This window comes from Eretmochelys imbricata, chromosome 8, assembly GCF_965152235.1.
Source record: "Eretmochelys imbricata isolate rEreImb1 chromosome 8, rEreImb1.hap1, whole genome shotgun sequence".
Taxonomy (NCBI): Eukaryota; Metazoa; Chordata; order Testudines; family Cheloniidae; genus Eretmochelys; species Eretmochelys imbricata.
In genome coordinates, this window is record NC_135579.1 from 60,693,433 (window position 1) to 60,765,521 (window position 72,089).

The 72,089-nt window shown below is 40.5% G+C and overlaps 1 protein-coding gene across 2 annotated transcripts; it reads left to right on the forward strand.

Moving 5' to 3' along the window:
* The first annotated feature begins 16,025 nt into the window (after positions 1-16,025).
* RGS18 (regulator of G protein signaling 18) lies at positions 16,026-26,590 on the forward strand. 2 transcript variants are annotated; one of them, XM_077824269.1, is made up of 6 exons: positions 16,026-16,174; positions 17,518-17,790; positions 18,500-18,601; positions 21,426-21,487; positions 22,639-22,805; positions 25,531-26,590. In XM_077824269.1, exons 2-6 carry the CDS (start codon positions 17,672-17,674, stop codon positions 25,789-25,791), a joined length of 711 nt encoding a protein of 236 aa, XP_077680395.1. In that variant the 5' UTR covers positions 16,026-16,174; positions 17,518-17,671; the 3' UTR covers positions 25,792-26,590. The 2 variants fall into 2 exon arrangements, with proteins under 2 accessions (XP_077680395.1, XP_077680394.1); XM_077824268.1 differs by lacking the exon at positions 16,026-16,174 and having other exon boundaries at positions 17,400-17,790.
* Positions 26,591-72,089: the final 45,499 nt, after the last annotated feature.

Consider the following 72,089-nt stretch of genomic DNA (forward strand, 5'->3'; position numbering starts at 1 on the left):
ATGACTATTACACTCACTTGGTGTAGGTGACAAGTTCTTTGGATCAAGGATAGTGCCTTCTTATGTGCTTGCACAGCACTGAGCCCATGGTGCTGTAATATTAATAAAATTTTATATTCTAAATTATATTGATTATTCATTATGGTATCGTGATCCAAGTACATAGCGCCAGCTTTATCATTGTCTACTGCATTCAAGCGACTTAATGACAATCCTCTTGATATATATTTTGACCTTTTATATTGAAGAGTTAAACTGTTTCTGTACCAATGGATGGATTTTTAATTAGTACATATTAGGTTTCTTGAATGAATTAATTTTGGCTGCAAGCTTGAAATTCATTAATCTTAAATATTCAGATGACCAAAACTTTGATCATAAGAATTTGGATAAACAAAGAATGATAAAGGAAAATGATCTAACTGAATTGACACTAAGCTTCCAATTTGCTGAACTATTTAGAAGTAGGCTATTACATTATCTGACTAGCCTTAATCATAATTTGTCTCTCCTTAATTTTGGTTTCTTCATTCAGTGTCTATGATTGTTTCAAATTGTTTTTCCATTTGCTGTTACTCCCGTATCATTCAATTATTTATTTATAAAATTAAATTAAATGAAAATTTGGGTGCCTACTGTCTATATATAAGATGATTTATTTCTTTCCCTGTTTGTCTTTGTCACTGACAGGATTCATAGAATCATGGAAGTGTAGGACTGGAAGGGACCTCAATAAGTCATCTAGTCCAGTTCTCTGCACTCAGGGCACGACTAAGTAATAATTAGACCATTCCTGACAACTGTTTGTCTACCTTCCAGTGATGGAGATTCCACAACATCCATAGACAATTTGTTCCAGTGCTTAACTACCCTCACAGTTAGGAAGTTTTTCCTAATGTCCAACCTAAACTACCCTTGCTGCAATTTAAACCCATTGCTTCTTGTCTTACCCTCACAGGTTAAGGAGAACAATTTTTCACCGTCCTCCTTGTAACAAACTTTTATATACTTAAAAACTGTTATGTCCCCTCTCAGTCTTCTCTTCTCCAGACTAAACAAGCCCAGTTTTTTCAGTCTTTCCTCTTAGGTCACGTTTTCTAGACCTTTAAGCATTTTTGTTGTTCTCCTCTGGACTTTCTCTAATTTGTCCACATTTCTCCTGAAATGTGGCACCCAGAATTGGACACAATACTCCAGTTGAGGTCTTAACAATGCAGAGTAAAGCAGAAGAATTACTTCTTCTGTCTTGCTTACAACACTCCTGCGGATACATCCCAGCATGCTGTTTGCTTTTTCTGCAACAGCGTTACACTGTTGACTCATATTTAGCTTGTGATCCACTATAATTCCCAGATCCCTTTCTGCAGTACTCCTTCCTAGGCAGTCATTTCCCATTTTGTATGTGTGCAATTGATTGTTCTTTCCTAAGTGGAAAGCTTTGGAATTGCCTCATTTAATTTCATCATATTTACTTCAGACTATTTCTCCAATTCATCCAGATTATTTTGAATTTTAATCATATCTTCCAAAGCACTTTTAACCCCTCCAACTTGGTATCGTCTGCAAACTTTATAAGTGTACTCTCTATGCCATTATCTAAAGCATTGATGAAGATATTAAACAGAACCAGACCCAGGAGCTATCCCTATGGGATCCCACTTGATATGCCCTTTCAGTTTCACTGTGAACCACTAATAACTACTCTCTGGGAATGGTTTTCCAACTAGTTATGCACCCACCTTATAATAGCTCCATTTAGATGTATTTCCCTAGTTTCTTTATGAGAAGGTCATGCGAGACAGTATCAAAAGCCTTATTAAAGTCAACATATACCTCATCTAACCCATCCAGAAGCCTTGTTACCCTGCCAAAGAAAGCTGTTAGGTTTGTTTGACATAATTTGTTCTTGACAAATCCATGTTGATTGTTACTTATCACCTTGTTATCTTCTAAGTGTTTGCAAACTGATTGCTTGATTATATGCTCCATCATCCTTTTGGATACTGAAGTTAAACTGACTGGTCCATAATTCCCCGGGTTATCCTTATCCCCCTTTTTAGAGATTGACACCATATTTGTCCTCTTCCAGTCCTCTGGAATCTCTCCCGCCTTCCATGAGTTTTCAAAGATAATCACTAATGGCTCAGATACCTCTTCAGTCATCTTGTTGAGTATTCTAGGATATATTTCATCAAGCCCTGCCAACTTGAAGACATCTAACTTGTCTAAGTAATTTTTAACTTGTTCTTTCCTCGATTCCTCTCTAATTTATGGTTGCAAGAGAAAATGAGAGACAATTTTTAAAATACTTTAGAACTTCTATCTCACTAAATTTACATCTGGGAAAGTATTGATCCCACATTACCCAACAGATTGTTTGTCATGTGTTTACTTGATGGGTATTTAAAATGTATATCTTTTGTGAATGGCAGGGAGCCTGTGAGAATGGAAACAGATATTAAAATCCTTTGGCCAAGTGGCCCCAACTTTATTATACCTTTAACTTCAAAATAGTTAATTTATAAAGGTAATATGATCTGGCAGCAGCAAAAAGGAAGAAAGTAACAGCTGCCCTCTGCTGTTACCGACCTCTGTCCCTTTCTGTGCTCAGATCCAGAGCAGTCTTTCATGTCCTGAGTTTAACCCAACTCACATAGGCTCCAATCCAGCAAAGTACATTAATTCAATGATATTTCTCAAATGATTAAATTAAGCATGCATGTCAAGGTTCCTTCCCCACTCTGAACTCTAGGGTACAGATGTGGGGCCCTGCATGAAAGACCCCCTAAGCTTATTCTTACCAGCTTAGGTTAAAGACTGCCACCACCAAAGTGTTACACAAAGAACAGGGGAAGTGCCCACTTGGAAACGTCTCCCCCCCCAAAATATCCCCCCAAGCACTACACCCCCTTTCCTGGGGAAGGCTTGATAAAAATCCTCACCAATTTGCATAGGTGAACACAGACCCAAACTCTTGGATCTTAAGAACAATGAAAAACAATCAGGTTCTTAAAAGAAGAATTTTAATTAAAGAAAAAGTAAAAGAATCACCTCTGTAAAGTCAGGATGGTAAATACCTTACAGGGTAATCATATTGAAAACATAGAGAATCCCTCTAGGCAAAACCTTAAGTTACAAAAAGATACAAAAACAGGAATATACATTCCATTCAGCACAACTTATATTATCAGCCATTTAAACTAAACAGAATCTAATGCATATCTAACTAGATTGCTTACTGACTTTTTACAGGAGTTCTGACCTGAATTCCTGCTCTAGTCCCAGCAAAAGCATCACACCGACAGAAAGAACCTTTTGTTCCCCCCCCCCCGCCTCCAGCTTTGAAAGTATCTTGTCTCCTCATTGGTCATTTTGGTCAGGTGCCAGCAAGGTTATCTTAGCTTCTTAACCCTTTGCAGGTGAAAGGGTTTTTCCTCTGGCCAGGAGGGATTTAAAGGTGTTTACCCTTCCGTTTATTTTTATGACAATGTATTTAAGTGGTTTGCTGGAGCAGGGCCATAAACTTAAGACCCTAAATGCCCTGCATGATTCCAAAATCTACTCAGCTATGCCTCCAGCCTTTCTCAGGCTAAGTTAAGGTCATAGCTCCATGTGCACTATTGCATGGAGCAACCAGTGAGATTTTCATGAGAATCAGACCCTCTTTGCAAATCCAGTTCAGAGCAGGCTGGTTCCTAATATGTGGAAAAGAAATATTACCCTAACTCCTGACCTCTGAAGCCACTTGTTAGTAGTGCTGGGATTAACCAATAACGTAGGACTGCTACTGGTTGGCAGGTATGTGGCTTGCCACATAATCCAGAGCCTACCCTGATAGCCTCTCCTTCATAAAGAATATACAGCAGATTATGGAGCGATAAAGGAAATTACTTCTATTAAACCTGAATCAGACAGGAAGTAAAACTGCCTCCATTTATATTTTGGAATGTAATTTATCTTGGTCCTCAGATAACCTGTTGAAGCTTCCTGGAATATTCTTCAGTTCTTCTGAAGACCTGACTCACGGTTAAATGTGACCCATACTTCTTGTTAAATTATATATCATTTTCTCTGGTGAACTTTCTCAGGTATGATACTGAAAAAAAGAATAGAAGGGAAAGTAATTGGTAGCTTTAACAACCCCAAAAAGTTGTCTTCATTTTGTGATGGAGAGAGATTTTTGAAGTTCATTTTATGTTTAGAGAGTAGTAAGAGCTAGACAGACTGTTATTTCTGACATTTTTATATCAAAATTGTTGCTGCTCTTAGGAGAAATCACCATTATCCTCTCTAAACCTTAGCACAGGTTGCACCAGACAGCTAACTATGCACTTAGGACATGAGTAATGCTATAAAACAGGGTAATTCACTTAATGTTTGAAAAATCAAGAAATGTAAAAGGATTATCCATGCTCTAAATAGTCAGAACAGAAATTAACTTTCCCATTGTGTCAACCAAGTAATCTACACATTAGTGTCGTATTTTGTTTAAAGCTATATTATAGTACTACTTCCACTAAATGCCTGATATAAAGCCCACTGAATTCAATGTGAGTCTTTCCACTGAGTTCAGTGGGCTTTAGAAGGGCCCTAGATGTGTATTAAAATATTGATTGGTTGGTGAGCACTTCATATCCTGTTCTGTGTAAGACCAAACCTATTTGTAAACAGTGTGATAGCCAGGAAAACTGAGAAACTTCAGTTTCCTGTAGATAACTTGGCAAACTGATATGTAAACCACATATCTAAAACTAATAGGAGACATGGGCAATATAAATATGAAGCATACAGGAAATGAACAAGTTGAATACTTTGCAGGCTCATTTTCTTATATTATTTTTAAACATTTTTTAAAGAAAAGTGAATCCAGCTTTAGCATGTCCATATTTTCTGTTGCAGAACTCTTGGAAACTACAAAGGCAACCCAGAGAGTTTCAAGGACTAGTTAATTTGTATTATGACATTAAAACAAGTTGGCACACATTAGTTGTAACATACTATCAAATTAACTTACATGGAAGTTGTGAGGTGGAGAGTTTTAAATAAATAGGCTAAACATTTTAAATATTTCTAAACAATGAAGTCTTTAAAAAAAAAAGTTTTAAAAACCAGTGTTCCTTAAACCAAAGAAAGTATAAATCCAAGTGAGACAGTAATTAAGAGAGGAGTTTGATCAAGTGAATAAAACAGTGGACTGGGTAAAAGGATCAGCAGGTTTTCCTTTATAGGAGTTTTTATGCAAACCCTCTTGATTATTTACCCATAATGGTTAACCTTGCAAATTTCATTCTCAGGTGAATGATGTATGGACCTAGTCATATAGACAGATTTGTCATTTGAATGAATCTCCAAACTCCATCACAACTGCTGACAGTTTCACCAGCTTTCAGGATCAAAACACACACAAAAAAAAAAGAGATTTGCATGCTTTGGGCTCTGCCACCCTTATCCATGTTGGGTAGCATCTTACTACCCAACTATTTACGAATACCTGCTTACTACTATGCATGTATTACTTACTATTTACTGCTTACTACAATGTAAGTAGTCCTGAGAAAAGGAATGGGGTCCTTTGCCTTAAAATACCCATAATCCAGCCCATATTCTCTCAAACTGGGTTTAGGTTTGCCGAAAGTAAAGTTTGTCCACAAACATCGCCTGAGTTTCAACAAAATGCAGAACCAGATGAGAGGCGGTTAGATGTTTCAATGTGAACATTTTGCACAGCTGTTTTTGAGATCCTTGGAAGAGAATAAGCAACCAATTATATTTTTTGTAAGTACCATGTAAATGAAGCAATGAAATTTTGCTTTCTTCATTTTAGACAACAGCAACAAAAGAATGTTTGTAAAATGAACTATGTTGAGTCAAGTTAATGCATTTCTTACATTAACTTTGAAGAATCCTGCATGTTGAGTTCCTTCCTTGTAATGAGTCTCTTAAGAGTTGAGCTATAGAGAATTACTGAATTACCAAACTGCAGCTTCTCTACTTGAGATTTACAATAAAATTATTTTCACTCTGGTATTGTTCCATGAAGCAAAAATGGGTTTTTATCTGAAGATAAACAAAACAACCATATGTTGGCTTTTCATCACTATCATATCATTATGAAATGGTTGGTCCAATTACAGTTTCCAAGAGTGAGTACATTCATCATAAATATTCATGATATTTTGATAAATTGTTGAAATATTTCCTATGAGCAGTAGAGTTAGTTTCCCCAAGCAAATTCATTCAAAACATGTAATTTTAATTTCTTCAGTTTCTGTTGCAGTAAAAAGGGAATGTTTTTAAGATCATCCTTCCTAACACTCTAAATTAAGAGTCTTATCGCAATCAGCAGTCTCTCTGTGTTCTCTCTTTAAGAACTCAGCATTTAATATAGTGTATGTGGAACATACTCCCTTGTGATATGGGACAACTTGGGGTTGCTTACTTGAAAATTTTCCCTTCTTCAAAGGGGTAAGTGCCCAGATCCTCAGTGTGGATCCTGTCCAACCAGATGTAGGGTGCAGAATCAAAGTTGATTGGACAGCTGACAAGGGACTAGCTCCCACCTTCCAGAGATCCCCTCAGTTTTGAGAGGCTTCCAAAGCTCTCTTGATTCTGCACTATGAAACAAACAACAATTCTCTTGTCCTGGACCTTGCAAAAATAATACTCAACAAGAGAACATTCTGATCAACAAGAAAAAAATTAAACTACTACAGACAACTTTAATCATAAGTTAAACAGATCTCCCTTTTTCAGGGAGGGCCAAATCTGTGGACCTCTCCCTTTGAAGAAGGGAAAATTTTCAGGTAAGCAACCACAAATTCTCCCATTCTCTTTTAGGGCTAGTTCCACACATCCTCAGCATGTGATTTTCTCAGCAGTGACAGAATTCCTAGGGAAAGAACAAATAATGTCACTGAGAAGAAAGATGTAGCAGCTGATGACTGAGTATTTATCTTGTAGAACTTGGAAAATGTATGCAGCGATGATCAAGTTGCAGCTTTACATATTTCATCATTACAGCTTTACAGATTACATCATTAATGGCCTGTCCTTTCTGAGCCCATGATGCTGGCACAGCTTGTACTGAGTGAGCTCTGATGCCCATTGCAGGAGTGAGTCTTTTTGCTCTATGTTCCTTGGCAATGCACCAGCGTATCCACCATGAGAAGGATGACTGACATGTCTTAGAACCTTTTTCTTGGATGAAATAAGACCAGTAAGGCTGTTTGTTCATTTGTCTGTTTTGATCTCAGTTCTTTTCAGATGAAACTTTTAAGACTCTACTGGCATCCAGCAAATATTACAGCTTCTCCTTTGCGTGAGAAGAATGTAGACACAAAGAAGGGAATGAGATCTCTTGTGCTCAATGAAGCATCGAATTTACTTTTATAATAAAAGGTGGAATCCAGTCTCCAAACCACCTTATCTTTGAGAGACATGCAGCAGGATGCATCAACAGACAAAGCTCTCAACTCTGACACCCTCTTGTTGAAGTGATAGCGATCAAAAGGGTCATTTTGATAGACCGGTAATACAAGGAAACTGATTTCATAGATGTGACGTGCCCCGGGATGCAATCTGGACTGTGGAATTGCTGTGCCCACTTTTCCTCTCCTGCCTAGGCTGTCTCCTAAACTGCTATGCCAGTGAGTAGCAAACTCCTCCAGGTTCTGTTCACTCAGCCATCAGCATGCAGAGGCATACCCAGCTAAGTTGCATGAAGGCTTTCCCAAGCCACTCATGAACTATATATAGAGAGACCCCAGCAAATTCCCCCAGTCCCAGCCTTGCACCCCAGAAATGTATGTCTTACACTGCTCAAGACCTTCTTGATCAACACAAACTCACTAATTAGTTCACCACTCCTTCAAAGGGCAGTGGCCACGCCTCAGTCTCTGTAATCTGAGCAGATCCCCCAAGCACTTTAGACAGTGCCCATAAGGAAACCCATTGCCTTCAGTAGGACTGCACATGGTTCCAAGGAGCCACGCAGATGCATGTCATTGCTGAATGGGGCCTCACTCAGTCCTCAGCACTGTCAGAATTTAACATATTGGCTAGGTGTATCTGATCATGGCTGTCCTACATACAGAATATGAGGCTTCTAGCACTGTCCAATTAATGGAGTCCTTTTACTTAAGTGTCAGAGGCCTGTGTCTTTGGTACTGGTTAAATTGCCACTGATAACCAACGGAAGGGTGTCATCACAAAAACATAGAGGATGATCAGTCGTTGCCCCAAGGAGCATACACTATTGAAGAACTACAAACATAAATGCAAACTCATTTATCATTAAGAAAACAATACCCTCCCAATAGCTCTTTGGTGAATCCAGCATTAATATAGTGCTGATCTCCTTGATTTGAGTCTGTAAAGAACCCGCTGAATACTGCTTTTTAGCAATCTCCACTCTAACTGTCTCCTGTGGCTAAAGTCATTTGGAGACACAAGCAGCTGTAAATACAGGGCAATTATAGGATGAATTCTCAGTTCTTTGTCCAGTACCATTTTGAATAATATAATTTTAAGGAGAATCAACTACAGCATCCTGCACAACTGCTATATGCATCATTTTTATTCATTTAAGTAATCCTTATGAACTGATGGTGAATTTATGCATGGAGGGCCTTTTTGTAATCCCCAAATAATAACTATAATAAAATTGAAAGTTTATGCACACTCTCAAATTAACCTACGGGAAGGTTCAGAAAGACATACTTAATGCAAAGTCAGTTTAAGTTTTAGTTTTAAAATAACAGCAATTCCTGGCTGCTAATTGCATTCCTCTCAAAATCAGGAAGGTGAAGCAGACTGTTGAGAGAAGGGGGAAGAAAGAGATGGAATACACTGTCAGCCTATTCTCCTCAAGAGAGTTTCTTTCCATTCTTGTCATTGACAGTACAGCCAAGACTTGGTGGCATGAGAATGTTCAAGTCTTGGCACAACAGATGAACGTTGTTTCCTACCCTGGCAGATAAAACACACACAAACACACACATCACTGAAAGTCAAGCAAGCCATGCAGCTGGCACAAACTGATCTGAATGGAAGCAGCTGCAGGATCCCCATGTGGATAAACCTGTACTGGTGATGCAACACAGGCACTGGAGTAAAGTAGGCAAAGTTAACATTTTGGCTGGCAAAGGGATAAAAACCATTAAAAGAAGGACTCAATCAAAACACAAATGACTCAAAGGGACTTCTATAATTGCTTATCCCACTGTACCTCCCAGTGCCCAACTGAACTCATTCATGTAATCAGAGCTGTGCATGTACCTAGAGTGAATTAAAATTCTGCTGGTTTCAGAGCTGTAGCATAAAAAAGAAACATATGTTCAAATCAAGAACTTAAGCCACATATTCCATTACTAATGTTATCTACCAAATAGTCTTTAATAAAGGCAGTGTTCTGGTCCTATGGAAATCAATGATAGTCTTGCCATTGCCTCTCATGGCCCAACCCAATACCCATTAAAATCAATGGAAAGACTCCTATCAAAATCAGCACATGTCCAAATGGACCATGATTTGACCCTAAAAGAGAGTCTTAAGGAACTTCCTGTATTTGTGGGATCCTCAGAAGCTTTTGCTTTGTCATCGGAGAAAGATTCCTCCAGGTGAGGTCCCTTCCAGTTCTATGATTCTATTTGGACCTATCCATGAAATCTCTTAACAAGGGTATTTGTGCTCTTCTAGCTATAATAAACCATTAAGGAAACATTGCTTTGACTTTGCAGAGCTGACTTTGTGTTGTACAACTTGAGGGCTTTTAAATAATTAGCCTCATTCACAAAAGGGTTTGAGATTACAGTCCAGTGATTAGAGAACAGGACTGGAACTCAGAAGATTTGGTTCTATACCCAAATCCCCCATGGACTTGCTCTTGTATGTATATGACCTTCAGCAAGTTACTTAATTCTCTGGGCCTGAAATTAACTATCTATAGAATGGGTATAATAATACTTTACCCACCTTTGTATGGCATTTTGGGGTCCTTGAAATAAAGTTATTATATAAGCACAAAGTATTATCTGGTAACTGAAGCTAAAGCAGGCTACCGGCCTATACATTTACAATAAAAACTGTAGCTTTCTGGCACAAAATAGGAATGTGCACTATTATCCATGTGTCAATCCTTCTTTTTCCTCCACACTAACTTTTGCTACTACTGGATAAGATTTGTCTTGGTTTCACACATTAGCTGATGATTCTACAGGAAAAGTGAAAATGCACAAATTAGCCGATGCATCATAAATTAATAAATTCCAGTAATTGTATGTGGGTCAGTCCCTTTGGCCTTTTATGTATATTCCCAATGCCAATAGAATTACTCAAATCTAAGCATATACTCATTGTCTAGCTAAGCTGTGGTTAGCCTGGCTTCTAACAGTAAATGCCCAGGGGAAGTTGAGAGGAAGTTAAATTTTAAAACCTGTCAGATAGTTTGTAGATGAGAAGATAAAGAATACAAACAAATTCAATGAAAGGATCCTCAAATGGGCCTGATCCATTGGAAAGACTTCCATTGATCTTGATGGGCTAAGGATCAAGCCCTGTATGTATACTGGGGGGAAATCAGTTAGCAAGCTAAGCTTCTCACCCAGTTTCTTTAGTTTGCAGGTGATCCCTATTGTCTAGACTTCCTGAGCATTTAGTCAGATATGCAAAGTTACAAATAATAATAAGTGCTTTGCATTCTTGTCAAATTGCTATCTTGTGCATTAGCTTTAAAAGGCATTTTCCCCCTCATTTAACCTCCAAAATGTCAATAAGAAATCAATATTAAACCTTGTAATTGATGTTGTGTATGTGAAAAGAGAGAATTTCTGTTTTAGCTACAGGCCATTTCTCAGTGAGATCACGATCAGACTGAGACAAATGGGTATGTGTGACACCTATCATACCCCGAACAGGGTGCTAAAATACCCCTCGAAACCAAATTTTCATCATTCGAAATCATATATGGTTAGGAACAAAAATTAACAGGCATGCTGTCTGACTCTACCAAGTATTATTAGTAGCACATGTTCAGAAGTGGATTGATGTATTCTTCATTTACTCAGTGAGCTTTGGTATTACATTCATTAAATTAGATTAAGTGCAGATACCTTAAGTGTGCAAATGATATAAGAAGATACCTGCAGAGGGCAGTTTGACACAAGGACTCAAGGATTTTAGTTACTCAAAACTGTTATTGAAGTCAGGTAAACAAAAGGAAAACTTTGGCTTCATGCACAATGATAAAGGTAATAGCAAGGACAAATCTTAAAAGGTATCCAAGTATGCGCCAGCTAATAAAGGGCTGAGCACTAGAGCCTGATTCATCAAGGTTTTTAAGAATATATCTAACTTTAAGTAGGATAACAAGCTGGACAGATTTCAATCACATGCTTAACATTAGGCCTTGCTGCATCAGGACATAAAGATCCAGTCCAATGCCCACTGAAGTCAGTGGCATCAGAGTAATGGAATGTACACAGAATTTATTTTTGTAATGATGAGGGTTAACCCTAGCTGGGTGCCCAAATACCAAATTGGCAAAATCAAATTGTATGTATCAAAGATTTTGGAGTAGTTGTAGGTCATTTAGGAGGTGAGAAGAGGGAAAAGGTGCACTAGTAGGAATGGACCTGGCAGCTTTTTGAGGCTTAGCTAGATTAATGATGAGTCAAAGCAAGGTGCACAATTAACAGCACATAACATACTTGGGCTGAATAAACAAAACTGAACTCTTTGCCTGGCGACTTTGCGCTATTTTGGTTCATGAAAAGTAAGACATGGGATGTTGCTGGAGTGTTAGCCTCTGACTTATCTGTACCACAAGCAAAACCCCTGTTTCCTGTCAACTCGTTAGAACAGACATGCTAAATATTAGTTTTACATGTTGCTTAACCATGCCTGCTTTCTTGATCTTCTTTGTGTATGTGAGTTCCCTTTGCTCCTGACGGACTAAACATTTTGTTTCTGTACTGTTCTTCTCCCTCTTCCATCACCACTTTATTTCTGTACCATAAGCAAACCAGGGAATATATATTTTCTATCCTTCACCTCTCCCCAGAAGATCAAACATATTTTGAGAGCTTATTCTGAAAACTGTCTGTTTTCCTAAGGCCTCTATTGAACAAAGATAGTGACCATCTAAAGGTGTTTCCAATACAATGAGAACAGCTGGTTAAGAACAGTCAGATAATATAAAATACTGTGAATTTGGGGAGGTTTTGGCTCCATAAACCAGTCTGGTTATTGATAACAGATATCAGAAAATATTTGAGGCATGTTTCTGCATAGAATCTAGCCACTGCTCCCTCCCTTCTACTACTCCTTATTGCTGCTGCTGAGAATGACATACACAAGAGCACAGAAGACCTGCCCACGTTTTCAGAAATGGCCTTTGGTGTTTGGGTGCTCAAATCCACAAAGCTGGCTTTCCATCACATTTGTGCCCTGTGGATTCTTCACTGCTGTCAAGGCTGAAATGACCCCCAGAGCAAGTTAGAGCAACCCTGAATTCTTATAGCACTCAGGATTATGTGCATACATCCTCTCACCCTGGAGTTTCCCAGGGAAAGCAGCATAGGGCCATTTACATCACCCTATGCAGCTTCTGTGCTAGGGGAATTCTGCCCCAGTGCCTTGCAACTCCTATACAACCCCTATCCACCACTAGGGCAGTCTATAATAGCCAAAGCAGAAGCCAAAATCAGCCCCTATTATTTAGGGCAGAATATAGGAAGGGAGGGGAAGAAAAATGTGACAGAATTGCATTTTCACACTGGTTGGGCAGCTGGGGAGCGTACACTGGAGCCTTTCAAAGGATGATGAAACTGCCATTGCAGTAGATATTTCCCAGGATACTCAGGTTGTGCCAGAATTCCTCCTGAAGCTCCACGTATGGGGCAGCCTTTCCACAGCCACTGCCTGGGCTGCAGTTAACAAAATACAGTCTGGGCTGTATGCAAATTGGGTATTTCATGGAGCTGGATTTAATATTAATTTTCCATTAATGAATGGATTAAAAATAAGAGTTGATGGTCATTCCATGGTTTCTTTCAATAATTCAGAATGAATTCTTAGGAGCTGCATATTACAGTGCCATATACTATATTCATGCTATTGGCATGCTTTACTAAACTAAAATTTCAAGACTCTACATTGTAACCTCCTTGCTCTAAGTCATTTAAAAGTCCTTTGGGCAAGCCATTCAAAATATACCATGGGAGAGAAACCAACACTGGGTTGGGCTTGGAACAGATGACTTAGTGGGTAAGGCCACCAGAAAGTAATTCGGTTATGGATGGAGTTTGATCTTATACACCTTTCTTAAATCCAGCTATATGAACTATTAAGTCTATAGTTGCCAGCATTTTTATTCATGAATTTAAATTACCATGAAATAAAATTGTGACAGATTAACATACACAAAGTATTACACACTCCTTAATAGGTGGGAAAGAGCTAAAATGTCACATATTAATTCGTCAGAAAATTTAAAACAAAGTTTGACTTTTTTCGTGACAGTCAGAAGCCATAACTAAAGGCTGCTATGTGGTTAACCCTAATTTACAATAAGCAGGATGTGATGTACAGACTAACACTGAAACTGGAAATACATGTTAAAAATGTAATTCTATCTCTCAAAGATTCATAGATATTAGAATGTGGTTTCTAACTGGGTATTTTCCACCCAACTTTTGTGACATACATTTCACATTAAGTACTTCTATGGCAATAAGCGATATGATGCAGAATCACAAAAGCGAACCTCTTTTTCTTCCCCTTTCTGGGAACTTTATATTCCTAATGGAAATATGTTGTCCTTTTCTCCTCACCACTTTGATTACCTCAGACCATCCCAACCCTGCTAAGGAGGCCTTTGGTGGATGTCTCTTCAAAACTCTTTACTGACCACATAGGGTCTTACTGAGTGATGATGAGGCCCTATCTTTTTCCCAAAGGTTGGCATGTCTCTACAGCACATGCAGCCCTAGTGTTATGGGGACCAAGAGTATAGGACTCAGTGTTAAACCTGGCTCCATTGCCTGGCTGTGCAGAAAACTAGAAGTAGACCAATGAGCTCACACTATAGTGTAATTTTTAATTGTATCTTGTAGACATTTTTGGTAGACATGTCTCTTGAGCTTATGCTCAAATAAATTGGTTAGTCTCTAAGGTGCCACAAGTACTCCTTTTCTTTTTGCGAATACAGACTAACACGGCTGCTACTCTGAAGCCAGGATAAACTACATGGTTTCACGTACTGCCACTGCTTGAGACATTGACTTAGTCTCTCTTCTGAAAAGTCACCGGAGTTTTACCTGATCATATATTTCTGTTTTTATTTTAACCCTGTTTAGCAAAGGTGGGCCATCACTGGACCTCTAGCAGAAACTCATCAAATCCTCCCCACACGATGGACTGCATCACAATAGCACCCTTGCCAAGGAGACTAGGACAAATATTTCTTCATAAGCATATCAAAGTTACCTGAAGAGTTGCAAGGCTTTTCTATGCTGTGACATGTCCAAATCCCACTTTCGCTGGGAGTGAGAAAATGAGATAGCTATTGAACTTGGATCACTGACATGGTCATACAGAACACTATTTGCAAGCTACCAGGTGGCTCAAAGTAACGGTAACCTGTAGCTGTCCCACATTGTGCTATGATCCTCGCACAGCTCCCAAACTATGCAGTTCAGACCTATTCAGCAAAAAGACAACAGACCTTGTAGGAACACATACATGTGAATAATTTAGAACATAATTCTGTGCTTGTGCTTCTCAGTCAGTACTGAAACAGGATCCTATCATGTGATTGAGGGGTACTGTTCTTTTTGGGGCTGATGCATCTTGAATGTGAGATAAAACCAAGATTCCTACGACACTATTTGAGAGAATATGGATGCTTACCCTGGCATCCTGGACAAATTCTAACTCAGGCAATGACATTCATCTGACCTAAATCCCCCCTGCAATTTATTTTTTTTAAGGTAGGCTTAACTTTTTCATCTAAGTTGTTTGTAGTTTTGCTGTGTTCTGCTAAACAGCTATTGTTTCACCCCAGAGACAGCAGCATTTTCATGGTGGATTAGATGATTTTTTGTTGACTGTGTACAAGGAAAATTCTTGAGATCCTTGGGGATGAAATGGAAGATATTATCACTATTATACTTTTAAATAGCATTTCAGAAGTAGTATGGTATTGCAGTAACATATATGTTTGTTCTTGCTCTAAGTGAATACTGAAGCACTTACATTATACAAAACTCAGGTATATATTATAATATCAGATAATGTGGATCAATCTGTGATAATTTTCCATATGCCTAAATCACAAAATGAATAATACCATGGTGTTCATATAATCCAAGACACAGCCAAACAGAAGGTTGTGTCTAATCCCAGTCTACAATCTCAATGATTCAAACTACTACTGATAGCTATATTCTCCAGTTACCTTCTTCTTAGCCAGTTCCCATGGCTTTGTTTTCAGGGTAACTGGGCAGTTTTTCAGGAGGGAAGATGATGGTCGGTGTGATCAAAACAAATATTCTGCTGTAAATTAATGAATCAGTGACTATTTAATGACAGGATTTTCTACAGAAAATATTTTTCTTTTTTAATTGGTGTAGAAAAATATCCACTGGTTTAAAAAAAAAATCTCTCCGATTTCTTGTGGGTACTTCATGGTAACACACAGATCCATCCAACCACTTGCAGGAATATTACTAGTAAAGCTCAACCTGGTTTAAATGGGTCACCCATTTGCCATGGTTTTGTGTCATTTAAAGAAACTTAAGCAGAACTCACTTTTTTAACAGCATCTGGCTTCCAGGCCAGCCGTCCATGCTGCACTGGGGCTGAATGCACAACACAGATTTCTTTATCAGTTTAAAAAAACACACACACATTTTCTAAGAAGTGTAAATAGTGTACTCACTCCCAAAGAAAATGATAAAAGCCTCATACATTTAAAAGAAGATTGGACAAGACACTGGAAAATGTATAGTAGAGAACAAAGTGAGATAGACAGGAGAATTGATTTGGGGGTTTAATAGGTCCTTTCCACCTCTAACTTCTGTGATACTATATTGGAATGCTTTGTTCCAGGCTTTTTCCAACATCACATTTTGATCAATCAACTATTTTTTCTTCTCGTCTGGTGTTTTCCCGCATGGTAAGCGCAGCAATCCATTTAATTGTATCTGTTTCAAAAACTATTAATGCATTTAAGTGGGGTTTTCTGTTATGCAGTAAGCAATTAACCAGAACTGCTAATACAGACAGATATATGGGAAAGGGTTGGGATTTTCCAAACTGATTCAATGAAGCAATTGATACATTTATCAGGAATGCAGTAAACTGTTCAGTTGTATAAAATTCCAATTCCTGATCTGCCATAAGATTCTAGGCAGCTTGCTTTTTAAAAACAAATCCAATTTATTATAGTGCATAGATCAAGGGATTGGGAATTGAGTAAGAGCCTTTTACTTCCAGGTAACTAATTCACACCTGGACCTGGATGTCTAGTTACCAAAATTAGTTTTCTAACCAGTGACTTTGGTGTCCATGTGAAACTGGTCATCGATAGCTACCTCCTGAAGGACATGAGTTCTCAAAGCAGCAAATCACCATCCCGACCCTGTAGTCAGTCTCAGAAGAAAAGCCCATGATTGTCTGAGCATGGAGTCTAAACATACTGCAGAGCCAGCACATGGAAGACAGTGCTGTAGCTCAGCAGAGAATTTCACCTACCCAGGGCTGCCAATACGGCCTTAAAACCAAAAATGTCAAATGTAGGTGCCTAAAATTAGGCATCTAAGCTTATATTTAGGTACTAAGGGTTGGATTTTTAAAGATATTTAAGTGATTTCAATGGTAGTTATGTTCCTAAATACCTTTGAGGACATGGGCACTCAGGTCCTACTTTTCAAAGAAGCTCATCATCTGTAGCTCCCATTGACTTCAATGGGATTTTGAGAGTCTCAACACTTCTGAAAAGTCACCCAAAAATAAAAAAATCTGTATTTTCAGAGATGCTGAGCAGCTCCAGCTTCTACTGATTTTAATGGGAGTTCTCAGCACCTCTGAGAACCAGGCCACTTTCAGTTAGTAACTAACATGGATTTATGTGCCTAGTGTTAGGCTCCCAAGATGGAAAATATTGGTCTAGATTTCTTTAAAAATTATTCTAAGAGCTTAAGATAATGTCATGTGTTATTTTTTGCAACACGGTGCTCCTCTGCAGACTTTCATAAAAATAATATAGAATTTTTATTTTTAAGTAAAGTATTTAGGGGGAAATGATGCTGACATCTAGCAAAATATCGTGTTCCACAAGCACTAACCATAAACTGCACTGTAGTAATAGCTGTATTTATCCTCCTGATCAACAGCCATTTTGCAAATTTTTAATCTCACTTCCCTAAGCGACAGCTTTAAGACAGAACTCTGCTTGTGTACGGGCAGCTTTCGTTACAGAGGAAGTGGAGAACCCCCTCTTTTCTGCTACCTGTTTAGGGCACCTCTCAACTACCAATTGAGAAGCAACTTGGAGTCACTTTCTGTGCATGTGTACCCTCCTGAACTGAAACATACAAGGTACAATAAATGGAACTGCTGCAAGCAAGCTAGAGAAGCATTTTGAGATCATCAGAATCCTTGTCAGAGGAAGATGGAGAATCCACTGTTTTTATTTCCCCATCTAAATATTTCCTCTTTGAAGGAGAAGGCCTATTGTAAAGGTATGAAATCCACAAATAAAGAGGAGACAAAAAAAGAAATCAAGACCAGGTAAGTTCCAAGGTTTTACTGATACTCTCAAGTGTTCTATGTAGACAAGGGATTATTATTGCATAGTTGATAAGTGTGAATTGAAGGCACAGTTCTTTGTATTTGTGACAGATATCTGTAAAAATTAATGAACTGCTAGACTGGAAATGTACACATAAAATATTCATTTACCAAGGGAATACTTTTTAAGGGCAAGAATAAGAAGCAAATCAAATAATATATCAAGCAAAACAAACAAGAAAGAGGAGTTATTAAGGTGAAGCTTAGAGAAATAATTTTTGAAAATCTGACTAACTTTAATCCATGAAAGTTTCTTTTTAGCAGCTACAATTGATGGGAGGAAAAGCATTTTTTCATCCTTTATTAAGAATGAACAGAAGATGTTGACCCACTCTTACAGATTCATCAGCATTAACCCCCCTAAAAAACCTATCTTCAAAATAAATGGGGAAAAATAAGCCTGAAAATGAAGACATTCATTACCCTTTTATACGTAAATAATTTGATATGCTTCAATATTTAAATGTATGGAAAGATATAAGGAGGAAATTCATTAATCTGCATGACAAATAAAGAGAAATAGCACCAACATTAGTGTAACTGTGTGTATGAGGAAATGATCAACTATGCCGAGAGAAAAATTAGTCAAAGAGGAACATTTTAAAACTTTCACAAAGGTTGCTTTAAAGCTGCTAAAACTCTCTTGCAGGTCTAAGGAAAAGAGAAATAGGCTGAGCCTTCTCCTGCAAAAGGCTGAATTCCATGAAAGTGTCAGTCTTGAGAAATTTGAGAACTTGACAAAAGCTTCAAGGTGAGCATTGTAAAATATAAAGAGACTGAGAATTCCTATCAGAAAATGGCCGTCTCTGCTTTGGCGTGTACATTCAAGCTTTGCATCGAATAATGCTTTTAAGATCTATATTATTTTAAAGTTTAGCATAATGCAATGCAAGTTATCTAACCTGGAATACATACAGTATATATAAAGTTTGCTAACAAAGAGTGTTTTTGCACTCCAGTGGGCCAGACTGTGATACTGTTATTCACAGAGAACAGTACTTTAGTCCCCAGTAGTCCCATAGACTTCAAAAGGACTATTTCATGTATAAAGTATTATTCAGAATGAATATGATCATAATCTAATCCACAGGTTTATTTAACTCTATGATACATCAAGTTTTCCTCAATTGGGGGAAGGGGGAAAAGGGCAGGGATGAAAGAAAATATACTGGGTACTCTTCATATCACCAATAATTTTCATGTAATCTAGGCCCAGTGGAATTTGTCCTTGTGTACCTAGTGCTTATGGGCCAGTTTATTTTTATTGTTTATTTTTTATATGTAGTACCAGATAGTCCCACCTTTATTCACATTGATGAGCACCTTAGTTTGCAAGTCACCCCACTGATTGTAAGGTGGCACGCTCAGGCCCTTTTATAGCTGACAAACATTTCTGTTTCCTTGGAAATCTTATGGTTTCTGAGAAAGATCTCCTTTGAAATAATTTAGTGACCAATGACCCTGTTGACATAAACCTCCAAGTGTCCTCATAAAAGCTCTGAGTGTACAATATCATGCTGTACTATTTCCCTTACAAATCCCTAGCATGAAATGCAGGCTCCAACAAAGCCATTGGGAAGTTTGCCAGGGACTACAGTTTTGCCAGGGTTTCACTGGTAATTTGTTTGAGAATTGCCTCTGCAGCTCCCTGCTGTTGGGAAACCACAAAAACTCCATGGCCAAAAAAGTTCCATCCTTTCCACCACAGACAGTTTCAGAGCATCTAATGACTTCTATTTGTTTTCCTCTTCTTTCTTTTCATTCTTTTTTTTATTAATCCTAACCAGTTTGGACAAGAATTCAGGCTTCCAGCAGTGAATAACATGCCAGGGGAAGCTGTCCTTTTTTTGACCAGAACACTGCCTGTTTGAGGGTATTCACTGTTTGAGTAACTGCTATCTTCACTTTTCAAGACCATACTGAGTGGGACAATGGGCTGAAAAGTATCTTTATGGAGGAGGCTCTCAAGGCCTAAACTATGTTTCTGGGTCTATAATAAAGGTTCCCAGTGGGCTGAAACCTAAGCACTTGAATCTATCCATCTAGGTATTTGTACTATGTTTACTACTATAATATCCAAGCACTTAAAAAATCCAAAGAATAAAATCCAGCATACATTCAAATATTCTTCTTTCCACACAAGAATTGGCAGGGTGGTTCATTTGTTAGCTGGATTTGGGTGGATTTGGGTTTATGTTCCCCATCTCCCCTTCGTTGTTGGTAAGAGAAGGCTAAGCTGAAAAAGTGAGTTATGCACTTTATTCAGAGATCCAGGGCCATTCTAATTAACTGCAGAAGTGACCCAGATGCCTAGAAAACTTTTCCTACCACTCTTTTTGGAGGTCAAAAGACATCCAAACTTTATTCTCTATTGGGAAGGAATTGGGTCCAGTTCAGTGTTGTGGTGGTAAAAAAGAAGGGGGGTAGACTAACCTAAATTAAACTCCATATTCCCCAAATGAGAAGTGGGCAAACTCAGTTTATCTTGACTACACTATTGATCCCAAGACACTGGACTGAGAACCAAATCAGGTCTCCTGACTCCATGTCCAGCTCTACCACAAATCTACTGTGTGACTTCAGGCAAGTTACTCCACCTCTTCGTGCCTCAGTTTTTCTATCTGGGGATAATGAGACCAATTTTCATTTGTACATGCTTTTAGCTCTGCAGAGGAAAACTGCTATGTGGTAAGTATATTATTCAGAAATTGACTAAATATATTGATCTTCAGATTCAGACTTAGGACCAGGTTCAGAGTCCTGGTACAATGTCGCCTCAGACCCTACTCCATTTCTTTTTTCAGAAATGAAAATACAACCTAGCTGTGTGTTCAGGATTAATCTATCAAGTGTTACAAAAGTAATTTTACAAACGTTTTTATCAAGAGATGTGAAATAGTTTGTCTCCATTGTCCTAAACAGTGGAAAGTTTGAGATCAATGAAGAATACATGCAGCTTGACATATTTGATAAAGAATACATGGAGTTTTATAAAAAGAACCCAGTCTCTCAAAATAACATGACATTTGAAAAATGTTTGTGGTAAACAAACCAGGCTACGTGTGTTATTACCTTATGAGACTATTGTCTTTACCATGCTGTGGTGACTTTGTGTTCAAACTGTTGAATTTCCTGTATTCTGTTAAAAATAGATCATGGTAACATAGCCTCGGACAGATTGCAATCAAAATCACATCTCTGAAAGAATATGTCAGTTTAGCTACTAAGCCGTTCTGTTTTCAAAGTTAAAAAAGTACTTGACCTGGTTTGCTTATGATCTTTACCCTTGCATGATGTAAATTTTCCTTAAAGATTTGGAGCACAATGCAAACAAGCACTCAAGACATAATGCTCTGCTTTAAACATTTTCTCTAACAAGTGTTATTTCAATGGGCAAAACATCAACCAAATTTTTGAAGTCTCTAGCAGATAGAACTTATTTTCTAAAATAATCTAATCAGACAGCTTGTGCAATAAGACAAAGTGAGAGAAATAGCAGGTAATATATATTACAATAGCTTCATAAATACACAAAACACACACTTCATGAGAAGCACTTTTTGTGTTTTGTACAGTGTGCCCCCTGAAGAAGCAGTGAGATGGGGTGAATCCTTTGACAAACTGCTTTCCCAGAAAGGTTAGTAGTGTTTTCTTGATGGGAACTGACATTTTAGAGTAAGTGTGAAAAATCAAATAGATGCTTGGAGAATTTTGCTACATACATGAGGCTGGATAAAGCACCCTGAGGCATATTTAGGCTATAATGGAGGTGTAGAAGACAAAGATTTGCCGGCAGATTTGGCAGGCCATGCTGGACATGACCAAGGTGTTAATACCAATGTTTACATCAAATGCCATCTTTGATTGCAACATTGCTAAAATGTTCATGGAGGGCAAGAACAAAGGCCCAGGGATGGATATAGACAAAACAGACAAAAGTGGTCAGCCACCCATGACACGTATAATTGCCTAATGCCTGACACTTAAGTTACTGATAAAAGGCTTGTTTCTTTTCCTCCCTTTAAAGATAAATGCTGTACATAGCAAAAACGAGTCTTCCAGTATAGTGGTGACCATTACAATCTTTACAATTTTCCCATTGCAGGTAATTGACAGTAATAACATTCCAGTTATTTCTGCACATCAAGTATATTTAATAAAGGGGATACCATGAACAACTTGGCAATGATAATTATATGCAAAGAAAATTGTAAAGGTTCTATTTACGTTATCTTTTAAACTATCTTCTGAATTAGGCTAATTTCTGGGAAACAGCCTATTTGTGAATATAGTCAAGATTTAAATGGCATTTGAGGCATCCTAAGTCTGATTTAGAAGCAAAACTAAGGCCAAAATGGTCAATAATGGCCACATTTTTGGGTGCCTCTGGTTTTTGAGTTCTCAACTTGTGACCACGTATGGTCTGTTTTTTTAAAGATTCTGAGCATCCATAGTTGATATTAAGATCAAGTGGAGTTATGTGGGTCGGCATCTTTTAAAATTAGGCCCTGTGTGTCCCAAAGGGGGCATCCAAAATCAAAGGCCATATTTAAAATTTATGCCTAAAGCCTGATATCAATACCTCTGCACTGACTGCAAAACAATTAAATTGCACTTATTTTGTGATGTAAAAGAAAAGTCTGTAATATGAAGTCACAGAAGAGTTCAAAATGAGACCAAACATGTGTTGTTACATAATTTAAACAGAGGAACTATGTTCTAGTGTCTAAGAGGGATGGTCTTTTAATGCTTCTGTGAATTAAAGCAATACAATGCTCCCTTTTATAGCCGGACTGGATGCCTTTACAAGGTTTCTGAAAACTGAGTTCAGCGAGGAGAACATTGAGTTTTGGATAGCCTGTGAGGATTATAAGAAGAACAAAACATCTCATCAACTTCTTCCTAAAGCCAAGACAATTTATGAGACGTTCATAAGAAAAGATGCTCCAAAAGAGGTACAGTAAAAACTGAAGATATACAGTTCTTGATACAAGCTGCCTCTGATAGAATCTGCCTTTCATAAATGCATACACAGAATCATCATCCATTCAGCCATGAAGGTCAACATTTGATGAAGTTGCAGTAGTTTATCATGTGTACCTTGCCACAGGAATGCTGCATCTTAAATATCAAATAACTGCTTTGGAAGAAAGTATGGGACCCAACACCCACAGAACTTTCTCTTTCTCTCTCCCCTCACCCTGCCCCCATGTTATTCTTTTAACCCTACAAAAAAGACCATAGGTGTAAATATGTCATGCTAGTTAAAGGAATTTTCAAACTTCTCATTGCTATATACAGACATCTGATTTAACATCATGTTGAATAAATTTAAGGTATGTTGTCACAATAATGCACACACCCAACAGTAACAGTCATTTGTCAAACAGTGTTTTGTGTACATTTAACTTTGCTTCTAGAACAGTACAATTATTCTGCCTGTTAAACCAGCATTACAGATTATTATATTGCTGAGATTTCTGATGATTTCTTTAATATGCCAAATGAATAAACAAAATCAATAAATTAAACATACCCTTCAAGGTAATAATTATAACATTTTAAGCAGAGAAAAGACTTGATTGGCATAGGTTTGGGATTTTTTTGTTTGTTTTATTTTTTCTGAAGGAATCTCTGAGTGATGAGTCTATAGTATGGTATGTTATAAACAAACACATACAAGATACATTGGGACTGATTCTCATTTACACTGCTCTGGAAGTGTAAAAGGCTTTTAAAGTGGATGCAAATTATATTAAACTGTCAGAGTGTTGTAAAGAGCCCTTTGTGTAAATGAATATAATAATTATTTTCCTTGCACTAGCAGGAGGATGGACTGACTGGCAGATGATAAACTCCCACTAAAGTCAGTGAGGGTTTGGCTGAGTAATGACTTGAAGATCAGGCCCCTAACAAGCCTTTTGCATCTCTATTACCTATTATTCTATATAACAGTAAGAACAGGTGGATTGCCTGTGCTCCTATTTTCTGTGTTCTTTTCTTATTGTTGGTAGAGAAAATGTTAAATGTTGGCAAATCTAAACAATCATCTGCTGATGTAGTGCAGAAAAAAGTATCACTGCTCAGTCCAAGAAAGTGATTTAAAGAATGGTACAAATTAGGCTCATAATTCCCTCTGTGTGATCTCGGGGCTTACCACTGCTCCTGCCAAGGCAGAGAACCTATTGTTTGGTCTACTCTCAAAGAGTAATGGCCCCATCCTATAAGATGCTGAGTGGTTTCAACAACCTTTTACATTCTATCATGCAGCACCTTCCAGGATCAGGCCCTGCGTGAATCTGAGGAGTTTTGAATTTTCTAAAGAGGAATACTGTTTTGCCAGTGTGCCATTCTACCAACTGCTTGGGTGGACACCAAGCTATAGCAAGAACTATTGATACAGCATCCCTAAAAGCTCCCTTCATTTTATATATTGTTCATAGGTTATCTTGCTACACTGATAACCTGTAAGGGATGAACAGGAAGGAAGGAACCTAGAGCACAGGTGGTGGAAATCACACATTGCCCGATAGTGTCATACTGACCAGTTAACTGATATGCTGTTACTTTGATACCAGCAAAGACGGGATTGTTGTTCTCCGCTATACCGTCCCTTATGTGTTGGGCCTTGTGTATCCTCTTGTCTTGCTTCAACCCAGCTGTTGAGATCAGCTGGGATGCTCAAGCTGACTGCCTGTAGATTTGTTCATTGGTGTGTTGAGAACTCTCATTAAAGAGCCCTCAATTTTGGAACTTGTTTCCACCAACAGAAATTACGTTTACTGTCCAGCAGGGCATATTAAAAGGCCTTTTCTGAGAGGATAGTTAGGAAGGTTCTGAAAATTTGTGGACTTCGTCGTTTAATTATCATTAACTGATTTTCAGTTTTCACATACACACTATGTGTTGTTATATTTTTGTAAATGCACCAAGAGGAATTTGAAAAATATAAAATAAATAAGTTACAGAAGACATTCTTGAAGCTATATGGAACTTACTAATTTCTAAATTATGTGCTGCATATACCACTATTGTGGATCTAAACATAATCCTTATACTAATCCACAACTCCATGAGAATAGCCAATAGTAATATATAATTGTATTTAAGCTGTAACCAAAAAACTCTTGGATATGCCTTTTTTCCCCTCCAAAGTAGTCAAAATCCATTAGAAAATAATTTTGCTGCACACTTTAATCATTAGAATATTCTAACCTTCGTGTTACTAATGCTCCACAGAAATGAAAGATTAAAACAGTATCTGGTCAATTTAGATGATATAAAGCTCTGAACCTGCAAGACTGAGTGTCCTTGATTCCGGTTGGCTTCAGTGGGAATTCAGATACCTCGTACTTTGCAGGACTGGGCACAAAATCTCTCTGTGCCAGTATCAGCAGCAAATGTACAGTGGGTACCATTAGAAAGTCAGCCCTAAACAAAAGGTACCACCAAAAAGTGACATATTTTTCATTATCAGTTTTCCCCTGTTCTTAGTCGAGATCTGTGGTGATTCCTTGGTAGCAGTTAACAAATGCTGACTCAGTGGATTTCACAATACTTATTATATGCAATTAAAAGTATTTTTAGTAGAAAGTGGTTTTCCCAAGTTAAGTATTACTGTTATTAATGACCATATATAAAATGAATTAATGTACTGCATGTTTTTTTGGCCTTTTCCAGGTTAATCTTGACTTCCACACGAAAGAAGTCACTGCTCAGAACATTACTCACCCTACAATGGACAGCTTTGATGTAGCACAGGCCAAAGTCTACAGGCTGATGGAACAAGACAGTTACCCCCGCTTCCTGAGAGCTAGCATGTATTTAGACCTGATTAAGGGAAGGGAGCAGTCTGGCCATCCTGCTCTTAGAAGGCGATCACGCTCTTTTACCTTCAATGAGTTCCAAGATGTGCAATCAGACTTTACCATTTGGTTATAAAGAAATTTAACCTCCTTGGATTCTAACTAATGTAGCAAAGTATAATACACAGCATCCTAAACACAAACCTTCAGCTGGTGCAAATGAGTAGATCCATTGGTGCAAATGGTGTTACATGTATTTACCCCACTGAAGGACCTGGCTCAGAAAGCTGTAGTCAGTGATTAATTTAACTTATTGTAAAGAGATATGTAGCATATTGGCAAGATGTGTTAGATGTAATGTATTCAGACAAGATATTATGCCTTTTAAACTCAACTAGGAGAACATATGAATTCTTTCCACAAAATCATATCTAACAGTGAGAACTTTAAACTTTATCTAAAAATACTATTTTAAAAAAATTTGAAAAATTCATCCTCTCTCCTGGGTCCATCGTATTTAGAAAACATAATGTTGTCACCATCAAAGTCTTTACACTTATCGTTTGCACATAATTAATGTTACTGCAATAGTTCCTACACTAAACACAGGTTTTGTACCACAAGCACACAGAAACATTAATTAAGCAAAAGGTAAAAATGTGATGATTTTTAACTACAGCCATTATATAACTGAAGACCTTTAACTACTGCATATTTTAATAGGAAAATGCCTATTTAATTAATTTTATAGTACTACATTTTATGGAATTTTCTTATTACATTTCTCTGTTCTCTCTATTTAAATTAAGCTGAATAGTTTAGTCTTTGCACTCAAATATTTGTATTATATTATTTGCAGCTAAATGAACAGCAATAAAGGGACAAGACTAAGCAATTTAGTACATCTTTATGTCATTAAATACCAGTTGAATGAACTTTTAATTTGCCATTCATTTGTAAATTTTGTGTCATCCCAGCTTCTCTGCTAAACTTTGAGGGACAAATTCTGGCAATCTTTGGGATAACACGCAAGTGGGGATATGCTACAACTGTAAGGTCAGTGAATATAGGCCTCCATTCAGCAAAGCACTTAAGCTCATATTAAGCACTTTAATGGGTCTTACACACATATTTTTTAAGCATGTGCTTAAGTGTTTTGTTGAATTGGGGACGGAAGCAGGATTAATTTATACAGAATGTGGGTGGATGTTACTAGTCATGGACTTATAGCACTTTTGTCCCAAACACTTGCACCGTGACCATTACGTTCCACTTGGTGTTTGCCCCTTTACTGGGGAAGTTCTCTGGGAGACTGCATTTCTCAGAATTAGACCCAGAACATCTTTGATTGGGTCTCCCTTGCTGTATCGAGCTGCTGGTTCTGCCACTGTAATTCTTGTATATGTGCAAAATCTTTCCCCTCATTCAAAATCTTTATTTAACCAAGTAAACTCCTTTTGGGGAAAAGTCTTCATTTAAAATAGGGACCTGGGTAAGGTGTCTCACTACTGCTTTGCATGACTTGCTGTAGTGGTCACTGGCAGCCTAGCACGAGTAGCCAACCTTCTTCTCTGATTCTGCAAACATGCACACACACATAAATAATTTAGAGACATAAGTAGTGCCATTGAAATGGAGGGAAAGAGAATGAACCTAATGTGACGGATGTTAGTCATGTTGCTCAATGTACTAATGGAAGGCACTCAAGTCCTATGATGAGAGGGATATAAGAACCTATATAGAACAGAATAGAACCACTTGCTTCCAAGTTGTAATGGGCCTACTCACATCTCTAAAGTTACTCAACTGTTGAGGTGCTTGTAGGTTCAGAACCGTGGCTAGCATAAGACGAGGGCACATTACAAAAAGAAAATAAATGGCCAATGAACAGATTCCTAATGAAAAATTATACTGATCTACTATATTAAGGAGCTTATTTGAGGAGACAAGACAAGTTTTTGCAAAGCTAGTATATCAGGGAATGAAAGTGAAACCACTTTAATCAGTTGTCATTGAGAAACAAGACCAGATGTTCACGGAGCCCGTGTTCTAGTAAGTGCTAAAGCTCTGATTTTTAAAGGTATTTCAGGTATTTCAATGGGAGTTAGGTGCTCAAAATGCCTAGGCACTTTTGAAAATCCCACCAGGCACCTACCTGCGTCTTTAGGTGTTCAACACATTTTAAAATCTGCCCCTAAATTCCTATGGCTTTTATTTTGAAGGGATAATCTTAAGAATAACAGTCAAGTCTTGTCTGAGTTTGAAGTAGGAGATCTTGATGGGGATGCAGTTCCACTTGTTAAATTAGGTCTCTACAGGGAAATGAGAGGAGGAAGGGAGAGTTTACCTTTTAAAATCTTTACTATTCAAGTCATCCTCACAGCCCCATCATTGGCATGTGTCAAGCCTTTTTTGCTTGGAGAATTCTGGTGAAGATATCTTGAAGCACAGGGCAATTCTTAAAATATTAAACATTGTTTTAGTTTAATAATTCAGTGACTACAGGACTTAATAAATGTGTGTGACTGGAATAATCAATCACCTTTCATGGAATTTAAGCTTTCATCTTTTTAGTAACCACTCTGTAGTGAGGCAGGGTGGCCTCCTGAGGACCTGGAGTGGGAGGGCCCCTGCACTGAGCCCTGGTGGGAGGAACCAGGGCCTAGTTGCCCCTCCCCCAGGAAGTAGGTGGGAGGGGCAGGAAGTATAAAAGGTGCCCCAGAAAGCTCAGTAGGGAGGTGACCACTGGAGAGACCAGACACCTCCTGTGGTCTCCCGAACTGGGAAGCTGTGCACGGTGCCGAGGGAGCAGAGGACTGGCCTGGGCCCCCAGGGCTGCTAGCTGATTCAGACCTGGAGGAAGCAGACAACTGGCCCAGACCGCTGTCAGACCTGACCCCGCTGGGAGAAGACGACTGGCCTGGACCACCGATGGACCAGACCCCCAAAGACTTGTTTGCAGTCCCAGAAGCCACCATCAACCTCGACCCCTCCTCACAGCAACAAGTACACCAAGAAGGGGCATGTGGAAGTGGCCCAGCGGTAGCAGACCCCTGTCTGGCCACAACGCTGACAAAGAGTGAGTCAGCGTGTTGTGGCATGGATCCCCGCTGACCCAGTGACAAAGTGCTTTGTCATTACTAGGGCCCTGGGCTGGGACGCAGTGGAGTAGGTGGGCCTGTGACCCCCCTGCCACTCTAACCCAGGGGTGGCAGTCTCCCCTTCCCCACGCCAGAAACCTGAGTCTCAGACTCTGGGTTGCCCGCCTTGATCCAGGGCCTGGGCTAATTGACTGTTTATGTGCTACTCAGCCTGCACACCAGCCTGAGCCCCAGACTCTTTGTTGCCCTGTCTTGATCCAGGGCGGGGGCCAATTGACTGTTTGTTTCCCACCCAGCCTGAGCACAGGCCTGGGCCCCAGCTGCGAGTGAAGACTGCTTCATTCCCCACAATGGCCAACATATCAGTGATGTAGTGAGGTGGGGTGGCCTCCTGAAGACTCAGAATGGGAAGGCCCCCATGCCGAGCCACTACACAACCAAAGAGAAAAAGAGCAATTCTTGGCGATAGTTCTTTATGTTGGTTACAAATGTAGGGTGTATGCAAGCTGTACAGCCAAGAATCTCACACTGTCCACTCAGTAACTTTGAACCAAAATGAAAAATGATCCATTTAAAAGCTGGCAGGAGGTAGCTTAATGACAGGATTTCTATGCATAAAATGGTAATTATTGGACTTGGTAGTTATGGGTCAAAGTAACAAAATTCGACACACACACCCAGCCCCGTACCCAGAGCCAAAATTTCCCAAGGTTTGTAGATGTTCAATACTCAGGTTTTAATCGAGGCCTGTCTCTAAGGCCCCATTTACACTGGCAAGTTTCTGCGGTGTAACTCCCGAGGTGTACACACTGCCAAGCCACTTAGTGCGCACAAACTGCGCAGTTGTAGCGTTCTAAAAAAACCACCCCAACGAGAGACATACAGCTTTCTGCGCTGGAGCTACAGTGCTGCGATGCCAGTGTAGACGCTGTCACGATTACAGCACTGCAATTGGCCTCCGGGAGGTGTCCCACAATGCCTGTTCCAACCTCTCTGGTCATCGGTTTGAACTCTACTGCCCTGCCCTCAGGTGACCAACCGTCATCTCGACCCCGTAAATTCCTTTGAAAAATTGAAAGTCCCCTTCCTGTTTGCTCAGTGATGAATGCAGTGGTCTCAGTGCATCTTTCCAGGTGGCCATGCCTGCTGCACACACCAGGCAATCCCCCGCTTGGAGCAATACTGAGCTGCTGGACCTCATTGGCATTTGGGGAGAGGAAGCTGTGCAGTCTCAGCTGCGCTCCAGCCGTAGGATTTATGATGCCTACAGACAGATTTCACAATGCATGATAGAAAGGGGCCATGACTGGGACACATTGCAGTGTAGGGTAAAAGTGAAGGAGCTGCAGAACACCTACCACACGGCGCGGGAGGCAAACTGCAGCTACGGTGCTGCGCCCACAAGCTGCTAGTTCTACAAAGAGCTGGGCATGATACTCGGTGGTGACCGCACTTCCACTGTGAAGGCCCCTGTGGATACTTCATTGGCTCACGTGCCAGGCGAGAGTGGACTGAGCCAGGAGGAGGAAATCTTGGACGAAGAGGGGCAGGGGGACCCAGAGGCAGAGGATTGCTTGGAGGCCAGAGATGCATGCAGTCAGGAGCTCTTTTCTACCCCGGAGGACCCTAGCCAGTCAAAGCAGTCGGATCTTGGCAAAGCGCAAACAGGAGAGGAGGCCCCTGGTAAGTGGATCTGATTTTGTGAATTGCTGAAGCGATTTGTTGGGGGCAGGAGGGTTGCAGAAAACAGGTTTGTCTCCCACCACATGCCTATTCTGAGCAGTGGAACAGGCTGTTGATAGACTCCCTCACTTCACGGGAATCTCCCTCAGAGATTTCCAGGAAACTCTCATGGAGATACTGGGCAATCCACTGCCACAGGTTCCACTGCTTTGTTTTTTGTCCCATTAATGGTAACTTTCCCACGCCATTGTGCCATCACAGAGGGGGCGGGGGCGGGGACCATTGCTGCAGACAGGTGAGCCGCATAGGGGCCAGGGTGGAAGCCGCAGGCTTGGAGAAGACCCTCCCTTGATTCCCTGCTCACCCTCAGCAGCAAGATGTCTTCCATAATGATCACGTCCTTGGAAAGTGTGGGGACAGAAATGATTATCAAGCCCCCCTACAGTGCTGGCTCTCCCTAAGAGCCATGTGCCCAGTGTATAGCAGGGTCTGGGAAGAGTGATTCACCCTGCCCCTCCCACTACTCACCATTTTGGGGGTCTTGTGGCTCATGTGTTCTTGCCTGGGGTCAGCAGTTAGTGATAGGTGTATGAGTGTTTTAAAGCACTGAATCAGTGTTGTCTGTGTTGCAAACAATACTGCTTCTGTAAAATGTTGCATTTAAACTTCACAGAGATGACCTTGGGAGGCCAGCCTCCCTTATCGGCGGCAGAACAGCCATGCAAAATTAGAAAGTGGCCAAGAAGAACTAAGGAGGATTTTCTCCATGAGGTTATGATGCACTCCACCGCTGAGAAACAGGAATTGAAGGAGTGGCGGGACAGCAGGAAGAGGAACCAAAAGGAGAACGCAGCTCGCCAGAATGAAGCCATGGAGCAACTCTTAAACATTAAGGAGCTCCAAGTGGACACGCTCTAGGTGACACTAGCTCTTCAAACTGAGCAGTTCTGCGCCAGCCCTCCCCTGCAGCCACTGTCACAAAACTCTTTCCCCATGCCTCCCCCCACACCCTCTGCCCACCTCCAACACACTGTTATCAACCTCCTGGCTCCACTTTCTACCCACAGCATTCCACTCCTCCCTCCTCACTGTCCAGCACTGTCCCACTACCCACTGCACTCAACACCCATCCCTCTGCAGTTTGGCCTTGCTGAAGTACAGCACTCACTGCATTGGACTCCAAAGGAGAAGGTTGGGTACGATCCCTGGACATACATAAATCTGTAGCTGTCCCAGGACCACTCCTCCTCTGGAGACCTTCTCTTCCCTCAGCCCCCTCCCTGCTGATGTATTTTTGTCATTTGACTCTTTCCTCCGGTTGTTGTCTTTTAATAAAAGAATTGTGTTGGTTTAGAAGCAATCTTGATTCTATTAATTGAAAGCAAACAAAGCCCTGCAAAGCAACATGCAATTATATTAAATCTTCTTATTGCATCATGTGCACCAGTCACCTCCTAGCATTACAAGCACTGCAATCCTGAGCATAGCAGCAAATATAGTGGCTTTCGGCTTCAAATGGCTGCCTCAAGGCATCCCTGATTCTTATGGCCTCCGCGCTGTGCCCCTCTAATAGCCCTGGTCTCTGGCTGTTCAAACTCAGCCTCCAGGCACTGAGCCTCTGCAGTTCAGCCCTGAGTGAAGCTTTCGTCCTTCCCTTCACAAATATTATGGAACGTGCAGCACACAGCTATAAGCATCAGAATATCGTCATCGGCCTTGTCCAGCTTTCTATACAGGCATCACCAGCGGGCTTTTAAATGGCCAAATGCACGCTCAACGGTCATTTTGCACTTGCTCAGCCTGTTGTTGAACCGCTCCTTGCTGCTGTCAAGTTACCCAATGTATGGCTTCATAAACCACAGCCTTAAGAGGTAGGCGGGGTCTCCCAGGATCACAATGGGCATTTCGACTTCCCCTACAGTGATCTTCTGGTCCGGGAAGAAAGTGCATCATGCACCTTTCTGGACCAGCCTACGTTAATGTCCATGAAATGCCCACGGTGATCCACAAGTACCTAGAGAACCATTGAGAAATACCCCTTGCAATTAATGTCCTCGGTGGCTAAGTGGTCTGGTGCCAGAATTGGAATGTGCGTGCCATCTATCGCCCCTCCATAGTTAGGGAAGCCCATTTGTGCAAAGCCATCCACAATGTCATGAATGTTGCCCAGAGTCACAGTCTTTCGGAGTAGGATGCAATTAATGGCCCTGCACACTTCCATCAACACGACTCCAACAGTCAACTTTCCCACTCCAACTGATTAGCGACCGATCGGTAGCACTCTAGAGTAGCCAGCTTCCACAGTGCAATCACCACACGCTTTTCCAGCAACAGGGCTGCTCTCATTCTCGTGTCCTTGCACAGCAGGGCTGGGACGAGCTCGTCACACAGTCTCATGAATGTGGCTTTCCTCATGCAAAAGTTCTGCAGCCACTGCTCATTATCTCAGACGTGCATCACAATCTGATCCCACCACTCAGTGCTTGTTTTCCGAGCCCAAAAGCGGTGTTCCACTGTGGTCAGCACCTCCGTGAATGCCACAAGCAATCTTGTGTTATAGAATCATAGAATCATAGAATATCAGGGTTGGAAGGGACCCCTGAAGGTCATCTAGTCCAACCCCCTGCTCGAAGCAGGACCAATTCCCAGTTAAATCATCCCAGCCAGGGCTTTGTCAAGCCTGACCTTAAAAACTTCCAAGGAAGGAGATTCCACCACCTCCCTAGGCAACGCATTCCAGTGTTTCACCACCCTCATAGTGAAAAAGTTTTTCCTAATATCCAATCTAAACCTCCCCCACTGCAACTTGAGACCATTACTCCTCGTTCTGTCATCTGCTACCATTGAGAACAGTCTAGAGCCATCCTCTTTGGAACCCCCTTTCAGGTAGTTGAAAGCAGCTATCAAATCCCCCTTCATTCTTCTCTTCTACAGGCTAAACAATCCCAGCTCCCTCAGCCTCTCCTCATAAGTCATGTGTTCTAGACCCCTAATCATTTTTGTTGCCCTTCGCTAGACTCTCTCCAATTTATCCACATCCTTCTTGTAGTGTGGGGCCCAAAACTGGACACAGTACTCCAGATGAGGCCTCACCAATGTCGACTAGAGGGGGACGATCACGTCCCTCGATCTGCTCGCTATGCCCCTACTTATACATCCCAAAATGCCATTGGCCTTCTTGGCAACAAGGGCACACTGCTGACTCATATCCAGCTTCTCGTCCACTGTCACCCCTAGGTCCTTTTCCGCAGAACTGCTGCCTAGCCATTCGGTCCCTAGTCTGTAGCAGTGCATTGGATTCTTCCGTCCTAAGTGCAGGACCCTGCACTTATCCTTATTGAACCTCATCAGATTTCTTTTGGCCCAATCCTCCAATTTGTCTAGGTCCTTCTGTATCCTATCCCTCCCCTCCAGCGTATCTACCACACCTCCCAGTTTAGTATTGTCCACAAATTTGCTGAGAGTGCAATCCACAGCATCCTCCAGATCATTTATGAAGATATTGAACAAAACCGGCCCCAGGACCGACCCCTGGGGCACTCCACTTGACACCGGCTGCCAACTAGACATGGAGCCATTGATCACTACCCGTTGAGCCCGACAATCTAGCCAGCTTTCTACCCACCTTATAGTGCATTCATCCAGCCCATACTTCCTTAACTTGCTGACAAGAATACTGTGGGAGACCATGTCAAAAGCTTTGCTAAAGTCAAGAAACAATACATCCACTGCTTTCCCTTCATCCACAGAACCAGTAATCTCATGATAAAAGGCGATTAGATTAGTCAGGCATGACCTTCCCTTGGTGAATCCATGCTGACTGTTCCTGATCACTTTCCTCTCATGCAAGTACTTCAGGATTGATGGCGAGATCACTGTTGCACTCCTCTTGCCTTTGTAGTTTAAGGAATGCTGCTACTTGTGACGTGTTGGTCAGAGCGAGCAGCGTACTGGTCAGCAGTTCGGGATCCATTCCTGCACCCTGAAAGAGGCAGGGCGTGCAGTACACAAACTGTTGAAAGATGGTGACAAATGTGGGCGGAAGCACAGGGATTGCTGGGATGTGAAGCAATGCATGAGGGGGCACTGGGACTGGACCCAGGATATCCCGCGACCCCCTCCGCGGCAAGCCTTAGCGGCAAAAGAGAAAGAGGTGCTCTGTGGGATAGCTGCCCAGAGTGCACCGCTCGGAATACCGCTGCAGGTGCCTCAAGTGTGAACACACTATTGTGCAGGCAGCTGACAGTGTGAACACACAACAGCGGTTTTCTTCTGCACTCGCTGAGCAGCGCTGCAACGTCGCCAGTGTAGATGTGCCCTAATCCCTTAAAAATCAAATAGGATGATATTACAACACCTTTATAATTATAGGTTTCAGAGTAGCAGCCGTGTTAGTCTGTATTCGCAAAAAGAAAAGGAGGACTTGTGGCACCTTAGAGACTAACCAATTTATTTGAGCATAAGCTTTCGTGAGCTACAGTTCACTTCATCGGATGCATTCCGATGAAGTGAGCTGTAGCTCACGAAAGCTTATGCTCCAATAAATTTGTTAGTTTCTAAGGTGCCACAAGTACTCCTTTTCTTTTAATAATTATAAAAACTCTTAGCTGGAGAAGCAACAGTTATTTCAAATTGAAGTTTTTCAACCTGAAAGAAGAGGAAAAATTGTTATTGTAAATGAAGCATGTAGATCCGACACTGATTAGGTACAATGTTGAGCCACTATGCCTCAGAGAGACACAACTCCCTTTAAGCACCCTAGTGAACTGTGTAAACTGCATCATCTTGGCTGTAAAGGGTATGGACTAATGCTTGTCTGGTTTAATTAATTACCACCACCATCACTCAGGCCCATGCCAGAGCTCTTGGTGCACTGTGTCAGTGGTGAATGATGCAGTCACATACTATTGTCATTTAACTGTGTAAGTACTAAGATTCTGGCCATTTGGCCCTGGGGTTTCAGGAATACAGTGACTGTGGTGGTGATGTTGAGATAGTTATATGAAATTTTGTAGTAAAATCAAGTGCATGCCTTGAATTTACCAGTCTCCAATTTCCTATCAATGTTCCCACAAATTAGCAATTGCATTATGCGGGTATATTTACAGTGCTAGTTGGAAACGCTGTGGCTAGGTCCCTGCCTGTCTGTCAGGAGTGTGGGGAGTAAAGCAGTGCCTATGGTGCTCTTTGTTGGTAAGCATAGCCCATGAGCAATAATGATTAATATATAATATACTGTGCCAAGAACTTTTTTAAACAAATCACTTTCCAGTTCTCTGTCATCCACCTCTATGGTCACTGACAAAACGTAATTATATCATATGCATAGTTCATATGTGAAAAACCCCAGGACAGGGGCCCAGGGTATAGATCAACAGGTCTGTCCTTCTGTTTTGTAACTGCCTTAGTTTGTCATCAGCACATAAGAAAGGTAGAACAGAAAGAGGGATCTATCCCAAAAACCTGTTTAGGCTCCAAGGGACTGTATTTATATGGATACAAACAGTATCATAGAATATCAGAATTGGAAGGGACCTCAGGAGATAATCTAGTCCAACCGCCTGCTGAAAGCAGGCATAATCAACATTTTTTTTTTGTTCCAGATCCCTAAATGGCCCCCTCAAGGATTGAACTCACAACCCTGGGTTTAGCAGGCCAATGCTCAAACCACTGAGCTATCCCCTCCCCCCGGTATAGGCTTGTCATTATACCTTGGCACATGGGCTAGTAACAGACCATATTGCTCTGCTGCAAAGAAACAGTACATTGAAAAAGCAGAAAGTCTGTTAGTTTCATTTCCTTCCAAATTGAATTTTGTTTTATCATCAAACCAATTTTGGCTACTGGCCTGAAATTTGTTTCCAGCGAATATCCATATAAGCAAAACTTCGTCACCCATGTGTTCGTAAGAAGTGAATACAAAAAGGGTCATTAACACAGTGAACCAAATATTGATGTCTAATTTGCTGAGATGTTGGTAAATTATTTTACCAATTGTTCATGCTGCTCTAATCACCAGTAGCAACCATTGTTAAATCAAATAATCAAGAGGAGGAACTAGCTGATACAAGAGGAATTTCACACTACAGGAAGAACAAGGGCTAGTTATGATATTAAAGAGAAAAGCCATGTATCAGCATAAAACGGACAGAAGAAAAGAATCCAAGGGGATAGGGTGTGTGGAGCAGTTGCATCAAAATTCAGCCTGTTACAAACAGTTAAGAAAAAATTATCTTAAAAAGTGAATTCTCTAAGGATAGCTGCATAAAAACAAGAGACAAAAGGAAGAGACTGTCCCTTCCTAAGGGAGTGGAAGCCCCACAGCAAGGGGCACCTGGGGTGAGGAAAACTCCACAGAGTTCCTTTCATGCAATTTTCCAACAGTTGTTCCATCCGTAGGAATAAAATTTGTCCCTCCTCTTCTCTTGCTGAAAAGGCACTGGGGTTTAGTTCCCCCAAATCCAAAGGCTCGCCTGAGATTCACACTTAACTTGAAGTTTCTGCTAGGAACACAGGACCAGCTGCATTGAAGACCTGTGTCATTGAAGTTCTGAGGCCACTTGTCTCCCAGTTGTGTGGTTTCAATGAGGCCATATGAACAAGGGTTGCTCTTCTGCTCTCTGCTCTACCAGGTAAAGATGCTATCACAACTTGGACTCCCTCCTCACCACACCTAATGCAGCCTATTATATTATTATTATTTGGTGAATTTATCACTGTTTGCCAGGGAATGGGCTGTGTGACCATGGAGATGATTCCAAATTGTTCCTGCCCCTTTCCTTTTTCACAGCTTAAGCCCGGAACCCACACAGTTTCTTTAGAGGGCTGAAGAAACAGCAATTCTTACAGGAAGGAAAAACTCCAAAGTACAGAGGGGACCCTTTACACATGGATCCTGAGGGATAAATCCTCAAAATCTTTGTTAAGAGTTCATGTGGAACTCAAGTACAGACTCTGCAAAAGGAGCAGAGGAACGTATAAGAAACTAAGAACTTGGAAATTCTCTACAGAAATGCAAACAACTCTGGAAAAGGAAAAGCAAAATAAAGGCACATATGCAAAAACTGAACCTAAATACTATTTTCAAATTTTACCATCCAGGAAGCACTGTCTGCTGATATTCAAAAGTCATACCCTTGTATGTTAAATATTAATGTGCATGCCTTAAACTGTGGATAAATGCAATATTTAAGCTACTTCTCCACAAGATCTCATGATTTATACAGTACAAAGGAAAATCATGTTTTTTCTTGTCTAAAAGAATACATTTCCCATATGTTTCATGACATCATCTTTCACTCTTAAATTAGCATATGGTACACTTTGGCTTACAGAGATTTTACATGAGTGAAAAACAAAATTACAATTTCATATTTTGATTGCAATTTCAATTCATTTTTGCAGGGTCAAACCCCTGGTTCTGACCGCCACTAATCTATCTACAAGTTCAATTCTGAATCCAAACTTCATATTTGGCCCTATCTGTACAGTGGACTAAACGAATCTTAACATCCGTAAACCTTTCCACTCGTTATACAAGCACTTGCAAGATCAGTTTACATCAAGGGCCAAAGATACAAAGTTTCAGAGGAAGGCTTGGGGCCTGGGAACATCCTCTTCCAAATGTTTCTTTCTTACTTTTGAGGAACAATATTGCAAACAGAAGACAATGCAAACAAGGTTCCCCTTTCTGACTCTGCATGGATTTTTGAAAAAAAAGTGCAGGACAATCATGCAGAGAGCACAAGGTATTGAACTGCCATCACACCCATTTTAAACGAAAGATGAAAATAATTAAGCAATGAAAAAGTTTAAAAACGGTTATTCAGATGCAGAAAAAGCCTTTTGTCAAGGTTCCTTCCTCACTCTGAACTCCAGGGTACAGATGTGGGGACCTGCATGAAAGACCCCCTAAGCTTATTCTTACCAGCTTAGGTTAAAGACTGCCCCCACCAAAGTGTCTAACAAAAATAACAGGGGAAGTGCCCACTTGGAAACGTCTCCCCCCAAAAATATCCCCCCAAGCCCTACACCCCCTTTCCTGGGGAAGGCTTGATAAAAATCCTCACCAATTTGCATAGGTGAACACAGACCCAAACCCTTGGGTCTTAAGAACAATGAAAAAAGCAATCAGGTTCTTAAAAGAAGAATTTTAATGAAAGAAAAAGTAAAAGAAAAACCTCTGTAAAATCAGGAAGGGAAATACCTTACAGAGTAGTCAGTTTCAAAACATAGAGAATCCCTCTAGGCAAAACCTTAAGTTACAAAAAGACACAAAAACAGGAATATACATTCCATTCAGCACAACTTATGTTATCAGCTATTTAAACAAAACAGAATCCAACTAGATTGCTTACAAACTCTTGACAGGAGTTCTGACCTGCATTCCTGCTCTGGTCCCGGCAAAAGCATCACACAGACAGAGAAGACCCTTTGTATCCCCCCCCACAGCTTTGAAAGTATCTTGTCTCCTCATTGGTCATTTTGGTCAGGTGCCAGCAAGGTTATCTTAGCTTCTTAACCCTTTACAGGTGAAAGGGTTTTTCCTCTGGCCAGGAGGGATTTAAAGGTGTTTACCCTTCCCTTTAAAGGAAACAGCACGGTATCTTGCAGACTTTTCTTGTGAAAGTGATATGCTAACTAGAGGAATTATGCTTGCCAATAAGTGCACTGAGGTTCACAAACTTTTCAACAATCCTTTGCTCATTTGTGGTGTTAGGTGGAAACTATGAGAAACAAAATAAGTTTGCATAGTTCTGAATAAACCTGATGCTGGAGGCTTTGGCTGCATTTTAGTTTGAGATGTAGGGTTCATTCAGGTCTCAGAGATCAAGAAGAACTCCAGGGATGGCAACGCAGCCTCTTGAACTGAAACAATAGATGAAAAGTTTACACAAAACCATGTGAAATGAAATAGCCCAGTACTACGCAGCAGCATTGATAGCCAATCCTGAAAGGGACTGGAGGCTTGATTTCGGGAAGCATCAAAGAGCTGAACTACGAAAACCTCATAGCTTTGCAAAATTAGGCTGTGGACCCCATAAGAACAGAATTTAATGAGAAGTCCAGTACATTCTGCTTTCAGCTGAGCCATTAAAAAAAAATGGGGAGTCCTTGTGGCATCTTAAAGACTAACACATTTATTTGGGCATAAGCTTTCGTGGGCTAGAACCCACTTCATGAAATGTATGGAGTAAAAAGTATATTTATACCTGTCTACTGTACAGCACATGAAAAGATGGGAGTTGCCTTACCAAGTGGGAGGTGAGTGCTAATGAGGCCAATTCAATGGGCTTATGTGGCCCATTCCCAACAGTTGAAAAAATTCACTCTGACGACATTCACCCCTTCTTGTCAACTGTTGGGAATGGGCCACATCTGCCCATTGAATTGGCCTCGTTAGCACTGATCCCACTTGGTAAGGCAACTCCCATCTTTTCATGTGCTGTACAGTAGGCAGGTATAAATATACTTTTCATTCCATGCATCTGATGAAGTGGGTTATAGCCCACAAAACCTTATGCCCAAATAAATTTGTTAGTCTCTAAGGTGCTATAGGGATTCCTAGTTGTTTTTGCTGATACTGACTAACACAGTTACCCCTCTGAAACCTATGAACACATACTTTCTTGCTACAATTCAGTAATTCTGCTTTCAGCCCTGAGCTGAACCCAGCATTGCAAAATGAAAACGGTAATTTTCAGTTTAGTTTGAACCTCAGTAGAAGATTCAGGAAGTTCTTTTCTTCTCCAAAAGCATTTCACCCACCCAACTTATTTTTCTTAGATTACTCTTCCTTTTGTACTTTTTAGCTCCCCTGTAACCTTCTTAAAGTCTTTTGTTGCACTTATTCTTTGAAAGAAAGACTAATATTTAGAAGATGTGCAAAAAAGAAAAAAAAAACCCTCATTGCTAGTGAAGCAAAAGGGACTATTAACTTCCATTTTAGCTTGTTTCACAAGAAATGATAATGTTGGAGTTCAGCCTCATCTTATTTCTGTTGTTCAGAGGAAAGGCAATTTTTGCAGACAAACATTGGTGACTGAAGTCTTGGTATTCTTTGGCACTCTGCTATGGTCCTGCTTCTGCTGCCCTTGCTCAGGTTGAGTGGTACTTCACTCTGACAGCAGTCCCATTGATTTCAGTAAGACTATTTGTGGATCAACATATTCTAAACATCAGAAATGATGGAACAGGATGGCCCTAAACAACTGGCAAATAGCCAAAAATCTAATTAGCATTTGTTTAGCTTTGTCTACCTTCTAGGTTTCATATTCTTGTAGGACACCAAGGAAAGTAAAATTTGCCTCCTTGTCTAATGACATCTGAGGTGACTTGGGGCTATTGCATTCTATACTATTTTTTCTATGACTGTAGATATGAAATAAAGTTATATTAAAAGTGGTGCTATTTTCAAGAATAAATCAGCTTTTAAAAAAGGAATTTCACAATTTTGCACAAAAACTATTTATATTAAAACGAGTAAAAATATGTATGGTCATATGTTTCAAATGTAAAAGTTGCTATTTTGGGAACCTATTCTCACGGATAAAAATACCTTGGTTACGGAAGGCCTAGTTAAATTGTAAAAAAGAATGGTCGTTTCATATCCACTCTTGGCTGCATAAACACATGTATTATTTTCATAAATCTACACACTGGCAAACCCTGCCTATAGTATATGCTTTTTAATAATAATAATTACACTTATCTAGGCCCTAGGGTGAAAACAACAATATTTACATGGTATGCCAAGACAAATTACTTAAAATTTACTGCTTCCAAAATGTAAATGTGCTATGTAAGCAGTTTACTATTGTAAATGTTATGGAATGTCAAGGCATATTAAAATAGATAGTGTGGCTATACAGATTCCCTGGACAAGCATATCTGCCTGAGATATGTGGTATAGCACTTAGCAGATAAACAGATCAATGCTGCCAACTTTTTGAAAACCAAAGCAATTCCTATACACGCTACAGCATGAGTGCCTTGCTACGACAGTAGAGAAGTTAAGTTACTAATCAAATTCCATCTTATTTTCTTCATACTTGCTCCTCTCTGTGCGCTAAGATCTGTTCCAGCATTTGTGGTGTTGCACAAGGGTATGCCTGACAGATGTAAAACTAGATGTAGTAACATTAGTGTCTTTTCCTTCTCTTCTTAGCATGCTTATAGCACAGCTTGGCTGGCTGGTTTTACAGCTGCTAGGCTACCTGTAGATATATTATAAAGTGATGATGCCCTTAGGTTCTCTTGCTTGTATAGATGGAAGCTTCCTTTAATTCATAATCTGATTAGAAGGTATCCACTCTCCATTGTTCCCATAGCTCTCAAAAGGCTATTCTGTGGCAGAAAATGAGTTTTCCATGAAAAACATTAAAAAAAATGCAGATATGAAATGAAAGGAGCTAAATATAATTTTCTGGGTGTTTATTTTTAAAGTATATCAAGCGTGTATATGAAAAATAATCCCCTTTGCAGGAACAGGTTAACTTGTTTATATTTACATAAGTCTCCTGATTCTGCAATGTGATACATATGGACAAACCCCTGAACCCACACAGAACCCAACGGAAGTCACCATCATTCATACTATACCAGAAGAAAAGGGATATTAGTTTGTTGTGCTTTTTAATTCTGATTGCTTAGTAACCTTATGCAAAATTATTGAAATATGTTATGGGCTCTGTTGTGCCACCCTTACTCAGAACGAGTAGTGCCTTGCTGCCATTGATTCTAGTGGAATAAAGTGTTACCCAGCATGAATAAGGATGGCAGAATAGCCTTACACTGGGAAAATATGTTTGCATGTAATTCCCAATCTATTATTAAACTTTCCCTCAGCTTTTTCAGTTTGAAAAGCAAGGTCACCCAATTCTCGTGGCAGTTCAGCTGACATGGTGATTTGCAAAGAAAGCTTATAACTATAATTTTTTTCAGGGATTTTTTAATAGTAGTTTTGTGCTCCACATGCAAAATACAGACATTATCTAACTGATGCAATCATGCCGTCTAGAAGTTTGATTTCTGTTACCTAGAATTTATGTTGATAGATACCTCAGCTAATGGATACGAGTCTTGGGTGAGAAGTGTGACATAACTGTGAAATTAGATTAAATTGTGCATGGGGAGTCTATAATATTGCTGACAGAAATCGCCACAGCCACTGAGAGATCATCATGAACTTTAGTGAGTGGTGATGATTTTTATGAGCAGAACATTAAAAAGTAAGCTAAACTCAATGCTCTGTCCCATTAGACATGGAGCATGAAAAAAACAGTTAATGAAAAAACAAGCAACAAGTACAATATAACAAAAGACATCAGAATAAATTAGTTTATATTTATTATTGATAACTAGATGCATATATAATCTTGCCCTTCTAGATTCCAGGTGATCGATTTATCACTTACACCTTTGGTTTATTTTGTCTGAATGAGTAGGCAGTATAAAATGGAAGGTCTAGAGTGTGCAAAAAGCCCAGCTATGCAAGTGTAATGTGAAACAAGACAATGTGTTGAAAAGGGAAGTTGGTAGCATGTCAGCTGCAAACATGCCAGTGAAACACCACATTTATCACTCTTCTTGCTCTCTTTAAAATCCCTTTTCTTGAAATTAATGCAAATAAGTCAAGTTCTGAATGTTTTTTCCATTGTATATGTCTAATATTTGTTTTTATAGCATCATTTACAAATGCTAAAAGGTATTAACATATATTTATTAAAGATGGCACAAAAATGGAACCTTTCATCAAATTTCCCTTCTGACGCCCACTCAACACTTTACATAGTTCAGAGAAAATGGAACCAGGATCAGAACCACACGATGTTTTTGGCAATGATCAGCCACTAACTGCTCAGGTTCTGCATAACTAATAGACATGGTCAGAATATTTTGGATTAATGAAATTTCATATAAATACATCATTTGAAGAAGCTCAAATGTTTCACAGAGATGTATCAGTTTGGATGAAGTTTTGTCGGGAAGGTTTTAATGTCCAGGGTTCTCCAGTCACTTCTGACAAAAAGGGTGAGAGAGACCCAAATCAAAAACTCAATCGGAACCCTGACCATTCGACAAAAATCTCTCAATTTACAAAAATGTTTGAAAGGTTTTGCTTTTATTCCAATGCAAAACAAAAACCTTGAAAGTTGTTGTGGAACTGAATTCCATCTTCTGGACAGCAATTACCCTAGTTGGCCCATTTCAAACACTTATCTGTAACCTCAATGTATTAAGGCGACGAGATCTATGACAGCGCGTGGAGATGTATTTTTTTTTGATCCAGTGTGTTGGCAGGAGATAGAACCCTGCATAGAACTGCTGACTCATGTTGTCATGTGCTACTTGTTAACTACAGACTATAAAAGGTGGACTTGAACGAACTATGAGAGACACGGAGGTCCTGCAGAAAACCGTAGGAGCAGCCTGGCTTGGGAGGAAACTTTAGGACGAAGGTTACATTCTGTTAATATTATCTGGGTTACCATTAAAGCCAGCCCACTGGAAGGATTGAGTTTGATCACATTCAGCATGTGTAGGCTTTATTTGGAGCAGGATAGAAACATCACCAGGTCGCACCACACTTTGGTCGTTCAGATAAATTGAAACTTTAATTTGAACCACCAATGCAACACTGAGAACTCGGGAAAATTCTCATTGCATTGAATTTCAAACCAAACCACTGAAACAGTAGGTTATTATTCCCTCTAATTCAAACCCAGAGAATTGCTGGCTCTAAACTAATTCCTGGGTTGCAGTAACTCCTAACAAGAGCCTCAGCTCCTATTTGAAAGATTCTGGCTCCTCTGGTTCTCAAAATATTTCATATGAAAATTACAAAAGCATTTGGATGTATGCTGCCATGGATGGGAAAGGTGGGTTTGGGCCTTTGGGAATTTATTTAATGTGAGACTTGTAAATCATGATTTGGGTGAAGATGAGAGAATATCGTGTTGGGATTCCACTTTTACACCACTGAATACATATAGTAAAAAAAAAAAAAACCCAAAACTATGCTCTTGTCTTTTTCATATTCATCTGTCAAGGTTCCTCCCCCACTCTGAACTCTAGGGTACAGATGTGGGGACCTGCATGAAAAAACCTCCTAAGCTTATCTTTACCAGCTTAGGTCAAAACTTCCCCAAGGTACAAAATATTCTACCCTTTGTCCTTGGATTGGCCGCTACCACCACCAAACTAATACTGGTTACTGGGGAAGAGCTGTTTGGACGCATCTTTCCCCCCAAAATACTTCCCAAAACCTTGCACCCCACTTCCTGGACAAGGTTTGGTAAAAAGCCTCACCAATTTGCCTAGGTGACTACAGACCCAGACCCTTGGATCTTAAGAACAATGAACAATCCTCCCAACACTTGCACCCCCCCTTTCCTGGGAAATGTTGGATAAAAAGCCTCACCAATTTGCATAGGTGACCCAAACCCTTGGATCTGAGAACAATGAAAAAGTATTCAGTTTTCTTACAAGAAGACTTTTAATAAAAATTGAAGTAAATAGAAATAAAGAAATCCCCCCTGTAAAATCAGGATGGTAGATATCTTACAGGGTAATTAGATTCAAAAACATAGAGAACCCCTCTAGGCAAAGCCTTAAGTTACAAAAAAGATACACAGACAGAAATAGTTATTCTATTCAGCACAGTTCTTTTCTCAGCCATTTAAAGAAATCATAATCTAACACATACCTAGCTAGATTACTTACTAAAAGTTCTAAGACTCCATTCCTGGTCTATCCCTGGCAGAAACCAGCATAAGACAGACACACAGACCCTTTGTTTCTCTCCCTCCTCCCAGCTTTTGAAAGTATCTTGTCTCCTCATTGGTCATTTTGGTCAGGTGCCAGCGAGGTTACCTTTAGCTTCTTAACCCTTTACAGGTGAGAGGAGCTTTCCCCTGGCCAGGAGGGATTTCAAAGGGGTTTACCCTTCCCTTTATATTTATGACATCATCTGTTCAAGCAATGCTTATTTATTTCCGGCTTTAAAATAGATGATAGGTTTCTTTGGAGGCTGGAGAACAGGGTTATGTTTCATCTTGAGAAATATTTTGTGCCTTGCATGTTTGCCAAATTGCAGGCAATGGTGTAAGTCTGTGGCATGCATCTCAGAAGTTTTCATTTTTCACATACAATAATAATCTAGATACAACATATGATTTTAACCAGAGTTTGATGATTCCATTACCTCAGCTCTGCTCCAGCAGGAGTTATGGGGAGATCTTGGAAATTTCTTCTCTAGACAGTCCAGACAAGGTGTGTGGCTACAGAAACTATAATTAATTACAGAACTTTCTGTAAGCTATTAGAGCAGCACTGTTGAAGGCCAAAGAAGACATCCCAGCCCCTCCCCCTACTCCACCCTTTCCCTCTCTAATAGTTTTAGAAGCAAATCCCAAGATTGATGGAAAATAAGAGAAACCTGAAGATAAATTGTGGAAATGATAATGATTCCAAATGGTGTGATTCATTAACCACAACCAAAGACCATTTTTTAAGTTTTCTTCAAGTGTTGTTCCTGCATTTTTGAATGTGGAGAATTCTCGCAGAGAAGATATTTCTCTGGAGCAGAGAAATAGCAGTATCTTGAACAGAGTTTTGTTCCGCTTGCCTGTCCTTCCATCCTTTGATTTGCTCCCACAAATGCACATGCACACAAACACTTACACCTTCACATTTTTGTTCTTAATAAATAAATAAATAAAAGCTATGTGCCATCCCTTTAATTTTAATATAATATTAATGGACCTCTATAGGCAGTCATGCCAGACCCTTGTAAAAGACTACATATTATGAGTAGCTGAGGCTATAAAGGTGAGATGTATAATTTAATATGACACACATAGAAGTGGCTGGAAACAAATATAAAAATATAATCCAAACAAGTGTTATACAACCTTTCCCCACACAATCATGGTCACCATTAAAAGTTACCACAGTATGGTATCCAAAATGCACGTCTTTAGGACGGATCAGAAATGCATGTATTCCGGACAGAGTATTGCAGATGCTACAAAGTGGAAAGAGCTGGTAAATCTTGGGGTTTTAATAGTTACCATTATCTAGCTCATTCCATGTATAGCTAACACAGTACTGTACTTAGATGGTTAAATATTGTTATCCAGTTTTACAAATGTGCACACAGAGGCATAGAGAGTAAAGAACGAGGTTATCACACTCTTCAGTGAATTGTATCTTGCACTACAACTACTCCCTTTGAAGTCAATCTAGCCCTAAGGGCATCTACACTGCAATTAGACACCCGTGGCTGGCCTGTGCCAAATGACTCGGGCTTGTGGAGCTTGGATTAAGGGGCTGTTTAATTGCATGGTAGATGTTCGGGCTCGGGCTGCAGCCCAAGCTCTAGGACCCTCCCACTGCTCAAGGTCCTAGAGCCCAGATTCCAGCTGGAGCCCAAATGTCTACACCGCAATTAAACAGCCCCACGAGCCCGAGGTCCATGAGCCCAAGTCAGCTTGCACAGGCCAGCCTTGGGTTTTTAATTGCAGTGCAGACATACCCTAACATTGGTCATCGTTATGCAACAAACAAAGTACAAACTCTAGGTCAGAACGGAGGTCTGTTGGACTGGATCCACTGCTCCACTTTGAAGGCAAGATTCTTCTGCCCTTACACATACTGAGTAACACATTACTTCTCACACAGTCCCACTGAAGTCAATGAGCATTCATGGAGTAAGGGACTATTCATTGCAAGTAAGGGTATTGGAATCTGTCCCTACACATTCATTAAATTCCCTGATATCAGATTCCAAATGAAAGGCAAGAAAAATTATGGACTCCTTCCTGTTTAGTAGGGATTATTGGGGTAGATGACCAAGGTGGGACCATCTTTCGTCTCTATCTTCTGTGAATCTATAAACAAAGTCATGCTGGTATATTTGGAATGCATCTGGAACTTCCTATTCTTTCCTTTTTAGCCTGTTGTATATATGGTAATGTGTTGTTAATTGCTTGTCATATGGTGGTGGGCAGGAATACATGAATATAATTAATCCACACTCATTTTAATTCTGCACATATAATTATATTTATTGTTACACTTGATTGAGTATACACAGATTAACAGAAGTAGAGAGGCAGCATTAGAAATACTGAATGAGATTATAACATATTAAGAAGTGGCATGCATCCGATTTAATGAGGTTATCACTGAAAACAAAACTATTGTAAAACATAGAAAACATTGTTTTTCACTAATTACATAGTATACAGTATCTAAGTGATCTTATTTTCTGTTAGAACTGATGCCCTCAAGCAAACAAAGCACTTGTTATTGAATATGGCTCCCTAAATCTCTGGTTTGATAAGACACTATTCTCTAACTACATGGGACATGGAGCTGAATCATTGTTCAGGCCCCAATCCATCAAAGCTCTTGAACATGCCCTTAACTTTAAGAATGGAGTAGTCCAATTGTCTTCAGTGGGAATACTCATGTGCTTAAACTTAAGCATGTATTTAAATGCTTTGCTGGATTGAGGCCAGTCAGAGCAGGAGCCCTAAAATTCCAAATGGATTGTGCCAAGACACCTCTTATAACTATTATAAATTATTTGTATTGAGCGGTCCCAGTCCTGGCTCAGAGCTCCATTGTGATAAGCACACATAACAAAGAGACAGTCCTTGCCCTGAAGATCTTGAGCCTATTTCTCCCCGCCCTCCCCCTTCCAGGCTGCCTGCCTAATCATAGTTCCCTTTCTTTCTCTGTCTCCCTATATTGAACACTGCCTCTCTTTCCCTCTGCATGACTGTTTTGGGATGTGGAAACCTGCACTGAAAATCACCAAGGCCACTGAACAGGATACAATTGATTTAGGGACTGTGGTTTCCAAAGAGTTAAATTCAGTAGTGAAAACAGGACATTATGGACCAAAGTCCCATCTGCAAAAAATCCAAAATGAAATGTGACCAGGTCAGGGAAGAACTGTGCTGAAACCAGCTCCCCTGTCATGGTTGTATTTACACTGTGGATAGGCCCTTTTAGAATCACCTTCATCTAATTTCTGAAGCAAGCTTTATCCAAATGGTTTCTTAATGCTGGATTTGCATCTAGAGGAGTTTCACATGTCCATCTCCCTATGCCCATTGTCAATATGTCAATTTGCGGACGATACTAAACTGGGAGGAGTGGTAGATACGCTGGAGGGGAGGGATAGGATACAGAAGGACCTAGACAAATTGGAGGATTGGGCCAAAAGAAATCTGATGAGGTTCAATAAGGATAAGTGCAGGGTCCTGCACTTAGGACGGAAGAATCCAATGCACCGCTACAGACTAGGGACCGAATGGCTAGGCAGCAGTTCTGCGGAAAAGGACCTAGGGGTGACAGTGGACGAGAAGCTGGATATGAGTCAGCAGTGTGCCCTTGTTGCCAAGAAGGCCAATGGCATTTTGGGATGTATAAGTAGGGGCATAGCGAGCAGATCGAGGGACGTGATCGTCCCCCTTTAGTCGACATTGGTGAGGCCTCATCTGGAGTACTGTGTCCAGTTTTGGGCCCCACACTACAAGAAGGATGTGGATAAATTGGAGAGAGTCCAGCGAAGGGCAACAAAAATGATTAGGGGTCTAGAACACATGACTTATGAGGAGAGGCTGAGGGAGCTGGGATTGTTTAGTCTGCAGAAGAGAAGAATGAGGGGGGATTTGATAGCTGCTTTCAACTACCTGAAAGGGGGTTCCAAAGAGGATGGCTCTAGACTGTTCTCAATGGTAGCAGATGACAGAACGAGGAGTAATGGCCTCAAGTTGCAGTGGGGGAGGTTTAGATTGGATATTAGGAAAAACTTTTTCACTAAGAGGGTGGTGAAACACTGGAATGCGTTGCCTAGGGAGGTGGTGGAATCTCCTTCCTTGGAAGTTTTTAAGGTCAGGCTTGACAAAGCCCTGGCTGGGATGATTTAACTGGGAATTGGTCCTGCTTCGAGCAGGGGGTTGGACTAGATGACCTTCAGGGGTCCCTTCCAACCCTGATATTCTATGATTCTATGATTCTATGAATATTACATCTCGCTAAATGGCTGTAGCAGGCTTCTGACAGCAGAACATACTGCTATATAGCAGTAAAACCTGGGAGACACATTCTTACACAAATAGCCTCCTAGTACTACATGCAGACTTCAAAATGCAACTTTATGTGTTCTTTACCTCTGGGAGTAAAAAGCTCTTGACTACTATGAGCCAGCACTGAAGTAGAGAGGCAGCATTAGAAATACTGAATGAGATTATAACATATTAAAAAGTGGCATGCATCCGATTTAATGAGGTTATCACTGAAAACAAAACTACTGTAAAACATAGAAAATATTATTTTTTACTAATTACATAGTATACAGTATCTAAGTGACTTATTTTCTGTTAGAACTGATGACCTCGAGCAAACAAAGCACTTGTTATTGAATATGGCTCCCTAAATCTCTGGTTTGATAAGAAATTTATCAAAGCTATGTTCACAGAAACTATCAGTATAAATGGTCTTCATCTTCCATTTCCAATGTGAGGTGAAAAAAATTGTTTTCTCAGAGTGAAAAGGAACAAAACTGCAGTAGCAAAATTATATATTATACAGAAACTGCACTAACATCCTTCCTCATTTTGAGAGCACTAGAAAACTTTTCTTTTTCAAAAGTTGTTTACTTTTATAGCACTCTTTGTGCTCATATTCTGAGTTTACTTTTTACCTCCTCCCATTTGTTTTCCTGATTTTTAATTTAGAGAGATGTGTGGTTGTTCAGCACATTGGTACTGTTACTCTGTTCTATAATGTTCTTATATTTATCAGTAAGTGTGCAGCTCCACAAGCATCTCTCATTTAGAAAAAAAACAAAAGGGATTTCTTCCTCAGTGTTTGCCACCATGGAGTGATGAAAAGAATGTGACAAAATGCCTGAATGTTTTATTCACCCACTGAACAGACAATGGCTAATAGAATTCATGTACTTGCAAGACACATTAGTGTAGTATATTAGCTCTGTACTAAAAAAAAAGGGAGACTTAAATGGGTTTTGCTTGTAAACTGTCCAGGGTGAGGACCTTATCTTCCTAATGCACTTTTTTTTTTTTTATAGCACCCAGCACGGCTTGGCCCCGATTCTGACAGAGACCTTTTAGCATTAACCCAACACTAATGTCAAACAATAATAATAATGATTTCTTTGTGAAACTCAATTTTCACAAGTTTCTATGCATAGCTGAAAACAAACTTTAGGATCATTGGGTCAAAATTCAGCCAGCATTAATTGTGTTGAATAGTGTCTTACTCTGCTAGATATCTCACTGATGTCATCAGTAAAATGTTAGTGAAAGTGAGGCAAGTTATTTTATCCATAGAGCAGTGACAAAACAAGATGGAAAGATGGAAAGCACTCTTTTGGGTTAAACAGCAGAGATAATTAACTTTTAAAAGTAAGTTTTGAACTTACAGTAGTTACTTTTTATAACCTTTTAAATAAATCACTAGCTCCCGATTCACCTTCGGTTACGCACATCATAGGTAATATGTACGGGCAGTTTTAATACACGCTTAGTCCACAGAGACTTCCTATGATGTCAAAACAAGTCACTCTACCATTAATAAAAAATGATAATTAATGTTTTGGATAACGTAATTGTTCTTCCAAAAAATTCACAAAGACAAACACTTGACTTGATCCAAAGCCCCTGAAAGTTAAAATAGAAACCTTTCCATTAACTTCAGTGGGCTTTAGATGAGGTGTGTTAAGCCTGCCCTGTTCCATCCATATAAAGCACTACAGATCACAGAACCCTAAAGGTGAAAGATGTGAAAGTCTTGTTAGATCATCTAGCCCTGCTCTAGCCATTGTGAGATTCCTTTATTGATATAGCTCACAGCAACACAGCCCTGGGGCATTAGGATTTCATTAGTCCTGTAGAGTGCAAGCATATCAGAGCTGAATTAAGATCTAATGATTTTCCACTGCTGTAAGAGAGGTCAGGTTGTGCAATTAAGAAAAAGGGAATTCTATCAGGCTATAAGTTTTATGTTCCTATTCCACAGAACAGTGTTAAAATTTCCTTCCACGTATGCCTCTAGTTTGAATAAACTTGAATAACCTAAGTACTGGCCTGACTTCAGGCAATATCATGTTTGTATCAGAGGGCCCAAGAATATGAGTTCTGAGATTTCCTGCTTTCATGGTTCCACCGGATGGTTCCACACACAAATCTGCAGATGGGTAGAAGCACAATTAACTCAAATAAAAATGCACTGGGGCCTGAATGGTTCATGCTGTCCTATGTAGCTTCCTTCTGACTCCACTTCTCCCAGACACCAGCATGTCCCCTGAAATCCTACCGAATATTAGTCCCGTGTAGTTGAGCAGATGGAACTCCATGGGCTGAACAGCAGTGTCAGGGGATAGGTTTCAGGCCAGGAAGGTTGTTGTTTTGAGAATGTTTACTTTTTCTATTGCTTTAGGGACTTTTCTCCTCTGTTTTACTCCATTTGCTTGCTCAAAACTTCACAGCTGTGGGCAGCATGTTTGGGCTGACCATTTCTTGAGTCATCACAAAAGATAAAGATGCATTTTATTATAGATTTTATGGTATTTTCTATCCATGCAAAGAACATTTACATGTGTGAGTCCCAACGGCATTACCAGGAGTTACCCCTAAATATTCTCCATTGACTGCTGGCAGATAAAATTGTACTTAACTGTTTTATTCACTCAGTTATTTTGAAGTTCCACATATATTTTAAAATTAATCAGATTTTAAACTGGACACAAAAGGACACAGTCGAATATCACATTGTAATTTCTATTCAACCATGTGACACATTCTGCTTATATAGTCATACAAATTCGAAGTAAATTATTAATTGCCCATATTTTGCTCTATTTCACAATACTTGTTTAAATAATACCAACAACTGTGAAAATTAGTAAATGAGGAAATTAACAATTGATCCTGACAGCTTAAAATGAAAAACAAAAGAGCTGCAGATATTAGATGACTTTGCAAAGCAGTCAAAGCATCTGAATAATTTCTCTAACTATTTAAGTAAGGCCCCATATCCTCCAGTCAGACCCATGACATCGCATCCACAGATATAGGTGCCCATGTGTATCAACGGGACTCTGTGCAAGCATGAAAATCCAAAGTCCCTAACAAATAGATCAGGACTGGAGGGGTAAGGTCTAATACAAACTCAGGACTGAGATGCCATAGCAGAGCTGTGTAGGGAATCTTTCATGTTGCATGACTCCATTATGACTGGTTCTAGCCAATGATATTAGACCCACAGTTTTAGGAGAAAACACTTAATTTTGAAAAACCATTGACAACAAATAATATTCAAAACATATCACTATTTACCTTAGAAAAATTAAGAGTCTGGTCAAATTAGCTTTCATAATAATAAGTCATGCCTCAATATGCACAGGCTGAAATTCATCAAAGATTAATCATAAGGATAATAGGGAGATATTTTTCTCTGAGGTATTTTAATTTTAGAGAACAAATGCCATTCCTATTTGATATCCTTTGTCATTCAAATTTTAATAAATAGTTCAGGTAATAATTACTGATCTTCCGTAGAAAGCATCCCTAGTTTTTGTACTGTTTACAAGTGCAATAGAAAATAAATATGGAACAGAAGGGCCATCTATTCATTAAAATTCTGTTGCATACCTCAAGCATCTATATTTACTACCTGTCCTTATGAATAATATGTTCCTATAATATTCTGTTGGCCTCACCTGAAGGCCAGTACTGTGAGTTGCTGAGTACACCTTTGGGTACTGAGTCCTTCATTAACTCCCAGGATTGGGCCCCTACAGTACATAATTAATTTTTTGCCTTCCTCTGTTATCTGCTTCCTACTTTCTGGCCTATCCTATTTTGTGGCACAATTTAAATCAAACCCCAGAAGAACTATACTGTACACATGCGTGGGGTGACCAGGTATCCGGATTTCTACCGGAAAAGGGATCCTGGTGGCTCCGGTCAGCACTGTTGACCAGGCTGTTGACTGTCCAATTGGTGGCGCCGTGCAGCAGGGCTGGCAGGCCCCCTGCTAGCCTCTGCACCGTGCGGCTCCCAGGAAGCAGCCAACATGTCCCCCCTCCGGCTCCTACATGTAGTGGCAGCTAGGAGGCTCCGCATGCTGCCCCTGCCCCAAGCACTGCCCCCTCAGCTCCCAGTGGCCGGGAACAGGCTGAGGACAGGGCAGCGCACCGAGCTGCCTTGCCGCGCCTTTGTATAGGAGCCAGAGAAGGAACATACTGTTGCTTCCAGGAGCTGCCTGAGGTAAGCCCCACCCGGAGCCTGCACCCCTGACCTCCTCCCAGGCCCCAACCCCCTACCCCAGCCCAGAGCCCTCCCCCACTCTTGCATCCAACCCACTGCTTCAGCCTAGAGCTCCCTTCTGCACTCTCAACTCCTCATTTCTGGCCCCACCCTGGAGCCTGCACCCCCAGCCGGAGCCCTCGCCCCCTCCTGCACCCCAGCCCTCTGAGCCAGCCCACTGAAAATGATCAAGTGAGTGAGGGTGTGGAGAGTGAGCAACAGAGGGAGGGGAGATAGAGTGAGAGAGGGCGGGGCCTCAGAGAAGGGGCAGGGTTCTCAGGGGAGGGGCAATGCAGGGGAAGGGGCAAGGGTGTTCAGTTTTGTGTGAGTAGAAAGTTGGCAACCCTACACATGAGGAACACACTGGAAGCAGTTGATGGAAAGCTTCCTGATCATTGACTTCCATTTTGCAATGTTCTGAATCTGTTCTATATGAGGCAGCTTGATTAGGAAAACATTCAGCTACTATGGGCTGGATTGTGACTTGTACTACTACCTGCTCCAGGGAGTTAGATGGAGTAAGAATTTCCCCTACACCCTTGTGCCCTTATGGGCACTACACAGGCTTGGGCCCACATATGTAGGAATGGGGGGGTTACTGCCTATACTTCTTATTCCCTCCTTAGGGAAAGTGGGTGAAGAGTGGGTTGGAAGGAGGATGGAGATTGAAGAAAAAGCTCCATCCCCCCATCCTACCATGGTGGTAAGTGGGTAGGTAGGAGTGGGGCTAGGAAACGTGCTGCTCTTACAGGCCCATAGAAGTTTGCTATTCTTTCAAGCAAGGAGGAAATAGGGGAAGAAGTATGCCTCAGAGGAGTGTGCCTCCAAAGCATATTGCCTTCCAAGACTACACTTGGGATCATGCAGTTTACATATACCTCCTGCGCAGTGCTGTGCCTGCTGTCACAGGCTAGTCCTACGTGGTGTGTCTGAAGAAATAACTACAGAAAATCTTTGTTCTAATGTGAGGCGAATACTTAGCTTTTGATGACAAGGAAACTATTATTCTTACATTTTTTATTCAGGATTTTGGAGCAATTATTAAATGACCCCAAAAGCATTAGGAGGATTACAAAAGACTTTGTTTTAAGTCATAGGCTTTTATTATGATATTAATTATGATGATTTATTTGAGTTACATACTTTTCCTTCTGTAAGAACCCATTCTCTATGAATAAATTATATACAAGTGAAATGGAAATATTAAATCTTTAAGGCTTCATAAAACAAAATACTGTGGGCAATATTAATCCAATATATCAATCTACTAATGTTTGCATGATTTCCTGCTATTATGAAACCAATCTTATTTCTAATTTGTGTTGCAGATATTTTAGTAGAGTCCATAAAAAGGCCTGAAAAAACTCCGTGGTCATTAGATTCTGAAAGACATGAAGTCTCAATCTCTGTTTGTGTGGAATTAAAGGTACAATTGACATTGCTAATAAGAAATGCAGATATTAAGAGCATACATGACTCAGATTGCACAGTCTTTAAAAGTGTCAAATTTAGCTGACTCGCATTATTTGTGACTCTTCAAATAACCACTGTGTATTTGTGAAAGTCTTTGTGACTCCTGAAAGTTTCATGAATTTTAATACAAGTGATCATCATTCATTTGAAAATTCAGACCAAGGTGTTCATTCATTATTTCCTATTTATTACTCACTCTTAGGGTTAAATGGTTCATCCACTCATACGGTAGAAACAGTACCATGTGATTTAGGTGACCAACCACACAATAGGAACCGTGGGTCTTCAGAAAGTATACGATCTCTGCTCATTATCAGCCAATATTTTCTAAGGCTCATCTTTTGAAATAAATGAGAAATTAAAAAGTACAATCACATCTCTGATTTCCCTCTTTCAGTTTACAATAGACTCAGTCATCCAATCAGGTAGAAAAAACAATGCCATATAAGATGGATGATCAGTCATCCATCACACATAATCAAGTGACTCAAAGCAAAACAAATTGCATTCTTCATGAACAGACTTTGATTTTTACAAATTTTCTCATATAAAATTGTTCAATGGGAACTTCATTTAAGTTAACTACATGTTGTTCGCAAACACACAAAACTCCTAAATCTCTACATAAATCTGCTATAAATAGTTCACCCAGCTCCATTTACCAACCACTAACTTATGTAAATTATGACTGAAAGTAATTATCACCTAACTGCTAATCTGATGAGAATTCCTAGTTTATGTATTTTACATAAATTATGTTTACTTATGTTGGGCATGAGAATGCTCATAGTGATACAATCTCAGGCGCCGGAACTAACCTGCCTAATCTAGCTTTATAGTTCTCTATTGACTCAACAGATCAGCGATATTGTAGTTCTAATGCAAAAACAGTAAATTTTTAATCTTTCTATGGACCACTGAAACATATCGAACTATTCATGAAACATGGCACTACTCAGTTTAAGTAAGGGTAGCATAATCTGGCCCTACTTAAATAGCCTTGTTTGTCTGTGCAATATGTGTGTATAACATATCATCACAATATGATTGCACCAGATGAGAGATCTCCTTAGAAGAATTTAAGGTGCATCAAGGTCTCAGATGGTGTCTGTGATGCCATTTTAATGTGTGAATCAAGATTGCATTTTGGAGTGCATTACAAACCATGTGATGAGAAATGAAATGATTCAAACAGAAGAGGGAGAAAGGGGGGGAAGTGAGAGGACACAAGAGGATCAGAGGGGCCTTACATCTATCACATGCGCACCATTTAGCAATAAGCTGCTCAAATGGTAGCAGCAGCAGAATGCAAGGAGAGGAGGTGGAGAAGAGAATGAAAAGATCAGGGATTGGGCCCACACTGATATGGGCTACTGTCTAGTTTAATACCTTAAGCTGCTACAGTACTGAACACAGCTACAAGCCTGTATAGGCTTCAGCCTATAAAATTAAACAGGCTTTTGCAAAGATTTCTGCAATAAACATTCTACCTTTTATGTTACAACAGGTAAAATTCAGGTCAAACTCATCTTTAAAGTTTCTAATATCTACGCAGATTTTATGATAGCTCCATTAACTATGCTTCAGGTAAGTTTGCAAAGCCTGAAGCAATTTCCATGGTCCCCGCAGAGTAAATTCAAAAACAACTGCATCATAAACACAGTCGTTATGGTTCTGTGGGGCTTGTTGCAACTGTTTCGTGTCTCCTCTTCCATTTATGACAGGAAAAAATTATCAATAGCAGAAAAATCACAGCACTCCTTAACACTTGGGTATGTCTCTTAATTCAAAGCAGTGCTGAGTGAAACTCACTGGTTTTAGAGTAACAGCCGTGTTAGTCTGTATTCGCAAAAAGAAAAGGAGTCCTTGTGGCACCTTAGAGACTAACCAATTTATTTGAGCATGAGCTTTCGTGAGCTACAGCTCACTTCATCAGATGCATACCGTGGAAACTGTGGAAAATAAAGTCTGCTGCAGTTTCCACGGTATGCATCTGATGAAGTGAGCTGTAGCTCACGAAAGCTCATGCTCAAATAAATTGGTTAGTCTCTAAGGTGCCACAAGGACTCCTTTTCTTTTCACTGGTTTTGGTTCACAGAAGGTTCAGTAACCTTTTCTTTTTCATTTGGTCTGTGGTTTTAGCGCCAACTGAATTTTGGTTTTGGATTTCAAGTTTAAATGAAATCAAACATTCAAAGCAAAACTCACTGCAGCCCAGTCACCAGACTTTTAGATCCCCAATATGATGGGGAAAGGGGACAGTTTGTGCCTCTCAAAACTCAGACAGGCTCACCAGGAACTCTGCTTGGATTCACTTTGAAGATTTGTGAACTTTTACGGTGATAGTGCGAAAACTTTAAACAATTAGGTGGCTCTTGTGGTATGCTCTACTAATCCTACTATAGAAACTGACATGAGTTAAACTCTGAGGGTGAAATCCTGCCCATTGACAGAAGTTTTGTCATTGACTTTGGTGCGGGCATGATTTTACTGCATATAGCCAAGTTCTCTTGTGAGTTACAACAATGGAAACCTGGAGTGACTCTAAGTCAATGGAGTTATTTTGAATTTACACCAGAGTAATTGATATGGAAATCTGGCTAATAGTACACATGGGAAAAGATGAAGGGGGAAAGGACCATTCACTAACATCCAGTTTAGTGAAATTGTCTTATTTAAACATTATATTACAGATAATTAACTAAGCTGCACAGAGCAATATCACTCATAGTAACAATATTCTAATCTAAATGAATTTTGTGACAGAATTAGGGAACAAGAAAGTTAAAGACAAAGAATTTCAGAAGATGCATTAGAAAAGCACTCCTTCTTCCAGAGTATAACAAATATGCCTAATGGTTTACTAGAAAAAATGCAAAGGTAATTCAAGAAGCAATTAGATGCTGTCCTGGGAGAACTAATACATTAAAAGGAATGAGTTTTAGATGGTCATATTGCCACTACTCTTTCTAAATAGTACTATGTTCTTATATCTTTATCTTGGAAATGTCCCTAAGCATCAGTTAGTGTTATAATAAAAAGTTGCTACGTAAAGTGCTATGAAGGTTTGAAGGTCTTAACATGATTAAAACCTAATGTTGTTCACACTGTTGCAGAACAGTTAGATGATCTAGTCATATTAGATGGAAAAAGCAATAAATGCAGTTATACAATATTTGAGTTTCATGTATTCATGCAGTACTACTAGATCTTACATACTTTTAACTAGAAAAATATATTCCCAAATTGAGAGGGTTGTTTTGCTTTATTTTGTTTCCCCCCACCTTTGTGGTTTAATGAAAACAAATGTATCAATATTCAAGTTCAATATAGCATAGCAGCACTTGGCATGAAAAAGACAATTCTGATAAATCATATGAATTCAAAAATATGCAATCTAGAGAAGATGATCATGTAAGGATCCAGGCTGGAAAAAGTTAGTACCCTGGTGCCTCCATGATGCTTATTGATGTTCCTCACTACCTAGTTTTTCACCATATAAAATAAAATAAGAGCTCTAAAAAGGTGGTGAAAATCCTAACAGAATAGAATTGTACTTATTAATATCCATAACCCTTAACTCAGAATTGTTAATATTAGCTAATTGCATTCATGCACTAACATTACTCAGGCACGTACAAGAAGAGTTGTACTATAAAACTAAAGAACCTTTTCAGAATTTCCCCATGCATTCAGGCTTCTTTGTGTAACAGCACATGAATAAAAATGACCTTAAAGCCAGCACCACAGCTTGTCCAGAAGGATCAGCCTAATATAAGGAGAAACTTCTGGTGGCATGGAGCTATGACAACAGCTCCTACACGAATCTCACCACTATTGAGCCCAGCGTTGGGAATGTGGTTAGGAGAATGGAGTTGTTCAGGGTTCCCCTCTATAGCAGCAATCCCCAATTACTATAATGGCTCACTGGGGCTAATAACAGTTGGTGTAATTTAGGGCAATATACTTTGACTTATGCTGAAGCACGTGCCTGGTGCAGAGCCAGCCCAAGATTGGAGAAGGGCACTGCTGGCTTATAACCACATTTGCATACATTCCTGAGTTGTACTTTGGCCTCAGCCAAGGATATGAGCCAAAACCTTTTTCAAAGAAAGTAGTAATATTACTACTGAATTACTGAACATGGATGTACTTACAGGGACAAATCCTGATGTACTCAGGCAAAACTCCATCTGATCCAAATTCTGTTCTCTTTTACACCACTGCAAATCTGGAGGCAACTCAAAGGACTCTGATTACTTCGGTGGAGTTACTCCAGATTTACATGGGTGTAACTGAAAATTGAATTAGTGAGAGTTTTGCCTGTTTAAAGACAGAGTAAGGCCTTCAAGATTTGGCACACAACTATGCTGTATGCTAAATACAAACAGAACGTAACCTACAAATACAGCCCAGATTGTCAGAAAGTGTAAATTTACACCACTCCATTGACTTCAGTGGAGCTACACTGATTTATGTCCACCGAGGATCTGGCCTTGTAAAAGGATAACAATAATACTGTGGTAATATCAGAATATACAATATAAGGTGTAAAAATTGATCATCTCCAACATTTGCTTTTATAAATGTCTTTAAAATATTAATTGCAATCAAATACGTTCATAAGATTCAAAGCAATTATTTAATGCATTGTTTAAAATTATATTATCTGTGTAAGACATCATTAACACAGTGACTGTTAATTGCAAGTCCAAAGGTTAGTAGGTCATGGATTGCCAACCCCACTGAGGCTTTCAGCAAAGTTTTCTTCAGCTTGAAGGGCCATTCAGATCTGCATTATGTAAAATCTCATATATTGATGGGCTTCAGGTTCACAGAACAAAAACACTGCTTACTTATCTTAGGAGCAATGATTTATAAGAAAGGACAGAAACTCATTTACAATCTAATAAGTCTATTGATGAAATTAAAAAAAACCTATATTAACAGAAGAGGAAAAGCAATGTCTAATGCATATTCATAATTAACATTTGAAGTGAATAACATATACACTTTATTTTGAAATTAGTAAATTACCCAAATGACTCATGCAGCTTGTGATGCACATTAATAATGAATGTTAATGTATTGCATTGGCCTGCATCTTTCAACCTCATTTTTGCAGAATTAAAGAGACATTTTATTTTATATTTGCAGTGCATTGATTCATAAACTACATCTGCCAACTTTTGAGAAAGTTTTCACTGTGTTTCTGCCTTTGATACTTTACAGGTTGTGCTGGTACAATCAATAAATTCTCTTTCTCCAAGGGCATATTTTTCAGATTTAGTATGGAAGACTCTAGAATTAACTTGGCACAATTTTCTTGTGTGTGTCTGTCAACAAGACTATGTAAAGCACAGTGGTCAGAAATGTTATGAATACTGTGACCAAGCAATATCCAAATGGATTGCCTCATGTATATGTAGATATACTGTAATAAGTTATATTTAGGCATGTGCTTATATTAAATTTCCATAATGGCAAATGACCTCCAAGTTCTTTTCTAACACCTGGTCCTAATTAGGTCTTGTGACCTATTGGGTCTCACCATACCAAACAGATTTTAAATATTTTCAACCTGATTCTCTTCTCATTTGCCCCTACAGTAAATTATTTTAACTCCCAATTTACATAAGCAGAGGACATTTATTTGAAATATACATGAGATATTTCTGGTATATGGGTATGCAGATACAGCCTGGGGACTTGATGAGAGTAGATAATTTGCGATACTTTTAAAAAAAAATAATTTCCAGCTTGTGCAAGGATTTCTACTGGCTGTTTCTCCCCTTACGCATACCTACTTCACTGGGGATAGTCAAGTACAGCTACAATATTTTGATGCATCCGTGTGCTGCAAAGGAAATGTACATGAAAGTATGCATATATACTATACATATACTATACTTATATAAGTAGCCCAGAGACTATCAAAGGTATGTTATTTCACCACCAGCAGAAGGTAGATGACAATGTCAATGATACCTTCTCTCAGGAGTTTTGCTTGAGGTATGTATCACTATTTTCCACCAGATACTCCATACAAAGTGAGGTTGTAGGAGGAATAGTAAATAGGAGAATACTGAGACAAAATAGCTCCCTACTAAATTATTTTACAGCTTTTTACAAACATCTGCTAATTGCTTTTCCTTTCATTCCTGTGGCATGCAAATTACACAAAATTCCACCTACTCACTGACTTGTAACTTATACCAACATTTATATGTTACTTAGAGCTTTGATATTTTACAATCAAAACTTTCAAATCTTGTGTGTCACACTGTAATTCAACTGGGAGTGCTATATAGCACAATGGTTCTCAACCTGGGGTCTTCCTGAGCAACTCAGTTTCGCAGGGCGCCCTGTGGCCCTGAGCAACTGCCCTGCTTGCTACCCCTTAACGCCAGCCCTGGCTTTTATATGCAGAAAAACAGCTGTTGTGGCACAGGTGGGCCATGCAGCTTTATAGCATGTTGGGGAGGCTTGGAAAGAAAAAGGTTGAGAACCTCTGATCTAGCAGACAGGGCAGGGAGCCAGGAATCAGAACTACTGGGTCCTGTTACTGATTCTGCCATTGACTTGCAATGTGAACTTGGGCAAGTAACAAATTTTCAGACATGTTCATTAATTTTGTGTGCCTCAATTTTAGATTGAGCAACCCTAAGATAACATAGGCCAGATCCCTAGCTGGATTTCCTCTGGAAATCTATCACAACTTAGGGTCACATTCTAATAACTTTATTTATACTGAACAATTCCTTGCTGTATGAAGAGTCAACTTAATTATGAATGTCAGAATTTGGCCTTAATATTTCTGTGTCTCAGCTTTCTCATTTAAGAAAGAAAAGAAAAAAAAATATAATAAGACCTACCACTGGTGAGTAATGAGGGTGAATTTAATTTGTAAAAAGTTTGTAACACCCTTTGAGAGCCCTCCATGAATGATACTCTATAACTACAAAATTACAATTCTTATACTTTTTAATAACGTAATGCATATATCATTGTTGTAACATCAAAGATGTACAACAGAAAGATAAGTAGTGAAGGCTAGGAACTTACAAGGCTAGCATCTTTGGAGAGCTGCGTTCGAATCTTATCTTGGGTTCCAAGTAAAAACAAATTCAAAGGTCTCATTTCAAAGGTTTCAACCTTTGTCTCCCCCAAGGAGGAGACCACTAATGCACTGGCTCTTTCTGACTCTGTGCAATGCTATTTCTCAAACCACTTTAAAATGCAATACATTTATCCTCTAATTTTATTTGCTTAAAAGAAAGATGAACAGCCACAGTAATATTTAAGAAGATAACATGATTAACTAACTGATAAGACACACGTGTTTTCCCCTTGAGTTTGATTAATCTTACATTGCGTTACTTTTTATCATTAACAGCTGGACTGTTGCCATATACCTTGATGGAACACCCCTGTTACGCAGCTAAAATGGTCCACGTGCATGCTAACATTCCATTCACTCCAATGGAGCATTAATGGATGGTACAGCAGAGGAAATGTACTGAAATTAGAACAGCAAAAGCACTGAAATAACGTAAAAAAGAGATTTAAAAATAAAACCACAGCAATGTTAACACTTAGTAAATGAAGGGGATTTTGTTTTGTGGTGAATTCGGGGAAGTTGATGTGGCTCTCAAGCAGGTCATCATACATAGAAAAGTTTGTAATCATTAATCAACCTAAAGACAACTTTAATTTATGTTTCTTTTTTAATCAAATGCTTGTATTTCAAAAAGCAGCACAAGGGTTACTGCCTACAGATTCTTATTGGAAAGATTCCCAGTGACTTCAATAGGCTTTGGATCAAGTCCTGATAAAGTATTAGAGTCCTCTTACTTTTTGGACTTCTGATTGATGTGTTCCCAATGATACACAGTCCCTCCAAAAATTATAAGTGACTACTCCACTATCACACATGAAAGAATTCATGGAGGTATATTAATTAAGGCAAGAGAGATAATTTGGACTATTTCATGTACCATGTGCTAGGCAATAACACGAGAGGCTTCCCTGTTTCTAAAACGAAGCTGATTCTTCATTTAGAGAACAATTTTATAGAGCTGATACAACTGCAGCTAGCATACAGACTGACTTCTTGGTGCCTCTTCAAAATTCTTCCCTCTCTCAACTTGTTCTCCTCCCTTCTGTTGTATCCTTGGGGGCAGTGGTTTTAGGAAGAAATCACTTGAGACACAGAGAGCTGTGAGCCATGAAAGCAGCCGTTTATTTTCACACACTGAACTAACCACACCAGCCAAAACTGGCTGGGCTATCTCCTAATAATCCAACTCAGTTGCCATAGCAACAACAAGATGCTATTACCACAAAAACCAAATATACAACATATTTCTCCCCCCTTAATAAAAACATCCCCTAAATAAAACAAACACTAAACTAGAGAAGGGGGGTAGACTGCCTCCATTCCCAGCTAAACCCCGGGGATTCTTTTGCCCCATAACCTGGGTTCACCCTAGCTAAGGATCCAGCCATTGAGGAGGTCTTCTGTCTCTAGGTGGATTACGGTGAACTTCTGGTGTTGTTGCACCTGAAAGTACCTTGGGCGCAGGCCTGACAATGGGCTCAGGGTTCGTAGCATGAACGGGTGAGGAGGTGTTCTCAGCTTGTTCCGGGCAAGGGGGTATCTCAGCTGCCGGCAGTAATGGAGGAGAACAGTCAGGACCAGGTGATTCTTGATTCGGTGTCTCGCCAGAAGAGGTGAAGTCAGACAACTCAACTGAAGATGTGTCCTGAGGACTGGCATGACCTGGCAACAGCTGAGCTACATGTCACTGCCAGGTGAGATTCTCTGCGATCCCAACTGTGTAGGAAATAGGTCCTGTTTGAGCAATGATCGTGGCAGGGACCCATTTAGCTCCAGAAGTATAATTCAGAGCCAAAACTGACTGTTGCAAGCTAAAGGTTCGGTCTTTTGCTCTGGGTGCACGTCTGCTAACATTGCACAATTTGTCTGGGTTCAGAAGGTTTCAGCAGATCAAAGCAAGTGTGCAGCTGTTGTCCCATCATTAGAAAGGCTGGGGATACCTTGGTAGTAGCATGAGGTGTGTTTCTGTAGGAAAGTAAAAAGGTGTCCAGATGCTTTTGAATGGAGTGTTGTCCCCTTGCTGATTTCAAAGCTTGTTTCATTGTCTGCACAAATCTTTTAGCTAATCCATTGGTGGATGGATGATATGGTGCTGAAGTGATGTGGTGTATCCCATTTGCCTTCATAAAATTTTGAAACTTCTGAGAGATGAACTGTGGTCCGTTGTTGCTCACAAATTGTTCTGGTAGACCAAAACAACTAAAGAATCCCTGTAGTTTTTGGATAGTACTCTCTGCAGTAGTGGACTGCATTATAGAGTCCACTACTGGCCATTTATAACAGGCATCTACCACCACCAAGAACATGCTTCCTTCAAGGGGGCCTGCAAAGTCAACATGACTATGTTGCCACGGGTTTTCAGGCCAGCCCACGGGTGTAGGGGCACCCACTGGGGTGCATTCCTGATACTCTGACATGACATACAAGCTCTTGCCTTCTCTTCAAGAGCACTGTTCAATCCCGGCCACCAAAAATAGCTTTGTGCAATTTCCTTCATGCGCACTATTCCACAGTGACCAGAATGTAGCTATTCTAACATCTGTGATCTCAGTGGTGGTGGGATAATGACACGTCTCCCCCACAACAAAGAACCAGATTGGATCGATAACTCTGTCCTCCTAGACATGTAGGTAACCAGGTTGGGTGTGACCGGAGAGGTCTGTCGAGATTTTCCATGCATCACCAGGTCCATAACTTGGGACAATACTGGATCAACATGAGTTGCCTTCTTTATCTGAGTACCAGTGATGGGTGTATTCTCTACCTGTTCAAAGTAAAAGATTTCCTTTTGGACAGTATCTTGATGTTTGACTGGCAAAGGCAACCTTGAGAGACCATCTGCATTGCCGAGCAGAGTGGATTTCCAATATTTGATTTCATATGTGTGCGCTGAAAGTAACAATGCCCAACATTTCTGTCAAGGTTCCTTCCCCACTCTGAACTCTAGGGTACAGATGTGGGGACCTGCATGAAAACCTCCTAAGCTTACTTTTACCAGCTTAGGTTAAAACTTCCCCAAAGTACAAACTATTTTATCCTTTGCCCTTGGACTTCCACTGCCACCACCAAACTTTATCTGGGTTCCTGGGAAAACGTAGTTTGGACACGTCTTTCCCCCCAAAATCCTCCCAACCCTTGCACCCCACTTCCTGGGGAAGGTTTGGTAAAAATCCTCACCAATTTGCATAGGTGACCACAGACCCAAACCCTTGGATCTTAGAAAAATGAAAAAAAACATTCAGTTTCCTTACAAGAAGACTTAATAGATGTAAAAAGGAATCACTTCTGTAAAATCAGGGTGGTAAATACCTTACAGGGTAATTAGATTCAAAACATAGAGAATCCCTCTAGGCAAAACCTTAAGTTACAAAAAAGACACACAGACAGGAATATTCATTCTATTCAGCACAGCTATTTTCTCAGCCATTTAAAGAAATCATAATCTAACACATCTCTAGCTAGATTACTTACTAAATTCTAAGACTCCATTCCTGTTCTGTCCCCGGCAAAAGCATCACACAGACAGACACAGACCCTTTGTTTTTCTCCCTCCTCCCAGCTTTTGAAAGTATCTTGTCTCCTCATTGGTCATTTTGGTCAGGTGCCAGCGAGGTTACCTTTAGCTTCTTAACCCTTTACAGGTGAGAGGATTTTTCCTCTGGCCAGGAGGGATTTTAAAGGGGTTTACCCTTCTCTTTATATTTATGACAGTTGAATACGACTAGCAGCTAATGGGGGAATGCCTGTGTAGGGTCCAAAAATCGATGTCAGAGGTTGTCATAAATATAAAGGGAAGGGTAAACCCCTCTGAAATCCCTCCTGGCCAGGGGAAAGCTCCTCTCACCTGTAAAGGGTTAAGAAGCTAAAGGTAACCTCGCTGGCACCTGACCAAAATGACCAATGAGGAGACAAGATACTTTCAAAAGCTGGGAGGAGGGACAGAAACAAAGGGTCTGTGTCTGTCTGTATGCTGGGTCTTTGCCGGGGATAGACCAGGAATGGAGTCTTAGAACTTTTAGTAAGTAATCTAGCTAGGTATGTGTTAGATTATGATTTCTTTAAATGGCTGAGAAAAGAATTGTGCTGAATAGAATAACTATTTCTGTCTGTGTATCTTTTTTGTAACTAAAGGTTTTGCCTAGAGGGGTTCTCTATGTTTTTGAATCTAATTACCCTGTAAGATATCTACCATCCTGATTTTACAGGGGGGATTTCTTTATTTCTATTTACTTCTATTTTTTATTAAAAGTCTTCTTGTAAAAAACTGAATGCTTTTTCATTGTTCTCAGATCCAAGGGTTTGGGTCTGTGGTCACCTATGCAAATTGGTGAGGCTTTTTATCCAACATTTCCCAGGAAAGGGGGGGTGCAAGTGTTGGGAGGATTGTTCATTGTTCTTAAGATCCAAGGGTCTGGGTCTGTAGTCACCTAGGCAAATTGGTGAGGCTTTTTACCAAACCTTGTCCAGGAAGTGGGGTGCAAGGTTTTGGGAAGTATTTTGGGGGGAAGGACGCGTCCAAACAGCTCTTCCCCAGTAACCAGTATTAGTTTGGTGGTGGTAGCGGCCAGTCCAAGGACAACGGGGGGAATATTTTGTACCTTGGGGAAGTTTTGACCTAAGCTGGTAAAGATAAGCTTAGGAGGTTTTTCATGCAGGTCCCCACATCTGTACCCTAGAGTGCAGAGTGGGGGAGGAACCTTGACAGAGGTCGATGGTCTGTAAGAAGAGAAAACTTCTGCCCAAACAAGTACTGATGAAACTTCCGAATTCCAAAAACGATTCCCAATGCCTCATGTTCGATTTGGGCATAGTTAGTTTCTGCTTTGCTTAAAGTGCGTGAAGCAAAAGCAATAGGTCTCTCTTCTCCCAAAGGCATAATGTATGATGCCACTGCTCCCACTCCATAAGGGGAGGCATCACAGGCCAATTGTAGGGGTAAGGATGGATCAAAGTGTGTTAGAACTTCAGAACTTAGCAATGCATCTTTAGCTTTGTTAAATGCAACATTACAGGCTTCAGTCCACTTCCAGGTCTTGTTCTGCTCAAGGAGTTTGTGAAGTGGTTTTAGCAGTGTTGCTAACTGTGAGATGAACTTTCCATAATAGTTCAATAGTCCTAGAAACGAGCGTAGCTGGCTAACATCTCGAGGTGGGGGAGCCTCCACAATAGCCTTAACTTTTGCCGGGGCCTTATGAAGACCCACAGCATCAATGATGTGTCCCAAATATTCAACAGAGGGCTGGAAGAATTCGCACTTGTCTTTGCGGACTCATAGGCCGTACTCTTCCAATCTTTGTAGGGTTGCCTCTAAATTCTTTAGGTGATCCTCTTCATTCCTTCCAGTGACCAGAATGTAGTCCAGATAGCACTGAACTCCTGGCAAGCCACACAAGATCTGGTCTACAGCCCTCTGGAACAGGGCGGGAGCAGACGTTATTCCAAAGGGTAGACGACAGTATCGATAAACCCCCTTATGAGTCACCATAGTCAACAACTCTTGGGACTTTTCATCGACATGCATCTGTAAATATGCTTGACTCAGATCAATCTTACTGAACTTTTGTCCCCCAGCCAGGCCTGCGAAAAGGTCATCAATGCGGGGAAGCGGGTATTGCTCTGCACACAACACCAGGTTGACAGTGACTTTAAAATCACCACAAATCCAGAGGGAGCCATCTTTCTTCACTATTGGAATGATAGGAGTGGCCTATGGGCTATGGGTAACTAGTATTAGGACTCCATTGGTGACCAGGCGCTCCAGGTCCGCTTCAACTTTTGGCCTGTGTAGGGAGCCAGGGTGGCTTCCCTCTGAACCAGAGCATAAAGAGCCACCCTCTCAGCCTGAGTGGGCGGGGCCAGACCAAGCTTACTCCAATCCCCAGAAGGGGAGGGGTGAAACAGGAAGTACAAAGGGCGGGGCCCTTTGCCCAGTGAGGGCAGCACCTGGGAGGGAGGGAGACACAAGCTGCTGGCTATTGCCTCCAGACCCTGCTGCCGACCCAGGGGAGGCCCTGGGCCAGGAGAAACCTGACCTGGAGGAAGGACTGAGGCAACCAGGACTGCCAGCCACCGAGTACCCAGAGGATCTGGAGGGGCCAGGCTGTAGCCCGGGCCAGTGTGAGCCTGACACAGAGGGGGACCTGGAGCTGTCAGCAGCTGAATACCCGGACAAGCTGGAGGGACCGGAGAGGTCCGCTTGAGAGATCGGGTAGGAAGTAGCCCAGGGGCAGACTGCACAGTGTGGTGGGTGTATTTGGTCAGCGTGGCGTGGATGGTTCCCCACTGACCCAGCAGTAGGACCCTCTTCTCCCGCCACTGTCAGGGCCCTGGGCTGGAACGCAGTGGAGTTGGGTGGGCCTGCGTTCCCCTACCCCAGCCAACCCTCCTTGGGTAGCAGAATCCTGAATGCTGCAGACCCGCCCCAGCGCTTCCCTGCCTGAGGGGCGCGCCGCAGACTCTGGCCAGCACACCTTCTCCGCTAATTCCCCAGTGACCGAAAGGTGTGACTAAGGCCCGCCAGTGGGACAGTAGCTCTCCATCACCCGCTAGAGGCTCGGTGGACTGACTGAAACCTGTCACAGCCAGATAGCATATGGCACAGTTTGAGCTTTCAGATATTTTGGTTGACTGTCAGGTTTAATGTTCAATGTCACAGTGATTCCCTTCATACTTCCCAGATCCTCTCCAAAAACAGCAGCATGTTTCCTTAGTATAGCGGTCAGACCGGTTTCTTCTTTAGTCATTCGGTGCACTTCTGCCCAGTTCTTCCCAAGCCAAGACCTACCCATTAAGGCTGGGTAACTACCTCTCATCACAAACAGTGGCAATTTAGCAGCCTGTCCATTGAGCTCCACCTTAACATCAGTAGTGCCCAACATGGGCACAGCTTCTCCCGTATACGTCTTCAGAACCATTTTTGTTGCCTTAAGCGGAAGATGCTGTAGCTTTTCTTTATACACAGTGTCGGAGACCAGTGAGACGGCTGCACCAGTGTCCCGTTCCATGCGTATAGGTTTGCCGTCCAACAGTGGGGTTACCCAGTATTCACGTGAGCCCACTGCCAAAGACAAAACATGCAGTGGTACTTCTTCTTGCGATGAGGTGTCACCTTGGTCATCCTGGGTCTGCTCTAGGGTATGCAGGTTCCCCTTTTCGGTTGGCCAGACCACAGGCCTCTTTTTCTTTTTTTTACAGGCACACTCGATGTGTCCCTTTTTGCCTCAGTGTCGACACACCAGGTCCTTACACCAGCATTCTGATGCATGGTGACCTGGCTTACCACAGCACTAACATTCCTAACTCCCCACAGTTTTGTGGGTAGGTTCTTGTGACACTTTTTGCACCCTAGGGGATGCACTGATGTATTGTGCCTCCTTTGTAGCCAGTTCCATGGAGACCGCAATATCAACAGCCTTCTGTAAGGTAAGCTGAGCCTTTGTCAATAGGCACTTCCATATAGTTTCACTGTACAGGCCACGCACTAACCTGTCACGCAGGGCATTATTTAGTATCTCCTTAAATTCACAGTGTTCTGCTAGCCTTTTTAAAGTTGCTACAAATTGTACAACTGTTTCATCTTCTTTTTGGTCTCTTTTGTGGAACCTGTATCTTTCAGCAACTACTAGTGGTTTGGGGGAAAAATGGGACCCCAGAATTTCCACAATGTCACTGTAAGATTTGGTCTCAGGCTTCACAGGGTGTAGTAAGCTGCGTAACAGGGAGTAAGTTTTAGCCCCCACAACACTTAAGAATATTGGCACCTTCTTCTCTTCTGTAATGTCATTTGCAATAACAAAAAGCTCAAAATGCTCAGTGTACACATGCCATTGCACTATATTCTCCTCAAAAGGTTCCAGTGGCCCTGTAAGTGTAGCCATGGTATTAGTTTCAGGTTTCACAGTCAGTGCCAACAAGCCAGTTCTCACCCCCTTCCAACAGCTAAAAGATTTTGGCAGGTTTTTTTTTCTTTTTCCTTGACTTCTACTTCCTTCATCGCCACATTGTTGTATCCTTGGGGGCAGCAGTTTTAGGAAGAAATCACTTGAGACACAGAGAGCTGTGAGCCATGAAAGCAGCCATTTATTTTCACACACCGAACTAACCAAACCAGCCAAAACTGGCTGGGCTATTCCCTAATAATCTAACTCAGTTCCCATAGCAACAACAAGGTGCTATTACCTCAACAACGAAATACACAACACCTTCCAGGTTCCATGCAGGTTGGTTCCATGCAAGTTGCTGCATGCACAGTCCTTGCCGATGATACCTCTGAGTCATAGATTCATAGATATTTAGGTCAGAAGGGACCATTATGATCATCTAGTCTGACCTCCTGCACAACGCAGGCCATAGAATTTCACCCACCACTCCTACAAAAAAAACCTAACACCTATATCTGTGCTACTGAAGTCCTCAAATTGTAGTTTAAAGACTTCAAGGAACAGAGAATCCTCCAGCAAGTGACCCATGCCCCATGCTACAGAGGAAGGCGAAAAACCCCCAAGGCTTCTTCCAATCTGCCCTGGAGGAAAATTCCTTCCCGACCCCAAATATGGCGATCAGCTAAACGCTGAGCCTATGGGCAAGATTCATCAGACAGATACTACAGAAAATTCTTTCCTGGGTAACTCGGATCTCACCCCATTTAATAGCCCATCACAGGCCATTGGGCCTATTTACCATGAATATTTACAAAAAGAAAAGGAGGACTTGCGGCACCTTAGAGACTAACCAATTTATTTGAGCATAAGCTTTCGTGAGCCACAGCTCAGTCTCTAAGGTGCCACAAGTACTCCTTTTCTTTTTGCGAATACAGACTAACACGGCTGTTACTCTGAAACATAAATATTTAATTACCAAAACCATGTTATCCCATCATACCATCTCCTCCATAAACTTATCGAGTTTAATCTTAAAGCCAGATAGATCTTTTGCCCCCACTGCTTCCCTTGGAAGGCTATTCCAAAACTTCACTCCTCTGATGGTTAAAAACCTTCGTCTAATTTCTAGTCTAAATTTCATAGTGGCCAGTTTATATCCATTTGTTCTTGTGTCCACATTGGTACTGAGCTTAAATAATTCCTCTCCCTCTCTGGTATTTATCCCTCTGATATATTTATAGAGAGCAATCATATCTCCCCTTAACCTTCTTTTAGTTAGGCTAACAAGCCAAGCTCCTTGAGTCTCCTTTCATAAGACAAGTTTCCCATTCCTCGGATCATCCTAGTAGCCCTTCTCTGTACCTGTTCCACTTTGAATTCATCCTTCTTAAACATGGGAGACCAGAACTGCACACAGTATTCCAGGTGAGGTCTCACCAGTGCCTTGTATAACGGTACTAAAACCTCCTTATCCCTACTGGAAATACCTCTCCTGATGCATCCCAAGACCGCATTAGCTTTTTTCACGGCCAGATCACATTGGCAGCTCATAGTCATCCTATGATCAACCAATACTCCAAGGTCCTTTTCCTCCTCCGTTACTTCTAATTGATGCGTCCCCAGCTTATAACTAAAATTCTTGTTATTAATCCCTGAATGCATGACCTTACACTTCTCACTATTAAATTTCATCCTATTCTTATTACTCCAGTTTACAAGGTCATCCAAATCTTCCTGTATGATTTCCCAGTCTTTCTCTAAATTGGCAATACCTCCCAGCTTTGTACCTTCCGCAAACTTTATTAGCACACTCCCACTTTTTGTGCCGA

What these genes read in the sequence shown, in the direction of transcription:
- RGS18 (XM_077824269.1), top strand. Translation starts at nt 17,672, where the DNA reads ATGGAGAATCCACTGTTTTTATTTCCCCATCTAAATATTTCCTCTTTG. An exon ending in AAAAAAGAAATCAAGACCAG is followed by an intron (nt 17,791 to 18,499) that starts GTAAGTTCCAAG and finishes ACTCTCTTGCAG; the next exon opens with GTCTAAGGAAAAGAGAAATA. An exon ending in AACTTGACAAAAGCTTCAAG is followed by an intron (nt 18,602 to 21,425) that starts GTGAGCATTGTA and finishes TGTTTTGTACAG; the next exon opens with TGTGCCCCCTGAAGAAGCAG.